This window comes from Leuresthes tenuis, unplaced genomic scaffold (assembly GCF_036924035.1).
Source record: "Leuresthes tenuis unplaced genomic scaffold, fLeuTen1.0.hap1 SCAF_158, whole genome shotgun sequence".
Lineage (NCBI taxonomy): Eukaryota > Metazoa > Chordata > Actinopteri > Atheriniformes > Atherinopsidae > Leuresthes > Leuresthes tenuis.
This window is the reverse complement of record NW_027325512.1, coordinates 6923-79011: the sequence shown is the minus strand read 5'-3', so window position 1 is coordinate 79011 and position 72089 is coordinate 6923. Positions and strand designations below refer to the sequence as shown.

The 72089-nt window shown below is 42.1% G+C and overlaps 4 non-coding genes and 5 pseudogenes across 4 annotated transcripts; 5 read left to right on the top strand and 4 right to left on the bottom strand.

The window, feature by feature from the left end:
• The first annotated feature begins 346 nt into the window (after nucleotides 1-346).
• LOC140287620 (U2 spliceosomal RNA) lies at nucleotides 347-523 on the top strand (annotated as a pseudogene).
• Nucleotides 524-7519: 6996 nt separating this feature from the next.
• LOC140287619 (U2 spliceosomal RNA) lies at nucleotides 7520-7696 on the bottom strand (annotated as a pseudogene).
• A 4985-nt stretch (nucleotides 7697-12681) lies between these two features.
• LOC140287626 (U2 spliceosomal RNA) lies at nucleotides 12682-12872 on the top strand. Its single transcript, XR_011911760.1, has one exon. It is a non-coding gene; the product is annotated as a U2 spliceosomal RNA (small nuclear RNA).
• An 11662-nt stretch (nucleotides 12873-24534) lies between these two features.
• LOC140287625 (U2 spliceosomal RNA) lies at nucleotides 24535-24725 on the bottom strand. Its single transcript, XR_011911759.1, has one exon. It is a non-coding gene; the product is annotated as a U2 spliceosomal RNA (small nuclear RNA).
• A 4985-nt stretch (nucleotides 24726-29710) lies between these two features.
• LOC140287618 (U2 spliceosomal RNA) lies at nucleotides 29711-29887 on the top strand (annotated as a pseudogene).
• A 12883-nt stretch (nucleotides 29888-42770) lies between these two features.
• Nucleotides 42771-42961, bottom strand: LOC140287624 (U2 spliceosomal RNA). The gene has a single exon (XR_011911758.1). It is a non-coding gene; the product is annotated as a U2 spliceosomal RNA (small nuclear RNA).
• A 4960-nt stretch (nucleotides 42962-47921) lies between these two features.
• LOC140287623 (U2 spliceosomal RNA) lies at nucleotides 47922-48098 on the top strand (annotated as a pseudogene).
• A 10770-nt stretch (nucleotides 48099-58868) lies between these two features.
• On the bottom strand, nucleotides 58869-59059 carry LOC140287617 (U2 spliceosomal RNA). Its single transcript, XR_011911757.1, has one exon. It is a non-coding gene; the product is annotated as a U2 spliceosomal RNA (small nuclear RNA).
• Nucleotides 59060-63984: 4925 nt separating this feature from the next.
• LOC140287621 (U2 spliceosomal RNA) lies at nucleotides 63985-64161 on the top strand (annotated as a pseudogene).
• The last annotated feature ends 7928 nt before the right edge of the window (nucleotides 64162-72089 follow it).

Here is a 72089-nt window from a genome sequence, read left to right as displayed (position 1 = left end):
CCTCAACGATTACAACGTCTCTGGGAACTGTGACAACAACAAGGTTTAAACCATTTTGATATATATTGTAACCTATTGGCTAAGGAATAGTGCTGAAAATGAGGTAAATCTAATCCACCACTGTCCTTGGTCTTCTGTAGGGTTTTTAAACTAATACGTGGTGGTTTGTTTTTCCACAGAAATTTGGAGATGCATGAATCTAGTGACTTAAACCAAGTAGCAGATAGTTTTATGGGGATCATTGAGAACAAATAGTTAACTTTTGGTAGTATCATCATTTTAATGGTTGTAACTCTCCCCATAAGTGATATAGGTAAGGACTTCCAACGAGAGAGATCGTCCTCTACTCTCTTTACTAATTGCACATAATCCATCTGTACTTATCAGTTTAATATGTGATATGTCTATGCAAGGACTACATATTAAATGGATTTTTATCAATAGGAGTTGAAAAAGGAGCTTGCTCCGTTCACTCCAAGCATCGACCCGGTACTGCAGTGCCGCTGGGAACGGTGCGCTCTCCTCTGCTCTTGTGAAAAAGCTAACAGCGGTGCAGGATGGAAGTTTCTTTTAGTCTGCTGAGAAAAGAGAGTGAATGCGAAGTAGACTTTAACACGGCTCTGGGAGCGAGCCGAGTGCGGGCTAACCAGGAGAAATGCTTGAAAGAAACGCGACACCGAATGAGCGGTCAGAACAAAGCCTCAATACGGTGTTCCTGTGGTGTTTTTATAAAATGCGGTGAAAATAAAGGTGTGAATGCCCCATAGAAAACTAAAAGGTGGAGCGGAAGTGTTCGGCTGCAAGAAGGTGTGAATGTCCGACTATATTTGGTGAAAAGCAGGTGAAGCAAGGTCTGAATGCCCAACCTTACATCATCAAAAGCGAGATCAGAGGTTTTTGGCTGCAAGAAGGCCATAGTTTGCCAAAAGCGGGTAAGGTGCGAATGACCGACTAAATATCAACAAAAGTGGGGGCGGAGGTCTTCGGATGCAAGTGGGTGTGAATATCCCACCATACAAGTATGGTGGAGAGGAAGCTGTGAATGGCCGACCATAGTTTGCAAAAAGCGGGTGAGAAAAGGTGCGAATGTCCAACCATACATGATCGAAACAGGGTGTTTGGCTGCGACAAGGTGTGAATGTCCACCCATAATTAATGAAAAGCGGGCAACAAGTAGGTTCGAATGCCATACCATACATCATCAAAAGCAGGAGTGGATGTGTTCGGCTACAAGAAGGTTTGAATGTCCGAGCATAGTTTGTAAAAAGCGGGTAAGAAAAGGTTCGAATGCCCGAACATACACCATCAAAAGAGGGAGCGGAGGTGTTCCGCTGTAAGACGGTGTGAATGTCCGACCATAGTTGGTAAAAAGTGGGTATGAAAAGGTGCGAATGCCCAAATTCGGCTGCAAAAAACTGTGTTCGGCTGCAAAAAGGTGTGAATGTTCGACTAAAGTTTGTAAAAAGCGGGTAAGACAAGGTGCGAATGCCTGACAATGTATGATCAAAAGCGGGAGCGGAGGTGTTCAGCTGCAAGAAGGTCTAAATGTCCATAATTAATTGCTAGAAAACATGAAAGAAAATTTTCGAAAATCAATCCGCACATGATCATAAGTGGGAGAGGAGGTGTTCAGCTGCAAGAAGGTGTGAATATCCTACCATAATTGCTGAAAAATGTGTTAGAAACGGTAAGAATCCCGGACCATACCTCATCAAAAGCTAGAGAGGTGGTGTTCGGCTACAAGTAGGTGTGAATGTCTGACTAAAGTTCAAATATATTAACAAAAGCGGGAGGAGAGGTCTTTGGATGAGTGGTTGAGAATTTCCAACCATAATCTATAAAATGCGGTGAAAAAAAAGGTGTGATAGAAACCTAAAAGGTGGAGCGGAAGTGTTCAGCTGCAAGAAGGTGTGAATGTCCATCTATAGTTGGTGAAAAGCAGGAAAAGCAAGGTCTGAATGCCCAATCTTACATCATCAAAAGCGAGATCAGAGGTGTTTGGCGGCAAGAAATCGGGTAAGGTGTGAATGACCGACTAAATATCAACAAAAGTGGGGGCGGAGATCTTCGGATGCAAGTGGGTGTGAATATCCCACCATACAAGTATGGTGGAGAGGAAGCTGTGAATGGCCGACCATAGTTTGCAAAAAGCGGGTGAGAAAAGGTGCGAATGTCCAACCATACATGATCAAAAGAGGGAGCGGAGGTGTTTGGCTGTGACAAGGTGTGAATGTCCACCCATAATTAATGAAAAGCGGGCAACAAGTAGGTTCGAATGCCCAACCATACATCAACAAAAGCAGGAGTGGATGTGTTTGGCTACAAGAAGGTTTGAATGTCCGAGCATAGTTTGTAAAAAGCGGGTAAGAAAAGGTGCGAATGCCCGAACATACACCATCAAAAGAGGGAGCGGAGGTGTTACACTTGAAAGACGGTGTGAATGTCCGACCATAGTTGGTAAAAAGTGGGTAAGAAAAAGTTCGAATGCCCGAATATATACCATCAAAAGCGGAAGCGGAGGTGTTCGGCTGCAAGAAGGTGTGAAAGTCCGACCATGGTTTGTAAAAAGCGGGTAAGAAAAGGTGCGAATGCCCGACAATGTATGATCAAAAGAGGGAACGGAGGTTTTCGGCTGCAAGAAGGTCTAAATGTCCAACCATAATTTGTAAAAACCGGGGAAGAAAAGGCTCGGAAGCCCGACTATACACCATCAAAAGCGGGAACGGAGGTTTTCGGCTACAAGAAGGTTTGAATGTACGACCATAGTTTGTAAAAAGCGGGTAAGAAAAGGTGCGAATGCCCGAACATACACCATCAAAAGAGGGAGCGGAGGTGTTACACTTGAAAGACGGTGTGAATGTCCGACCATAGTTGGTAAAAAGTGGGTAAGAAAAGGTTCGAATGCCCGAATATATACCATCAAAAGCGGAAGCGGAGGTGTTCGGCTGCAAGAAGGTGTGAACGTCCGACCAAAGTTTGTAAAAAGCAGTTAAGAAAAGGTTCGAATATCCAACCAAACATAATCAAAAGTGGGAGCAGAGCTGTTCGACTGCAAGTAGGTGTGAATATCCACCCATAATTCCTGAAAAATGGGTAAGAAAAGGTGCGAATGCCCAACCATACATCATCAAAAGAAGAAGTGGATGTGTTCTGCTACAAGAAGGTTTGAATGTCCAACCATAGTTTGTAAAAAGCGGGTAAGAAAAAGTTCGAATGCCCGAACATACACCATCAAAAGAGGGAGCGGAGGTGTTCCGCTGTAAGATGCTGCGAATGTCCGACCATAGTTGGTAAAAAGCGGGTAAGAAAAGGTTAAAAAACCGGACTGTACACAATCAATAGCGGGAGCGGAGTTGTTCGGCTACAAGAAGGTGTGAAAGTCCGACCATGGTTTGTAAAAAGCGGGTAAGACAAGGTGCGAATGCCCGACAATGTATGATCAAAAGAGGGAGCGGAGTTGTTCGGCTGCAAGGTCTGAATTTCCAACCATAATTTGTAAACACCGTTGAAGAAAAGGCTCGAAAGCCCGACTATACACCATCAAAAGCGGGAGCGGAGGTGTTCAGCTGCAAGAAGGTCTGAATGTCCACCAATAATTACTGAAAAATGGGTAAGAAAAGGTGTGAATGCCCAACTATACATCATCACAAGCAGAAGTGGATGTGTTCGGCCACAAGAAGGTTTAAATGTCCGACCATAGTTTGTAAAAGGCGGGTAAGAAAAGGTTCGAATGCCCGAACATACACAATCAAAAGAGGGAGCGGAGGTGTTTCACTGCAAGAAGGTGTGAATGTCCGAGCATAGTTTGTAAAAAGTGGGTAAGAAAAGGTTCGAATGCCAGAACATACACCATCAAAAGAGGGAGCGGAGGTGTTCCGCTGTAAGAAGGTGTGAATGTCCGACCATAGTTGGTAAAAAGCGGGTAAGAAAAGGCTAAAATACCCAACTCTACACAATCAATAGCGGGAGCGGAGTTGTTCGGCTAAAAGAAGGTATGAAAGTCCGACCATGGTTTGTAAAAAGCGGGTAAGAAAAGGTTCGAATGCCAAAATATACACCATCAAAAGCGGAAGCCGAGGTGTTCGGCTGCAAGTAGGTGTGAATGTCAGATCATAATTTGTAAAAAGCTGATGAGAAAGGTGTGAATGACCGACAATAATTGATGAAAAATGTGTTAGAAAAGGTAAGAATGCCGGACCATTCATCATCAAAAGCCGGAGAAGAGGTGTTCGGCTGCAAGAAGCTGTGAATGTCCAGCCATAATAACTCAAAAACGGGTAAGAAAAGGTAGTATTGCCAGACCATAAATGATCAAAACAGGGAGCGGAGGTGTTCCGCTGTAAGAAGGTGTGAATGTCCCACCATAATTGGTAAAAAGCGGGTAAGAAAAGGTTAAAATACCCGACTGTACACAATCAATAGCGGGAGCGGAGTTGTTTGGCTACTAAAAGGTGTGAAAGTCCGACCATGGTTTGTAAAAAGCGGGTAAGAAAATGTGCGAATGCCCGACAATGTATGATCAAAAGAGGGAACGGAGGTTTTCGGCTGCAAGAAGGTCTGAATGTCCATCAATAATTGCTAGAAAACATGAAAAAAAATGTTCGAATATCCAACCGCACATTCGCACCTTGTCTTACCCGCTTTTTACAAACCATGGTCGGACTTTCACACCTTCTTGTAGCCGAACAACTCCGCTCCCGCTATTGATTGTGTACAGTCCGGTTTTTTAACCTTTTCTTACCCGCTTTTTACCAACTATGGTCGGACATTCGCAGCATCTTACAGCGGAACACCTCCGCTCCCTCTTTTGATGGTGTATGTTCGGGCATTCGAACTTTTTCTTACCCGCTTTTTACAAACTATGGTTGGACATTCAAACCTTCTTGTAGCAGAACACATCCACTTCTTCTTTTGATGATGTATGGTTGGGCATTCGCACCTTTTCTTACCCATTTTTCAGGAATTATGGGTGGATATTCACACCTACTTGCAGTCGAACAGCTCTGCTCCCACTTTTGATTATGTTTGGTTGGATATTCGAACCTTTTCTTAACTGCTTTTTACAAACTTTGGTCGGACGTTCACACCTTCTTGCAGCCGAACACCTCCGCTTCCGCTTTTGATGGTATATATTCGGGCATTCGAACCTTTTCTTACCCACTTTTTACCAACTATGGTCGGACATTCACACCGTCTTTCAAGTGTAACACCTCCGCTCCCTCTTTTGATGGTGTATGTTCGGGCATTCGCACCTTTTCTTACCCGCTTTTTACAAACTATGGTCGTACATTCAAACCTTCTTGTAGCCGAAAACCTCCGTTCCCGCTTTTGATGGTGTATAGTCGGGCTTCCGAGCCTTTTCTTCCCCGGTTTTTACAAATTATGGTTGGACATTTAGACCTTCTTGCAGCCGAAAACCTCCGTTCCCTCTTTTGATCATACATTGTCGGGCATTCGCACCTTTTCTTACCCGCTTTTTACAAACCATGGTCGGACTTTCACACCTTCTTGCAGCCGAACACCTCCGCTTCCGCTTTTGATGGTATATATTCGGGCATTCGAACTTTTTCTTACCCACTTTTTACCAACTATGGTCGGACATTCACACCGTCTTTCAAGTGTAACACCTCCGCTCCCTCTTTTGATGGTGTATGTTCGGGCATTCGCACCTTTTCTTACCCGCTTTTTACAAACTATGCTCGGACATTCAAACCTTCTTGTAGCCAAACACATCCACTCCTGCTTTTGTTGATGTATGGTTGGGCATTCGAACCTACTTGTTGCCCGCTTTTCATTAATTATGGGTGGACATTCACACCTTGTCACAGCCAAACACCTCCGCTCCCTCTTTTGATCATGTATGGTTGGACATTCGCACCTTTTCTCACCCGCTTTTTGCAAACTATGGTCGGCCATTCACAGCTTCCTCTCCACCATACTTGTATGGTGGGATATTCACACCCACTTGCATCCGAAGATCTCCGCCCCCACTTTTGTTGATATTTAGTCGGTCATTCACACCTTACCCGATTTCTTGCCGCCAAACACCTCTGATCTCGCTTTTGATGATGTAAGATTGGGCATTCAGACCTTGCTTTTCCTGCTTTTCACCAACTATAGATGGACATTCACACCTTCTTGCAGCTGAACACTTCCGCTCCACCTTTTAGGTTTCTATCACACCTTTTTTTTCACCGCATTTTATAGATTATGGTTGGAAATTCTCAACCACTCATCCAAAGACCTCTCCTCCCGCTTTTGTTAATATATTTGAACTTTAGTCAGACATTCACACCTACTTGTAGCCGAACACCACCTCTCTAGCTTTTGATGAGGTATGGTCCGGGATTCTTACCGTTTCTAACACATTTTTCAGCAATTATGGTAGGATATTCACACCTTCTTGCAGCTGAACACCTCCTCTCCCACTTATGATCATGTGCGGATTGATTTTCGAAAATTTTCTTTCATGTTTTCTAGCAATTAATTATGGACATTTAGACCTTCTTGCAGCTGAACACCTCCGCTCCCGCTTTTGATCATACATTGTCAGGCATTCGCACCTTGTCTTACCCGCTTTTTACAAACTTTAGTCGAACATTCACACCTTTTTGCAGCCGAACACAGTTTTTTGCAGCCGAATTTGGGCATTCGCACCTTTTCATACCCACTTTTTACCAACTATGGTCGGACATTCACACCGTCTTACAGCGGAACACCTCCGCTCCCTCTTTTGATGGTGTATGTTCGGGCATTCGAACCTTTTCTTACCCGCTTTTTACAAACTATGCTCGGACATTCAAACCTTCTTGTAGCCGAACACATCCACTCCTGCTTTTGATGATGTATGGTATGGCATTCGAACCTACTTGTTGCCCGCTTTTCATTAATTATGGGTGGACATTCACACCTTGTCGCAGCCAAACACCCTGTTTCGATCATGTATGGTTGGACATTCGCACCTTTTCTCACCCGCTTTTTGCAAACTATGGTCGGCCATTCACAGCTTCCTCTCCACCATACTTGTATGGTGGGATATTCACACCCACTTGCATCCGAAGACCTCCGCCCCCACTTTTGTTGATATTTAGTCGGTCATTCGCACCTTACCCGCTTTTGGCAAACTATGGCCTTCTTGCAGCCAAAAACCTCTGATCTCGCTTTTGATGATGTAAGGTTGGGCATTCAGACCTTGCTTCACCTGCTTTTCACCAAATATAGTCGGACATTCACACCTTCTTGCAGCCGAACACTTCCGCTCCACCTTTTAGTTTTCTATGGGGCATTCACACCTTTATTTTCACCGCATTTTATAAAAACACCACAGGAACACCGTATTGAGGCTTTGTTCTGACCGCTCATTCGGTGTCGCGTTTCTTTCAAGCATTTCTCCTGGTTAGCCCGCACTCGGCTCGCTCCCAGAGCCGTGTTAAAGTCTACTTCGCATTCACTCTCTTTTCTCAGCAGACTAAAAGAAACTTCCATCCTGCACCGCTGTTAGCTTTTTCACAAGAGCAGAGGAGAGCGCACCGTTCCCAGCGGCACTGCAGTACCGGGTCGATGCTTGGAGTGAACGGAGCAAGCTCCTTTTTCAACTCCTATTGATAAAAATCCATTTAATATGTAGTCCTTGCATAGACATATCACATATTAAACTGATAAGTACAGATGGATTATGTGCAATTAGTAAAGAGAGTAGAGGACGATCTCTCTCGTTGGAAGTCCTTACCTATATCACTTATGGGGAGAGTTACAACCATTAAAATGATGATACTACCAAAAGTTAACTATTTGTTCTCAATGATCCCCATAAAACTATCTGCTACTTGGTTTAAGTCACTAGATTCATGCATCTCCAAATTTCTGTGGAAAAACAAACCACCACGTATTAGTTTAAAAACCCTACAGAAGACCAAGGACAGTGGTGGATTAGATTTACCTCATTTTCAGCACTATTCCTTAGCCAATAGGTTACAATATATATCAAAATGGTTTAAACCTTGTTGTTGTCACAGTTCCCAGAGACGTTGTAATCGTTGAGGATTCTATATTCACCCCCTCATTAGAGGCACGTGTTGCAGATTGATGACACTGAATCTTCTTCTCTGTTCATTGCTGGCATCATTCCCAGCATCGTAAGTGTTCGTGGCATTGTTAGCCTCTTCTTCTGGATCTTGATATCGAGCATCCTTTTGTATTTCTGGTTTGTAAGTCCTCTCTCTTCGTTCACCGGAGTCTTCGTCTCTTTGTCCTTGAGTTTGGTGATTTTTTCTTCTTTTGATGCCTTGACACAGTGTGACAGGTGATACCACATGGGAGATCCTTTAACTTGGACTGCTGTCCCTGTGCTGCGAAATGGCTGTGCTGCTCAAATGGTCTCTCCTTCATCATATACACAGTTATTTATACATCACCTTCCACCATGAAGCGTTGTCCCTTTTTGTTTCTCTCTTTGTTCTTAAAATGCTGTTATAAATGTCTAAACCAATCCATTAAACTAGATCATTTTGGCAGTAAAGCGATCTACAATGTGCTTGGTCGCAAAGCTGCTCATCTGTGGTAAACAGCTCTCCAGAAAGGCATTCTTCAATTGATTTCACTCATTTTATGTAATAATTTTGTGATTTCCTACAAAACTACACTTCTTCTCCCATCTGTCTGAGTATTTAATATTGTCTGGGTCCCGTTAAAACATGTATTTTTCCCATCTAATTCCTTGTTTGCTTTAAAACAAGTATTCCCCATTTTCTATCCCTTCAGTAGCCAACCAGTTTGTATGGAGTACAGTGGAGCAACTTGACTGATCAGTAAAACACTGCTTTTGTTGTCACCGCAAGGCTTCCCCCGTCGGTTGTTTCACTGAGACACTACTGAGTAACTACAACTCAACACAGTTTATACACATAACATTCATATACATACTAACAAACAAACAAACAATAATTTATCGCAATTTTCTCATCTCTGTTTGAACGTACACCCAGGTAAATATTCCTGTAGTCTTCTCATACCGACTATGGACCCATTCATTGTTTAACTTCACTGTTTTGCAAATCCTAATTGGATATTACACATTGACATTGAACTTTACTGGATAAGCAGGTCTTCATTGCATTCAGCAGCCTATATGTGAGCATTTATGTGTAAGCTGTTCTTCTTTGCATTTATCAGCAGCAAGCAATTCTTCACTGCACATGCATATGTAAATAGTAAAACAATTCCAATGTGTTAGCGAAACCTTCTATATCACAGTGGTTTCTAAGGTCTATTTTAAGTTCTTTGCCATCAGTGAGATGACATTGTTTACAAAGTGTGTCAAATTATCACTGAAGATCTTTTCAGGAATTTCAAATCTAGAAATGAGTTATTTTACGCGTGATTTTGCTACTGAGAGTGCATCTGCTTGTGCACATGGAAATATTTCAGACCATTTGGTAAAAACCTCTGTTGTCACTGAGCAGAATCGTTTCCCTTAACATTAATTTAGTTCAATGAAATCTACAAAATAATGAAATAATGAAATCCAAACAAATATGTTGAAAAAGATACACTGGCTTAGGGAATTATCTTCGTTTTGGTCTTAGATTGCCCTGTGGAATGTATTTTGCACATATTTGACCTGCTAGACAAAACTTTATTCATTTATTTATTCTAAAAAAATGTTTTTAATAATTAGTAAAACCATATGCTGTAAAAACCTGGTTCATTATTGCTTCCATCCCTCCTGTTGAGACATGACATGGTCCGTGGCTCAATACTGCAGCATATTTAAACAAATTCTTTGGCAGTATGGTTTTCCTTCCGGTCATTCATACGAGTCTATTGTAGATGGCAATTGAATAACATCTAATAATGCTAAAATATTTGTAGTTTATACATTTAGCTGTGGATGTCAACATACCTGTTTTTCCAATGCTGTGTTAACACATGTACAGTTGAGAAGGCATACTGACTGTCAGTGTAAACGTTAACAACCTTTTTGTTATTTAATTTACAAGCTTCAGTTAAAGCTACCAATTCGACTGCTTGAACAGAGTAATTTTTTGGTAGTGGTTGTTTTAAGAAAACTTCAGTTTCTGTTACTACTGCAAATCCTGTAGCATTTGTGCCATCAGGGTTTTTTTCCTTGATCTGTTGAATAAATATAGTTATTTCTGCATTTTCATAATGTATATCAGTTAAGTCTGGCCTGGGTAAAACACTGATGGTTATTTCTGACATGCAATCATGAGGCTTTCCATCTGTGGGGTAGGTAGCAGTGTGGATGGATTAAGTGTAGCACATCTCTCGACAACAAGGTGTGGCTGTGAAAGAAGAACTGTTATGTAGGAGAGATGTCTGGTAAAGATATTTTGTTAAGTAACCATATCACAGCCACTGCATGAGGTACCTTAAGTGTTAATGGGTGAAATAACACCATTATTGTTGATGCCTGCACTGCCAATGGCTTCTGGCCATTGATTCAAAAGTACGATCTCGTCCCTTTTTCCCCTTTCAGTGGACACTGGCCCCTAATTACCGCAATTCAGCAGGGGGTCTTTCATTAGGAGTACTGGACTCCCCCGTGCACGGTTTCAGCTCCGACCCTGGACAGCGGAAAAAACGTTGAGATCTGGTTTGAGGACCCAATTGTTGAGAAAAGTCTCTCAATGAGACTCAGAGTTGCTGGAGTCAGTTAATGCAAAGGTTTAATCTTGCAGCAAGTTCAAGAATGTGTGTGTGTATGGGTGTATGTGTGCGAACGTGTGTGAGTTTGTGTGTGTGAGAGTTTAAAGAACCTGTAATCCACAGGCAGGCCTTAACTAGTATGGCACGGGTCCAGCCTGTCTCATCTTTTTTGGAAGGTCCAGCGCTCGGCCGTAACCCTTCTGTCTGTTTGGACTCTCACATACATTCGGTTAATCATAGAAAAACGAGAACAAAACTTTTTAGCCCCTTAAATTCATAAAACAGACATGGTGCAGTTATTTCCATTCTAGAAAATAAGAGTAATCACCACCATTCCTATAAATTCTGGATATTCTAACAATCTGAATCTTTTTTAAATGTTCGATGAAGCCCTTTGCTGTTCTGTTTAGAGACTCAGCTGATCATAAACCAAGTTTTGCTCTTGAACCAAGCTTCTAAACTCTTCACCTTTTTCATTTCTCAGTTAGTATTCACTTTAAAACTGATTAAAAGAAAAATTAAATGAATGCCTATCAACAAATGTGGGATCTAAACTCTAGTGCTTCCTCTAAAATAATTTCCTTTCTCAATTCAGAAATGTGTGTGTGTAAGTCACAACACCCGTGACACCAAAACGGCTTTCTTTTCTCTCTTTTCTCTACACTCTGCACTGTGAGCACACACACCAAATCAGAAAGGCTTTTTTCTCTCTTTTCTACATTATGGACTGTGGGGACACAAAACCGCTCTCTCTTTTTTTTTTTTTGATTGTGTGCCAGGGCGTTGTCTCACGTATTAGATTATGCTTAAGATACGAATGAGTTTATCAGTCACATCAGAATCCATACATACTGATCCTCCCGTAATAAAATGGTCGGATCTTATCAAACACACTTTGTTTCTTGTGACAAGTCAGCGAAACAGCGTATACACGTCAAGACACTGAATCAAGTTTGCCACAAGAACTCATAAGTTTGGCAGTATTGCTCTGCCGTCAGCAATCATACACCCATTTTATTTTCATGAGACATGTGCAGGCACCTGTTCATCTACTGTTCTATCACTATGAATTAGTTTATCTATTATCAATAAGGATACTTCTACAACTACTATCAAAGTATGTCCGGACTTCTTATGTTGTCAGTTGCTATATATGAATAAGTGGGTTGCTACTGAAAAGCATTAAGCATGTCACACAGCCCAAACATATAACATTTCAGGACACACCACACAGTTAACAACCACAGTGAAGCGTGTCAAAGCCCAAACATGTAACATTCAACAGGACACTTACACAACACATTCAAATCAAACAGTCAGACAACATACAAGAACCTATACCCCAGCCGGCATTGCTCCCTGCCTATTTTCCTACAACTCACTATGTGTGCGCACACCTTTATTCACAAACTCTTCAACTTATACTCTTTTACCGAAGCTGCTACAGCTCGATTGGCCAAATACCCTTAGATCCTATTTCGGTGAATTTGACATCTGCCTTGCATGTAACAGATTAGCGGTTTAGCAGTTTTAATTTAGTTTGAGTGAAGGAATTCATTTTATAGCAAAATCCGAAATTGTGAAGAACTCATGGAAGTAAGCTTATTCTCGGATTCCTGAATCTTTAGATTTGCTCTTTCTTTTACTGCAAAGTACAACGTTGAGCAGCACTAATGAGTTGTTTCTATTTTTGGCAGGCTTTACCTTTGCGGATGAAGCCCTTTCTGTCTGTGCAAAAGAAATCTTGTTACTGTGCAGAGTGACTTCTCTGAGTAGAGTCGCCTTACTTGTTGCGACTGTGCCAATGTTCGAAGCTGGAGTGCAAAGTTGTTGCTTAAATGGTGCTCGCTGGAGCGTGCGGTAGTGTAAAGTTATACCATTTAAAAGGGCTGAAGAGTGCTCAGTGCAGCGGGTGGGCCGAGGTGCAAAGTGACACTATGGCCATAAAAAGAACACCGCTACAAGTGCGCATTGTGCCAGGAAGGGCCCTCGGACGTGAACCAGTGGACAGTTATCGCTTCTCGGCCTTTTGGCTAAGATCAAGTGTAGTATCTGTTCTTATCAGTTTAATGTCTGATGTGTCCTCTATGCGAGGACTACATATTAAATGGATTTGTATCAATAGGAGTTGAAAAAGGAGCTTGCTCCGTTCACTCCAAGCATCGACCCGGTACTGTAGTGCCCCTGGGAACGGTGCGCTCTCCTCTGCTCTTGTGAAAAAGCAAACAGCGGTGCAGGATGGAGGTTTCAGGGAGCCCAAGATGAAACTTTCTTTTAGTCTGCTGAGAAAAGAGAGTGAATGCGAAGTAGACTTTAACACGGCTCTGGGAGCGAGCCGAGTGCGGGCTAACCAGGAGAATTGCTTGAAAGAAACGCGACACCGAATGAGCGGTCAGAACAAAGCCTCAATACGGTGTTCCTGTGGTGTTTTTATAAAATGCGGTGAAAAAAAAGGTGTGAATGCCCCATAGAAAACTAAAAGGTGGAGCGGAAGTGTTCGGCTGCAAGAAGGTGTGAATGTCCGACTATATTTGGTGAAAAGCAGGTGAAGCAAGGTCTGAATGCCCAACCTTACATCATCAAAAGCGAGATCAGAGGTTTTTGGCTGCAAGAAGGCCATAGTTTGCCAAAAGTGGGTAAGGTGCGAATGACCGACTAAATATCAACAAAAGTGGGGGCGGAGGTCTTCGGATGCAAGTGGGTGTGAATATCCCACCATAGAAGTATGGTGGAGAGGAAGCTGTGAATGGCCGACCATAGTTTGCAAAAAGCGGGTGAGAAAAGGTGCGAATGTCCAACCATACATGATCAAAACAGGGAGCGGAGGTGTTTGGCTGCAAGGTCTGAATTTCCAACCATAATTTGTAAACACCGTTGAAGAAAAGCCTCGAAAGCCCGACTATACACCATCAAAAGCGGGAGCAGAGGTGTTCAGCTGCAAGAAGGTCTGAATGTCCACCAATAATTACTGAAAAATGGGTAAGAAGAGGTGTGAATGCCCAACTATACATCATCAAAAGCAGAAGTGGATGTGTTCGGCCACAAGAAGGTTTGAATGTCCGACCATAGTTTGTAAAAGGCGGGTAAGAAAAGGTTTGAATGCCCGAACATACACAATCAAAAGAGGGAGCGGAGGTGTTTCGCTGCAAGAAGGTGTGAATGTCCGAGCATAGTTTGTAAAAAGCGGGTAAGAAAAGGTTCGAATGCCCGAACATACACCATCAAAAGAGGGAGCGGAGGTGTTCCGCTGTAAGAAGGTGTGAATGTCCAACCATAGTTGGTAAAAAGCGGGTAAGAAAAGGTTAAAATACCCGACTCTACACAATCAATAGCGGGAGCGGAGTTGTTCGGCTAAAAGAAGGTGTGAAAGTCCGACCATGGTTTGTAAAAAGCGGGTAAGAAAAGGTTCGAATGCAAAAATATACACCATCAAAAGCGGAAGCCGAGGTGTTCGGCTGCAAGTAGGTCTGAATGTCCACCCATAATTAATGAAAAGCGGGCAACAAGTAGGTTCGAATGCCCAACCATACATCAACAAAAGCAGGAGTGGATGTGTTTGGCTACAAGAAGGTTTGAATGTCCGAGCATAGTTTGTAAAAAGCGGGTAAGAAAAGGTGCGAATGCCCGACAATGTATGATCAAAAGAGGGAGTGGAGGTTTTCGGCTACAAGAAGGTTTGAATGTCCAACCATAGTTTGTAAAAAGCGGGTAAGAAAAGGTGCGAATGCCCGAAAATACACCATCAAAAGAGGGAGCGGAGGTGTTCCGCTGTAAGATGGTGCGAATGTCCGACCATAGTTGGTAAAAAGCGGGTAAGAAAAGGTTCGAATGCCCGAATATATACCATCATAAGCGGAAGCGGAGGTGTTCGGCTGCAAGAAGGTGTGAACGTCCGACCAAAGTTTGTAAAAAGCAGTTAAGAAAAGGTTCGAAAATCCAACCAAACATAATCAAAAGTGGGAGCAGAGCTGTTCGACTGCAAGTAGGTGTGAATTTCCACCCATAATTCCTGAAAAATGGGTAAGAAAAGGTGCGAATGCCCAACCATACATCATCAAAAGAAGAAGTGGATGTGTTCTGCTACAAGAAGGTTTGAATGTCCGACAATAGCTTGTAAAAAGTGGGTAAGAAAAAGTTCGAATGCTCGAACATACACCATCAAAATTGGGAGCGGAGGTGTTCCGCTGTAAGACGGTGTGAATGTCCGAACATAATTGGTAAAAAGCGGGTAAGAAAAGGTTAGAATACCCGACTGTACACAATCTATAGCGGGAGCGGAGTTGTTCGGCTACAAGAAGGTGTGAAAGTCCGACCATGGTTTGTAAAACGCGGGTAAGACAAGGTGCGAATGCCCGACAATGTATGATCAAAAGAGGGAGCGGAGGTGTTTGGCTGCAAGGTCTGAATTTCCAACCATAATTTGTAAACACCGTTGAAGAAAAGCCTCGAAAGCCCGACTATACACCATCAAAAGCGGGAGCAGAGGTGTTCAGCTGCAAGAAGGTCTGAATGTCCACCAATAATTACTGAGAAATGGGTAAGAGAAGGTGTGAATGCCCAACTATACATCATCACAAGCAGAGGTGGATGTGTTCGGCCACAAGAAGGTTTGAATGTCCGACCATAGTTTGTAAAAGGCGGGTAAGAAAAGGTTTGAATGCCCGAACATACACAATCAAAAGAGGGAGCGGAGGTGTTTCGCTGCAAGAAGGTGTGAATGTCCGAGCATAGTTTGTAAAAAGTGGGTAAGAAAAGGTTCGAATGCCAGAACATACACCATCAAAAGAGGGAGCGGAGGGTTTCCGCTGTAAGAAGGTGTGAATGTCCGACCATAGTTGGTAAAAAGCGGGTAAGAAAAGGTTAAAATACCCGACTCTACACAATCAATAGCGGGAGCGGAGTTGTTCGGCTAAAAGAAGGTGTGAAAGTCCGACCATGGTTTGTAAAAAGCGGGTAAGAAAAGGTTCGAATGCAAAAATACACACCATCAAAAGCGGAAGCCGAGGTGTTCGGCTGCAAGAAGGTATGAATGTCCACCCATAAATAATGAAAAGCGGGCAACAAGTAGGTTCGAATGCCCAACCATACATCAACAAAAGCAGGAGTGGATGTGTTTGGCTACAAGAAGGTTTGAATGTCCGAGCATAGTTTGTAAAAAGCGGGTAAGAAAAGGTGCGAATGCCCGACAATGTATGATCAAAAGAGGGAGTGGAGGTTTTCGGCTACAAGAAGGTTTGAATGTCCAACCATAGTTTGTAAAAAGCGGGTAAGAAAAGGTGCGAATGCCCGAAAATACACCATCAAAAGAGGGAGCGGAGGTGTTCCGCTGTAAGATGGTGCGAATGTCCGACCATAGTTGGTAAAAAGCGGGTAAGAAAAGGTTCGAATGCCCGAATATATACCATCAAAAGCAGAAACGGAGGTGTTCGGCTGCAAGAAGGTGTGAACGTCCGACCAAAGTTTGTAAAAAGCAGTTAAGAAAAGGTTCGAATATCCAACCAAACATAATCAAAAGTGGGAGCAGAGCTGTTCGACTGCAAGTAGGTGTGAATGTCCACCCATAATTCCTGAAAAATGGGTAAGAAAAGGTGCGAATGCCCAACCATACATCATCAAAAGAAGAAGTGGATGTGTTCTGCTACAAGAAGGTTTGAATGTCCGACCATAGTTTGTAAAAAGTGGGTAAGAAAAAGTTTGAATGCCCGAACATACACCATCAAAAGAGGGAGCGGAGGTGTTCCGCTGTAAGACGGTGTGAAAGTCCGACCATAATTGGTAAAAAGCGGGTAAGAAAAGGTTAAAATACCCGACTGTACACAATCAATAGCGGGAGCGGAGTTGTTCGGCTACAAGAAGGTGTGAAAGTCCGACCATGGTTTGTAAAACGCGGGTAAGACAAGGTGCGAATGCCCGACAATGTATAATCAAAAGAGGGAGCGGAGGTGTTCGGCTGCAAGGTCTGAATTTCCAACCAATAATTACTGAAAAATGGGTAAGAAAAGGTGTGAATGCCCAACTATACATCATAAAAAGCAGAAGTGGATGTGTTCGGCCACAAGAAGGTTTGAATGTCCGACCATAGTTTGTAAAAAGCGGGTAAGAAAAGGTTCGAATGCCCGAACATACACAATCAAAAGAGGGAGCGGAGGGGTTTCGCTGCAAGAAGGTGTGAATGTCCGAGCATAGTTTGTAAAAAGTGGGTAAGAAAAGGTTCGAATGCCAAAATATACACCATCAAAAACGGAAGCCGAGGTGTTCGGCTGCAAGTAGGTGTGAATGTCAGATCATAATTTGCAAAAAAGTGATGAGAAAGGTGTGAATGACCGACAATAATTACTGTAAAATGTGTTAGAAAAGGTAAGAATGCCGGACTATTCATCATCAAAAGCAGAGAAGAGGTGTTCGGATGCAAGAAGCTGTGAATGTCCAGCCATAATTACTCAAAAACGGTTAAGAAAAGGTAGTATTGCCAGACCATAAATGATCAAAACAGGGAGCGGAGGTGTTCCGCTGTAAGAAGGTGTGAATGTCCAACCATAATTGGTAAAAAGCGGGTAAGAAAAGGTTAAAATACCCGACTGTACACAATCAATAGTGGGAGCGGAGTTGTTTGGCTACTAAAAGGTGTGAAAGTCCGACCATACATCCTCAAAAGCAGAACTGGATGTGTTCGGCTACAAGAAGGTTTGAATGTCCGACCATAGTTTGTAAAAAGCGGGTAAGAAAAGGTTCGAATGCCCGAACATACACCATCAAAAGAGGGAGCGGAGGTGTTCCGCCATAAGAAGGTGTGAATATCCGACCGTAGTTGCTAAAAAGTGGGTAAGAAAAGGTTAAAATACCCGACTGTACACAATCAATAGCGGGAGCGAATGTGTTCGGCTACAAGAAGGTGTGAAAGTCCGACCATGTTTTGTAAATAGCGGGTAAGAAAAGGTGCGAATGCCCGACAATGTATGATCAAAAGAGGGAGCGGAGGTTTTCGGCTAAAAGAAGGTCTGAATGTCCAACCATAATTTGTAAAAACCGGGGAAGAAAAGGCTCGAAAGCCCGACTATACACCATCAAAAGCGGGAGCAGAGGGGTTCAGCTGCAAGAAGGTCTGAATGTCCATCAATAATTGCTAGAAAACATGAAAGAAAATTTTCGAATATCAAACCGCACATGATCATAAGTGGGAGCGGAGGTGTTTAGCTGCAAGAAGGTGTGAATGTCCACCCATAATTCCTCAAAAATGGGTAAAAAAAAAGGTGTGAATGCCCAACCATACATCATCAAAAGCAGGACTGGATGTGTTCGGCTACAAGGTTTGAATGTCCGAGCATAGTTTGTTAAAAGCGGGTAAGAAAAGGTTCGAATGCCCGAACATACACCATCAAAAGAGGGAGCGGAGGTGTTCCGCCATAAGAAGGTGTGAATGTCCGACCGTAGTTGGTAAAAAGCGGGTAAGAAAAGGTTAAAATGGCCGTCTGTACACAATCAATAGCGGGAAGGGATGTGTTCGGCTACAAGAAGGTGTGAAAGTCCGACCATGTTTTGTAAAAAGCGGTTAAGAAAAGGTGTGAATGCCCGACAATGTATGATCAAAAGAGGGAGCGGAGGTTTTCGGCTGCAAGAAGGTCTGAATGTCCAACCATAATTTGTAAAAACCGGGGAAGAAAAGGCTCGGAAGCCCGACTATACACCGTCAAAAGCGGGAGCAGAGGTGTTCAGCTGCAAGAAGGTCTCAATGTCCATCAATAATTGCTAAAAAACATGAAAGAAAATTTTCGAATATCAAACCGCACATGATCATATGCGGGAGAGGAGGTGTTCAGCTGCAAGAAGGTGTGAATGTCCACCCATATCTCCTGAAAAATGGGTAAAAAAAGGTGCGAATGCCCAACCATACATCATCATACATCATTTAGTCGGTCATTCACACCTTACCCGTTTTCTTGCCGCCAAACACCTCCGCTCCCTCTTTTGATGGTGTATGTTCGGGCATTCGAACTTTTTCTTACCCGCTTTTTACAAACTATGGTCGGACATTCAAACCTTCTTGTAGCAGAACACATCCACTTCTTCTTTTGATGATGTATGGTTGGGCATTCGCACCTTTTCTTACCCATTTTTCAGGAATTATGGGTGGATATTCACACCTACTTGCAGTCGAACAGCTCTGCTCCCACTTTTGATTATGTTTGGTTGGATATTCGAACCTTTTCTTAACTGCTTTTTACAAACTTTGGTCGGACGTTCACACCTTCTTGCAGCCGAACACCTCCGCTTCCGCTTTTGATGGTATATATTCGGGCATTCGAACCTTTTCTTACCCACTTTTTACCAACTATGGTCGGACATTCACACCGTCTTTCAAGTGTAACACTTCCGCTCCCTCTTTTGATGGTGTATGTTCGGGCATTCGCACCTTTTCTTACCCGCTTTTTACAAACTATGGTCGTACATTCAAACCTTGTAGCCGAAAACCTCCGCTCCCTCTTTTGATCATACATTGTCGGGCATTCACACCTTTTCTTAACCGCTTTTTACAAAACATGGTCGGACTTTCACACCTTCTTGTAGCCGAACACATCCCTTCCCGCTATTGATTGTGTACAGACGGCCATTTTAACCTTTTCTTACCCGCTTTTTACCAACTACGGTCGGACATTCACACCTTCTTATGGCGGAACACCTCCGCTCCCTCTTTTGATGGTGTATGTTCGGGCATTCGAACCTTTTCTTACCCGCTTTTAACAAACTATGCTCGGACATTCAAACCTTGTAGCCGAACACATCCAGTCCTGCTTTTGATGATGTATGGTTGGGCATTCACACCTTTTTTTTTACCCATTTTTGAGGAATTATGGGTGGACATTCACACCTTCTTGCAGCTAAACACCTCCGCTCCCACTTATGATCATGTGCGGTTTGATATTCGAAAATTTTCTTTCATGTTTTCTAGCAATTATTGATGGACATTCAGACCTTCTTGCAGCTGAACCCCTCTGCTCCCGCTTTTGATGGTGTATAGTCGGGCTTTCGAGCCTTTTCTTCCCCGGTTTTTACAAATTATGGTTGGACATTCAGACCTTCTTTTAGCCGAAAACCTCCGCTCCCTCTTTTGATCATACATTGTCGGGCATTCGCACCTTTTCTTACCCGCTATTTACAAAACATGGTCGGACTTTCACACCTTCTTGTAGCCGAACACATTCGCTCCCGCTATTGATTGTGTACAGTCGGGTATTTTAACCTTTTCTTACCCACTTTTTAGCAACTACGGTCGGATATTCACACCTTCTTATGGCGGAACACCTCCGCTCCCTCTTTTGATGGTGTATGTTCGGGCATTCGAACCTTTTCTTACCCGCTTTTTACAAACTATGGTCGGACATTCAAACCTTCTTGTAGCCGAACACATCCAGTTCTGCTTTTGAGGATGTATGGTCGGACTTTCACACCTTTTAGTAGCCAAACAACTCCGCTCCCACTATTGATTGTGTACAGTCGGGTATTTTAACCTTTTCTTACCCGCTTTTTACCAATTATGGTTGGACATTCACACCTTCTTACAGCGGAACACCTCCGCTCCCTGTTTTGATCATTTATGGTCTGGCAATACTACCTTTTCTTAACCGTTTTTGAGTAATTATGGCTGGACATTCACAGCTTCTTGCATCCGAACACCTCTTCTCTGCTTTTGATGATGAATAGTCCGGCATTCTTACCTTTTCTAACACATTTTACAGTAATTATTGTCGGTCATTCACACCTTTCTCATCACTTTTTTGCAAATTATGATCTGACATTCACACCTACTTGCAGCCGAACACCTCGGCTTCCGTTTTTGATGGTGTATATTTTGGCATTCGAACCTTTTCTTACCCACTTTTTACAAACTATGCTCGGACATTCACACCTTCTTGCAGCGAAACCCCTCCGCTCCCTCTTTTGATTGTGTATGTTCGGGCATTCGAACCTTTTCTTACCCGCTTTTTACAAACTATGGTCGGACATTCAAACCTTCTTGTGGCCGAACACATCCACTTCTGCTTTTTATGATGTATAGTTGGGCATTCACACCTTTTCTTACCCATTTTTCAGTAATTATTGGTTGGAAATTCAGACCTTGCAGCCGAACACCTCCGCTCCCTCTTTTGATTATACATTGTCGGGCATTCGCACCTTGTCTTACCCGCGTTTTACAAACCATGGTCGGACTTTCACACCTTCTTGTAGCCGAACAACTCCGCTCCCGCTATTGATTGTGTACAGTCGGGTATTTTAACCTTTTCTTACCCGCTTTTTACCAATTATGGTCGGACTTTCACACCGTCTTACAGCGGAACACCTCCGCTCCCTCTTTTGATGGTGTATGTTCGGGCATTCAAACTTTTTCTTACCCACTTTTTACAAACTATGGTCGGACATTCAAACCTTCTTGTAGCAGAACACATCCACTTCTTCTTTTGATGATGTATGGTTGGGCATTCGCACCTTTTCTTACCCATTTTTCAGGAATTATGGGTGGACATTCACACCTACTTGCAGTCGAACAGCTCTGCTCCCACTTTTGATTATGTTTGGTTGGATATTCGAACCTTTTCTTAACTGCTTTTTACAAACTTTGGTCGGACGTTCACACCTTCTTGCAGCCGAACACCTCCGTTTCTGCTTTTGATGGTATATATTCGGGCATTCGAACCTTTTCTTACCCGCTTTTTACCAACTATGGTCGGACATTCGCACCATCTTACAGCGGAACACCTCCGCTCCCTCTTTTGATGGTGTATTTTCGGGCATTCGCACCTTTTCTTACCCGCTTTTTACAAACTATGGTTGGACATTCAAACCTTCTTGTAGCCGAAAACCTCCACTCCCTCTTTTGATCATACATTGTCGGGCATTCGCACCTTTTCTTACCCGCTTTTTACAAACTATGCTCGGACATTCAAACCTTCTTGTAGCCAAACACATCCACTCCTGCTTTTGTTGATGTATGGTTGGGCATTCGAACCTACTTGTTGCCCGCTTTTCATTAATTATGGGTGGACATTCATACCTTCTTGCAGCCGAACACCTCGGCTTCCGCTTTTGATGGTGTGTATTTTTGCATTCGAACCTTTTCTTACCCGCTTTTTACAAACCATGGTCGGACTTTCACACCTTCTTTTAGCCGAACAACTCCGCTCCCGCTATTGATTGTGTAGAGTCGGGTATTTTAACCTTTTCTTACCCGCTTTTTACCAACTATGGTCGGACATTCACACCTTCTTACAGCGGAAACCCTCCGCTCCCTCTTTTGATGGTGTATGTTCTGGCATTCGAACCTTTTCTTACCCACTTTTTACAAACTATGCTCGGACATTCACACCTTCTTGCAGCGAAACACCTCCGCTCCCTCTTTTGATTGTGTATGTTCGGGCATTCAAACCTTTTCTTACCCGCCTTTTACAAACTATGGTCGGACATTCAAACCTTCTTGTGGCCGAACACATCCACCTCTGCTTGTGATGATGTATAGTTGGGCATTCACACCTTTTCTTACCCATTTCTCAGTAATTATTGGTGGACATTCAGACCTTCTTGCAGCTGAACACCTCTGCTCCCGCTTTTGATGGTGTATAGTCGGGCTTTCGAGGCTTTTCTTCAACGGTGTTTACAAATTATGGTTGGAAATTCAGACCTTGCAGCCAAACACCTCCGCTCCCTCTTTTGATCATACATTGTCGGGCATTCGCACCTTGTCTTACCCGCGTTTTACAAACCATGGTCGGACTTTCACACCTTCTTGTAGCCGAACAACTCCGCTCCCGCTATAGATTGTGTACAGTCGGGTATTCTAACCTTTTCTTACCCGCTTTTTACCAATTATGTTCGGACATTCACACCGTCTTACAGCGGAACACCTCCGCTCCCAATTTTGATGGTGTATGTTCGAGCATTCGAACTTTTTCTTACCCACTTTTTACAAGCTATTGTCGGACATTCAAACCTTCTTGTAGCAGAACACATCCACTTCTTCTTTTGATGATGTATGGTTGGGCATTCGCACCTTTTCTTACCCATTTTTCAGGAATTATGGGTGGAAATTCACACCTACTTGCAGTCGAACAGCTCTGCTCCCACTTTTGATTATGTTTGGTTGGATTTTCGAACCTTTTCTTAACTGCTTTTTACAAACTTTGGTCGGACGTTCACACCTTCTTGCAGCCGAACACCTCCGCTTCCGCTTATGATGGTATATATTCGGGCATTCGAACCTTTTCTTACCCGCTTTTTACCAACTATGGTCGGACATTCGCACCATCTTACAGCGGAACACCTCCGCTCCCTCTTTTGATGGTGTATTTTCGGGCATTCGCACCTTTTCTTACCCGCTTTTTACAAACTATGGTTGGACATTCAAACCTTCTTGTAGCCGAAAACCTCCACTCCCTCTTTTGATCATACATTGTCGGGCATTCGCACCTTTTCTTACCCGCTTTTTACAAACTATGCTCGGACATTCAAACCTTCTTGTAGCCAAACACATCCACTCCTGCTTTTGTTGATGTATGGTTGGGCATTCGAACCTACTTGTTGCCCGCTTTTCATTAATTATGGGTGGACATTCAGACCTACTTGCAGCCGAACACCTCGGCTTCCGCTTTTGATGGTGTATATTTTTGCATTCGAACCTTTTCTTACCCGCTTTTTACAAACCATGGTCGGACTTTCACACCTTCTTTTAGCCGAACAACTCCGCTCCCGCTATTGATTGTGTAGAGTCGGGTATTTTAACCTTTTCTTACCCGCTTTTTACCAACTATGGTTGGACATTCACACCTTCTTACAGCGGAACACCTCCGCTCCCTCTTTTGATGGTGTATGTTCGGGCATTCGAACCTTTTCTTACCCGCTTTTTACAAACTATGCTCGGACATTCACACCTTCTTGCAGCGAAACACCTCCGCTCCCTCTTTTGATTGTGTATGTTCGGGCATTCAAACCTTTTCTTACCCGCCTTTTACAAACTATGGTCGGACATTCAAACCTTCTTGTGGCCGAACACATCCACTTCTGCTTTTGATGATGTATAGTTGGGCATTCACACCTCTTCTTACCCATTTTTCAGTAATTATTGGTGGACATTCAGACCTTCTTGCAGCTGAACACCTCTGCTCCCGCTTTTGATGGTGTATAGTCGGGCTTTCGAGGCTTTTCTTCAACGGTGTTTACAAATTATGGTTGGAAATTCAGACCTTGCAGCCAAACACCTCCGCTCCCTGTTTTGATCATGTATGGTTGGACATTCGCACCTTTTCTCACCCGCTTTTTGCAAACTATGGTCGGCCATTCACAGCTTCCTCTCCACCATACTTCTATGGTGGGATATTCACACCCACTTGCATCCGAAGACCTCCGCCCCCACTTTTGTTGATATTTAGTCGGTCATTCGCACCTTACCCACTTTTGGCAAACTATGGCCTTCTTGCAGCCAAAAACCTCTGATCTCGCTTTTGATGATGTAAGGTTGGGCATTCAGACCTTGCTTCACCTGCTTTTCACCAAATATAGTCGGACATTCACACCTTCTTGCAGCCGAACACTTCCGCTCCACCTTTTAGTTTTCTATGGGGCATTCACACCTTTTTTTTCACCGCATTTTATAAAAACACCACAGGAACACCGTATTGAGGCTTTGTTCTGACCGCTCATTCGGTGTCGCGTTTCTTTCAAGCAATTCTCCTGGTTAGCCCGCACTCGGCTCGCTCCCAGAGCCGTGTTAAAGTCTACTTCGCATTCACTCTCTTTTCTCAGCAGACTAAAAGAAAGTTTCATCTTGGGCTCCCTGAAACCTCCATCCTGCACCGCTGTTTGCTTTTTCACAAGAGCAGAGGAGAGCGCACCGTTCCCAGGGGCACTACAGTACCGGGTCGATGCTTGGAGTGAACGGAGCAAGCTCCTTTTTCAACTCCTATTGATACAAATCCATTTAATATGTAGTCCTCGCATAGAGGACACATCAGACATTAAACTGATAAGAACAGATACTACACTTGATCTTAGCCAAAAGGCCGAGAAGCGATAACTGTCCACTGGTTCACGTCCGAGGGCCCTTCCTGGCACAATGCGCACTTGTAGCGGTGTTCTTTTTATGGCCATAGTGTCACTTTGCACCTCGGCCCACCCGCTGCACTGAGCACTCTTCAGCCCTTTTAAATGGTATAACTTTACACTACCGCACGCTCCAGCGAGCACCATTTAAGCAACAACTTTGCACTCCAGCTTCGAACATTGGCACAGTCGCAACAAGTAAGGCGACTCTACTCAGAGAAGTCACTCTGCACAGTAACAAGATTTCTTTTGCACAGACAGAAAGGGCTTCATCCGCAAAGGTAAAGCCTGCCAAAAATAGAAACAACTCATTAGTGCTGCTCAACGTTGTACTTTGCAGTAAAAGAAAGAGCAAATCTAAAGATTCAGGAATCCGAGAATAAGCTTACTTCCATGAGTTCTTCACGATTTCGGATTTTGCTATAAAATGAATTCCTTCACTCAAACTAAATTAAAACTGCTAAACCGCTAATCTGTTACATGCAAGGCAGATGTCAAATTCACCGAAATAGGATCTAAGGGTATTTGGCCAATCGAGCTGTAGCAGCTTCGGTAAAAGAGTATAAGTTGAAGAGTTTGTGAATAAAGGTGTGCGCACACATAGTGAGTTGTAGGAAAATAGGCAGGGAGCAATGCCGGCTGGGGTATAGGTTCTTGTATGTTGTCTGACTGTTTGATTTGAATGTGTTGTGTAAGTGTCCTGTTGAATGTTACATGTTTGGGCTTTGACACGCTTCACTGTGGTTGTTAACTGTGTGGTGTGTCCTGAAATGTTATATGTTTGGGCTGTGTGACATGCTTAATGCTTTTCAGTAGCAACCCACTTATTCATATATAGCAACTGACAACATAAGAAGTCCGGACATACTTTGATAGTAGTTGTAGAAGTATCCTTATTGATAATAGATAAACTAATTCATAGTGATAGAACAGTAGATGAACAGGTGCCTGCACATGTCTCATGAAAATAAAATGGGTGTATGATTGCTGACGGCAGAGCAATACTGCCAAACTTATGAGTTCTTGTGGCAAACTTGATTCAGTGTCTTGACGTGTATACGCTGTTTCGCTGACTTGTCACAAGAAACAAAGTGTGTTTGATAAGATCCGACCATTTTATTACGGGAGGATCAGTATGTATGGATTCTGATGTGACTGATAAACTCATTCGTATCTTAAGCATAATCTAATACGTGAGACAACGCCCTGGCACACAATCAAAAAAAAAAAAAGAGAGAGCGGTTTTGTGTCCCCACAGTCCATAATGTAGAAAAGAGAGAAAAAAGCCTTTCTGATTTGGTGTGTGTGCTCACAGTGCAGAGTGTAGAGAAAAGAGAGAAAAGAAAGCCGTTTTGGTGTCACGGGTGTTGTGACTTACACACACACATTTCTGAATTGAGAAAGGAAATTATTTTAGAGGAAGCACTAGAGTTTAGATCCCACATTTGTTGATAGGCATTCATTTAATTTTTCTTTTAATCAGTTTTAAAGTGAATACTAACTGAGAAATGAAAAAGGTGAAGAGTTTAGAAGCTTGGTTCAAGAGCAAAACTTGGTTTATGATCAGCTGAGTCTCTAAACAGAACAGCAAAGGGCTTCATCGAACATTTAAAAAAGATTCAGATTGTTAGAATATCCAGAATTTATAGGAATGGTGGTGATTACTCTTATTTTCTAGAATGGAAATAACTGCACCATGTCTGTTTTATGAATTTAAGGGGCTAAAAAGTTTTGTTCTCGTTTTTCTATGATTAACCGAATGTATGTGAGAGTCCAAACAGACAGAAGGGTTACGGCCGAGCGCTGGACCTTCCAAAAAAGATGAGACAGGCTGGACCCGTGCCATACTAGTTAAGGCCTGCCTGTGGATTACAGGTTCTTTAAACTCTCACACACACAAACTCACACACGTTCGCACACATACACCCATACACACACACATTCTTGAACTTGCTGCAAGATTAAACCTTTGCATTAACTGACTCCAGCAACTCTGAGTCTCATTGAGAGACTTTTCTCAACAATTGGGTCCTCAAACCAGATCTCAACGTTTTTTCCGCTGTCCAGGGTCGGAGCTGAAACCGTGCACGGGGGAGTCCAGTACTCCTAATGAAAGACCCCCTGCTGAATTGCGGTAATTAGGGGCCAGTGTCCACTGAAAGGGGAAAAAGGGACGAGATCGTACTTTTGAATCAATGGCCAGAAGCCATTGGCAGTGCAGGCATCAACAATAATGGTGTTATTTCACCCATTAACACTTAAGGTACCTCATGCAGTGGCTGTGATATGGTTACTTAACAAAATATCTTTACCAGACATCTCTCCTACATAACAGTTCTTCTTTCACAGCCACACCTTGTTGTCGAGAGATGTGCTACACTTAATCCATCCACACTGCTACCTACCCCACAGATGGAAAGCCTCATGATTGCATGTCAGAAATAACCATCAGTGTTTTACCCAGGCCAGACTTAACTGATATACATTATGAAAATGCAGAAATAACTATATTTATTCAACAGATCAAGGAAAAAAACCCTGATGGCACAAATGCTACAGGATTTGCAGTAGTAACAGAAACTGAAGTTTTCTTAAAACAACCACTACCAAAAAATTACTCTGTTCAAGCAGTCGAATTGGTAGCTTTAACTGAAGCTTGTAAATTAAATAACAAAAAGGTTGTTAACGTTTACACTGACAGTCAGTATGCCTTCTCAACTGTACATGTGTTAACACAGCATTGGAAAAACAGGTATGTTGACATCCACAGCTAAATGTATAAACTACAAATATTTTAGCATTATTAGATGTTATTCAATTGCCATCTACAATAGACTCGTATGAATGACCGGAAGGAAAACCATACTGCCAAAGAATTTGTTTAAATATGCTGCAGTATTGAGCCACGGACCATGTCATGTCTCAACAGGAGGGATGGAAGCAATAATGAACCAGGTTTTTACAGCATATGGTTTTACTAATTATTAAAAACATTTTTTTAGAATAAATAAATGAATAAAGTTTTGTCTAGCAGGTCAAATATGTGCAAAATACATTCCACAGGGCAATCTAAGACCAAAACGAAGATAATTCCCTAAGCCAGTGTATCTTTTTCAACATATTTGTTTGGATTTCATTATTTCATTATTTTGTAGATTTCATTGAACTAAATTAATGTTAAGGGAAACGATTCTGCTCAGTGACAACAGAGGTTTTTACCAAATGGTCTGAAATATTTCCATGTGCACAAGCAGATGCACTCTCAGTAGCAAAATCACGCGTAAAATAACTCATTTCTAGATTTGAAATTCCTGAAAAGATCTTCAGTGATAATTTGACACACTTTGTAAACAATGTCATCTCACTGATGGCAAAGAACTTAAAATAGACCTTAGAAACCACTGTGATATAGAAGGTTTCGCTAACACATTGGAATTGTTTTACTATTTACATATGCATGTGCAGTGAAGAATTGCTTGCTGCTGATAAATGCAAAGAAGAACAGCTTACACATAAATGCTCACATATAGGCTGCTGAATGCAATGAAGACCTGCTTATCCAGTAAAGTTCAATGTCAATGTGTAATATCCAATTAGGATTTGCAAAACAGTGAAGTTAAACAATGAATGGGTCCATAGTCGGTATGAGAAGACTACAGGAATATTTACCTGGGTGTACGTTCAAACAGAGATGAGAAAATTGCGATAAATTATTGTTTGTTTGTTTGTTAGTATGTATATGAATGTTATGTGTATAAACTGTGTTGAGTTGTAGTTACTCAGTAGTGTCTCAGTGAAACAACCGACGGGGGAAGCCTTGCGGTGACAACAAAAGCAGTGTTTTACTGATCAGTCAAGTTGCTCCACTGTACTCCATACAAACTGGTTGGCTACTGAAGGGATAGAAAATGGGGAATACTTGTTTTAAAGCAAACAAGGAATTAGATGGGAAAAATACATGTTTTAACGGGACCCAGACAATATTAAATACTCAGACAGATGGGAGAAGAAGTGTAGTTTTGTAGGAAATCACAAAATTATTACATAAAATGAGTGAAATCAATTGAAGAATGCCTTTCTGGAGAGCTGTTTACCACAGATGAGCAGCTTTGCGACCAAGCACATTGTAGATCGCTTTACTGCCAAAATGATCTAGTTTAATGGATTGGTTTAGACATTTATAACAGCATTTTAAGAACAAAGAGAGAAACAAAAAGGGACAACGCTTCATGGTGGAAGGTGATGTATAAATAACTGTGTATATGATGAAGGAGAGACCATTTGAGCAGCACAGCCATTTCGCAGCACAGGGACAGCAGTCCAAGTTAAAGGATCTCCCATGTGGTATCACCTGTCACACTGTGTCAAGGCATCAAAAGAAGAAAAAATCACCAAACTCAAGGACAAAGAGACGAAGACTCCGGTGAACGAAGAGAGAGGACTTACAAACCAGAAATACAAAAGGATGCTCGATATCAAGATCCAGAAGAAGAGGCTAACAATGCCACGAACACTTACGATGCTGGGAATGATGCCAGCAATGAACAGAGAAGAAGATTCAGTGTCATCAATCTGCAACACGTGCCTCTAATGAGGGGGTGAATATAGAATCCTCAACGATTACAACGTCTCTGGGAACTGTGACAACAACAAGGTTTAAACCATTTTGATATATATTGTAACCTATTGGCTAAGGAATAGTGCTGAAAATGAGGTAAATCTAATCCACCACTGTCCTTGGTCTTCTGTAGGGTTTTTAAACTAATACGTGGTGGTTTGTTTTTCCACAGAAATTTGGAGATGCATGAATCTAGTGACTTAAACCAAGTAGCAGATAGTTTTATGGGGATCATTGAGAACAAATAGTTAACTTTTGGTAGTATCATCATTTTAATGGTTGTAACTCTCCCCATAAGTGATATAGGTAAGGACTTCCAACGAGAGAGATCGTCCTCTACTCTCTTTACTAATTGCACATAATCCATCTGTACTTATCAGTTTAATATGTGATATGTCTATGCAAGGACTACATATTAAATGGATTTTTATCAATAGGAGTTGAAAAAGGAGCTTGCTCCGTTCACTCCAAGCATCGACCCGGTACTGCAGTGCCGCTGGGAACGGTGCGCTCTCCTCTGCTCTTGTGAAAAAGCTAACAGCGGTGCAGGATGGAAGTTTCTTTTAGTCTGCTGAGAAAAGAGAGTGAATGCGAAGTAGACTTTAACACGGCTCTGGGAGCGAGCCGAGTGCGGGCTAACCAGGAGAAATGCTTGAAAGAAACGCGACACCGAATGAGCGGTCAGAACAAAGCCTCAATACGGTGTTCCTGTGGTGTTTTTATAAAATGCGGTGAAAATAAAGGTGTGAATGCCCCATAGAAAACTAAAAGGTGGAGCGGAAGTGTTCGGCTGCAAGAAGGTGTGAATGTCCGACTATATTTGGTGAAAAGCAGGTGAAGCAAGGTCTGAATGCCCAACCTTACATCATCAAAAGCGAGATCAGAGGTTTTTGGCTGCAAGAAGGCCATAGTTTGCCAAAAGCGGGTAAGGTGCGAATGACCGACTAAATATCAACAAAAGTGGGGGCGGAGGTCTTCGGATGCAAGTGGGTGTGAATATCCCACCATACAAGTATGGTGGAGAGGAAGCTGTGAATGGCCGACCATAGTTTGCAAAAAGCGGGTGAGAAAAGGTGCGAATGTCCAACCATACATGATCGAAACAGGGTGTTTGGCTGCGACAAGGTGTGAATGTCCACCCATAATTAATGAAAAGCGGGCAACAAGTAGGTTCGAATGCCATACCATACATCATCAAAAGCAGGAGTGGATGTGTTCGGCTACAAGAAGGTTTGAATGTCCGAGCATAGTTTGTAAAAAGCGGGTAAGAAAAGGTTCGAATGCCCGAACATACACCATCAAAAGAGGGAGCGGAGGTGTTCCGCTGTAAGACGGTGTGAATGTCCGACCATAGTTGGTAAAAAGTGGGTATGAAAAGGTGCGAATGCCCAAATTCGGCTGCAAAAAACTGTGTTCGGCTGCAAAAAGGTGTGAATGTTCGACTAAAGTTTGTAAAAAGCGGGTAAGACAAGGTGCGAATGCCTGACAATGTATGATCAAAAGCGGGAGCGGAGGTGTTCAGCTGCAAGAAGGTCTAAATGTCCATAATTAATTGCTAGAAAACATGAAAGAAAATTTTCGAAAATCAATCCGCACATGATCATAAGTGGGAGAGGAGGTGTTCAGCTGCAAGAAGGTGTGAATATCCTACCATAATTGCTGAAAAATGTGTTAGAAACGGTAAGAATCCCGGACCATACCTCATCAAAAGCTAGAGAGGTGGTGTTCGGCTACAAGTAGGTGTGAATGTCTGACTAAAGTTCAAATATATTAACAAAAGCGGGAGGAGAGGTCTTTGGATGAGTGGTTGAGAATTTCCAACCATAATCTATAAAATGCGGTGAAAAAAAAGGTGTGATAGAAACCTAAAAGGTGGAGCGGAAGTGTTCGGCTGCAAGAAGGTGTGAATCTCCATCTATAGTTGGTGAAAAGCAGGAAAAGCAAGGTCTGAATGCCCAATCTTACATCATCAAAAGCGAGATCAGAGGTGTTTGGCGGCAAGAAATCGGGTAAGGTGTGAATGACCGACTAAATATCAACAAAAGTGGGGGCGGAGATCTTCGGATGCAAGTGGGTGTGAATATCCCACCATACAAGTATGGTGGAGAGGAAGCTGTGAATGGCCGACCATAGTTTGCAAAAAGCGGGTGAGAAAAGGTGCGAATGTCCAACCATACATGATCAAAAGAGGGAGCGGAGGTGTTTGGCTGTGACAAGGTGTGAATGTCCACCCATAATTAATGAAAAGCGGGCAACAAGTAGGTTCGAATGCCCAACCATACATCAACAAAAGCAGGAGTGGATGTGTTTGGCTACAAGAAGGTTTGAATGTCCGAGCATAGTTTGTAAAAAGCGGGTAAGAAAAGGTGCGAATGCCCGAACATACACCATCAAAAGAGGGAGCGGAGGTGTTACACTTGAAAGACGGTGTGAATGTCCGACCATAGTTGGTAAAAAGTGGGTAAGAAAAAGTTCGAATGCCCGAATATATACCATCAAAAGCGGAAGCGGAGGTGTTCGGCTGCAAGAAGGTGTGAAAGTCCGACCATGGTTTGTAAAAAGCGGGTAAGAAAAGGTGCGAATGCCCGACAATGTATGATCAAAAGAGGGAACGGAGGTTTTCGGCTGCAAGAAGGTCTAAATGTCCAACCATAATTTGTAAAAACCGGGGAAGAAAAGGCTCGGAAGCCCGACTATACACCATCAAAAGCGGGAACGGAGGTTTTCGGCTACAAGAAGGTTTGAATGTACGACCATAGTTTGTAAAAAGCGGGTAAGAAAAGGTGCGAATGCCCGAACATACACCATCAAAAGAGGGAGCGGAGGTGTTACACTTGAAAGACGGTGTGAATGTCCGACCATAGTTGGTAAAAAGTGGGTAAGAAAAGGTTCGAATGCCCGAATATATACCATCAAAAGCGGAAGCGGAGGTGTTCGGCTGCAAGAAGGTGTGAACGTCCGACCAAAGTTTGTAAAAAGCAGTTAAGAAAAGGTTCGAATATCCAACCAAACATAATCAAAAGTGGGAGCAGAGCTGTTCGACTGCAAGTAGGTGTGAATATCCACCCATAATTCCTGAAAAATGGGTAAGAAAAGGTGCGAATGCCCAACCATACATCATCAAAAGAAGAAGTGGATGTGTTCTGCTACAAGAAGGTTTGAATGTCCAACCATAGTTTGTAAAAAGCGGGTAAGAAAAAGTTCGAATGCCCGAACATACACCATCAAAAGAGGGAGCGGAGGTGTTCCGCTGTAAGATGCTGCGAATGTCCGACCATAGTTGGTAAAAAGCGGGTAAGAAAAGGTTAAAAAACCGGACTGTACACAATCAATAGCGGGAGCGGAGTTGTTCGGCTACAAGAAGGTGTGAAAGTCCGACCATGGTTTGTAAAAAGCGGGTAAGACAAGGTGCGAATGCCCGACAATGTATGATCAAAAGAGGGAGCGGAGTTGTTCGGCTGCAAGGTCTGAATTTCCAACCATAATTTGTAAACACCGTTGAAGAAAAGGCTCGAAAGCCCGACTATACACCATCAAAAGCGGGAGCGGAGGTGTTCAGCTGCAAGAAGGTCTGAATGTCCACCAATAATTACTGAAAAATGGGTAAGAAAAGGTGTGAATGCCCAACTATACATCATCACAAGCAGAAGTGGATGTGTTCGGCCACAAGAAGGTTTAAATGTCCGACCATAGTTTGTAAAAGGCGGGTAAGAAAAGGTTCGAATGCCCGAACATACACAATCAAAAGAGGGAGCGGAGGTGTTTCACTGCAAGAAGGTGTGAATGTCCGAGCATAGTTTGTAAAAAGTGGGTAAGAAAAGGTTCGAATGCCAGAACATACACCATCAAAAGAGGGAGCGGAGGTGTTCCGCTGTAAGAAGGTGTGAATGTCCGACCATAGTTGGTAAAAAGCGGGTAAGAAAAGGCTAAAATACCCAACTCTACACAATCAATAGCGGGAGCGGAGTTGTTCGGCTAAAAGAAGGTATGAAAGTCCGACCATGGTTTGTAAAAAGCGGGTAAGAAAAGGTTCGAATGCCAAAATATACACCATCAAAAGCGGAAGCCGAGGTGTTCGGCTGCAAGTAGGTGTGAATGTCAGATCATAATTTGTAAAAAGCTGATGAGAAAGGTGTGAATGACCGACAATAATTGATGAAAAATGTGTTAGAAAAGGTAAGAATGCCGGACCATTCATCATCAAAAGCCGGAGAAGAGGTGTTCGGCTGCAAGAAGCTGTGAATGTCCAGCCATAATAACTCAAAAACGGGTAAGAAAAGGTAGTATTGCCAGACCATAAATGATCAAAACAGGGAGCGGAGGTGTTCCGCTGTAAGAAGGTGTGAATGTCCCACCATAATTGGTAAAAAGCGGGTAAGAAAAGGTTAAAATACCCGACTGTACACAATCAATAGCGGGAGCGGAGTTGTTTGGCTACTAAAAGGTGTGAAAGTCCGACCATGGTTTGTAAAAAGCGGGTAAGAAAATGTGCGAATGCCCGACAATGTATGATCAAAAGAGGGAACGGAGGTTTTCGGCTGCAAGAAGGTCTGAATGTCCATCAATAATTGCTAGAAAACATGAAAAAAAATGTTCGAATATCCAACCGCACATGATCATAAGTGGGAGAGGAGGTGTTCAGCTGCAAGAAGGTGTGAATGTCCACCCATAATTCCTCAAAAATGGGTAAAAAAAAAAAGGTGCGAATGCCCAACCATACATCATCAAAAGCAGGATTGGATGTGTTCGGCTACAAGAAGGTTTGAATGTCCGAGCATAGTTTGTAAAAAGCGGGTAAGAAAAGGTTCGAATGCCCGAACCTACACCATCAAAAGAGGGAGCGGAGGTGTTCCGCCATAAGAAAGTGTGAATGTCCGACCGTAGTTGGTAAAAAGCGGGTAAGAAAAGGTTAAAATACCCGACTGTACACAATCAATAGCGGGAAGGGATGTGTTCGGCTACAAGAAAGTGTGAAAGTCCAACCATGTTTTGTAAAAAGTGGTTAAGAAAAGGTGCGAATGCCCGACAATGTATGATCAAAAGAGGGAGCGGAGGTTTTCGGCTGCAAGAAGGTCTGAATGTCCAACCATAATTTGTAAAAACCGGGGAAGAAAAGGCTCGAAAGCCCAACTATACACCATCAAAAGCGGGAGCAGAGGTGTTCAGCTGCAAGAAGGTCTCAATGTCCATCAATAATTGCTAGAAAACATGAAAGAAAATTTTTCGAATATCAAACCGCACATGATCATATGCGGGAGAGGAGGTGTTCAGCTGTAAGATGGTGTGAATGTCCACCCATAATTCCTGAAAAATGGGTAAAAAAAGGTGCGAATGCCCAACCATACAACATCAAAAGCAGGTGTGAATGTCATCATAATTTGCAAAAACCTGATGAGAAATGGTGAGAATGCCCGACTATACACCATCAAATGCGGGAGCGGAGGTGTTCGGCTGTGAGTAGGTGTGAATGTCCGACCATACTTGCTGAAAAATATGACAAAGCAGTTTTCACTTGGTTTGAGTGAAGGAATTCATTTTATATCAAAATCCGAAATTGTGTAGAACTCGTGGAAATAAGTTTATTCTCGGATTCCTAAAGGTTTAGTGTTGTTCTTTGGTATACTGCAAAGTAATACTTTCTATTTTGTTGAAACCCAGTCAGACATGGATAAATATGAAGGACAAAGCAGTTTTAACTTGGTTTGAGTGAAGGAATTCATTTTAAATCAAAATCCGAAATTGTGTAGAACTGGTGATAAGAAGCTTATTCTCGGATTCCTAAAGGTTTAGTGTTGTTCGTTGGTATACTGTAAAGTAATACTTTCTTTTTTGTTGAAACCTATTCAGACACGGATAAATATTAAGGACAAAGCAGTTTTAACTTGGTTTGAGTGAAGGAATTCATTTTATATCAAAATCCGAAATTGTGTAGAACTGGCGATAAGAAGCTTATTCTCGGATTCCTAAAGGTTTAGTGTTGTTCTTTGGTATACTGCAAAGTAATACTTTCTTTTTTGTTGAAACCTATTCAGACATGGATAAATATTAAGGACAAAGCAGTTTTAACTTGGTTTGAGTGAAGGAATTCATTTTATATCAAAATCCGAAATTGTGTAGAACTGGTGATAAGAAGCTTATTCTCGGATTCCTAAAGGTTTAGTGTTGTTCTTTGGTATACTGCAAATTAATACTTTCTTTTTTGTTTAAACCTATTCAGACATGGATAAATATGAAGGACAAAGCAGTTTTAACTTGGTTTGAGTGAAGGAATTCATTTTATATCAAAATCCGAAATTGTGTAGAACTGGTGATAAGAAGCTTATTCTCGGATTCCTGAAAAGGTTTAGAGTTGTTCTTTCCTATCCTGCAAAGTACAACGTTCTTTTTTGTTTAAAGCTATTATGACATGGATAAATATGAAGGACAAAGCAGTTTTAACTTAATCGGTTTCAACAAAATAGAAAGTATTACTTTGCAGTATACTAAAGAACAACACTAAACCTTTAGGAATCCGAGAATAAACTTATTTCCACGAGTTCTACACAATTTCGGATTTTGATATAAAATGAATTCCTTCACTCAAACCAAGTTAAAACTGCTTTGTCCTTGATATTTATCCATGTCTGAATCGGTTTCAACAAAATAAAAAGTATTACTTTGCAGTATACCAAAGAAGAACACTAAACCTTTAGGAATCCGAGAATAAACTTATTTCCACGAGTTCTACACAATTTCGGATTTTGATATAAAATGAAATCCTTCACTCAAACCAAGTGAAAATTGCTTTGTCATATTTTTCAGCAAGTATGGTCGGACATTCACACCTACTCACAGCCGAACACCTCCGCTCCCGCATTTGATGGTGTATAGTCGGGCATTCTCACCATTTCTCATCAGGTTTTTGCAAATTATGATCTGACATTCACACCTGCTTTTGATGATGTATGGTTGGGCATTCGCACCTTTTTTTTTTACCCATTTTTGAGGAATTATGGGTGGACATTCACACCTTCTTGCAGCTAAACACCTCCGCTCCCACTTATGATCATGTGCGGTTTGATATTCTAAAATTTTCTTTCATGTTTTCTAGCAATTATTGATGGACATTCAGACCTTCTTGCAGCTGAACCCCTCTGCTCCCGCTTTTGATGGTGTATAGTCGGGCTTTCAAGCCTTTTCTTCCCCGGTTTTTACAAATTATGGTTGGACATTCAGACCTTCTTTTAGCCGAAAACCTCCGCTCCCTCTTTTGATCATACATTGTCGGGCATTCGCACCTTTTCTTACCCGCTTTTTACAAAACATGGTCGGACTTTCACACCTTCTTGTAGCCGAACACATTCGCTCCCGCTATTGATTGTGTGCAGTCGGGTATTTTAACCTTTTCTTACCAACTTTTTACCAACTACGGTCGGACATTCAAACCTTCTTATGGCGGAACACCTCCACTCCCTCTTTTGATGGTGTATGTTTGGGCATTCGAACCTTTTCTTACCCGCTTTTTACAAACTATGGTCGGACATTCAAACCTTCTTGTAGCCGAACACATCCAGTTCTGCTTTTGAGGATGTATGGTCGGACTTTCACACCTTTTAGTAGCCAAACAACTCCGCTCCCGCTATTGATTGTGTACAGTCGGGTATTTTAACCTTTTCTTACCCGCTTTTTACCAATTATGGTCGGACATTCACACCTTCTTACAGCGGAACACCTCCGCTCCCTGTTTTGATCATTTATGGTCTGGCAATACTACCTTTTCTTACCCGTTTTTGAGTAATTATGGTTGGACATTCACAGCTTCTTGCATCCGAACACCTCTTCTCTGCTTTTGATGATGAATAGTCCGGCATTCTTACCTTTTCTAACACATTTTTCAGTAATTATTGTCGGTCATTCACACCTTTCTCATCAGCTTTTTGCAAATTATGATCTGACATTCACACCTACTTGCAGCCGAACACCTCGGCTTCCGTTTTTGATGGTGTATATTTTGGCATTCGAACCTTTTCTTACCCACTTTTTACAAACTATGCTCGGATATTCACACCTTCTTGCAGCGAAACCCCTCCGCTCCCTCTTTTGATTGTGTATGTTCGGGCATTCAAACCTTTTCTTACCCGCTTTTTACAAATTATGGTTGGACATTCAGACCTTCTTTTAGCCGAAAACCTCCGCTCCCTCTTTTGATCATACATTGTCGGGCATTTGCACCTTTTCTTACCCGCTTTTTACAAAACATGGTCGGACTTTCACACCTTCTTGTAGCCGAACACATTCGCTCCCGCTATTGATTGTGTGCAGTCGGGTATTTTAACCTTTTCTTACCAACTTTTTACCAACTACGGTCGGACATTCAAACCTTCTTATGGCGGAACACCTCCACTCCCTCTTTTGATGGTGTATGTTTGGGCATTCGAACCTTTTCTTACCCGCTTTTTACAAACTATGGTCGGACATTCAAACCTTCTTGTAGCCGAACACATCCAGTTCTGCTTTTGAGGATGTATGGTCGGACTTTCACACCTTTTAGTAGCCAAACAACTCCGCTCCCGCTATTGATTGTGTACAGTCGGGTATTTTAACCTTTTCTTACCCGCTTTTTACCAATTATGGTCGGACATTCACACCTTCTTACAGCGGAACACCTCCGCTCCCTGTTTTGATCATTTATGGTCTGGCAATACTACCTTTTCTTACCCGTTTTTGAGTAATTATGGTTGGACATTCACAGCTTCTTGCATCCGAACACCTCTTCTCTGCTTTTGATGATGAATAGTCCGGCATTCTTACCTTTTCTAACACATTTTTCAGTAATTATTGTCGGTCATTCACACCTTTCTCATCAGCTTTTTGCAAATTATGATCTGACATTCACACCTACTTGCAGCCGAACACCTCGGCTTCCGTTTTTGATGGTGTATATTTTGGCATTCGAACCTTTTCTTACCCACTTTTTACAAACTATGCTCGGACATTCACACCTTCTTGCAGCGAAACCCCTCCGCTCCCTCTTTTGATTGTGTATGTTCGGGCATTCAAACCTTTTCTTACCCGCTTTTTACAAACTATGGTCGGACATTCAATCCTTCTTGTGGCCGAACACATCCACTTCTGCTTTTTATGATGTATAGTTGGGCATTCACACCTTTTATTACCCATTTTTCAGTAATTATTGGTTGGAAATTCAGACCTTGCAGCCGAACACCTCCGCTCCCTCTTTTGATCATACATTGTCGGGCATTCGCACCTTGTCTTACCCGCGTTTTACAAACCATGGTCGGACTTTCACACCTTCTTGTAGCCGAACAACTCCGCTCCCGCTATTGATTGTGTAGAGTCGGGTATTTTAACCTTTTCTTACCCGCTTTTTACCAATTATGGTCGGACTTTCACACCGTCTTACAGCGGAACACCTCCGCTCCCTCTTTTGATGGTGTATGTTCGGGCATTCAAACTTTTTCTTACCCACTTTTTACAAACTATGGTCGGACCTTCAAACCTTCTTGTAGCAGAACACATCCACTTCTTCTTTTGATGATGTATGGTTGGGCATTCGCACCTTTTCTTACCCATTTTTCAGGAATTATGGGTGGACATTCACACCTACTTGCAGTCGAACAGCTCTGCTCCCACTTTTGATTATGTTTGGTTGGATATTCGAACCTTTTCTTAACTGCTTTTTACAAACTTTGGTCGGACGTTCACACCTTCTTGCAGCCGAACACCTCCGTTTCCGCTTTTGATGGTATATATTCGGGCATTCGAACCTTTTCTTACCCGCTTTTTACCAACTATGGTCGGACATTCACACCTTCTTACAGCGGAAAACCTCCGCTCCCTCTTTTGATGGTGTATGTTCTGGCATTCGAACCTTTTCTTACCCACTTTTTACAAACTATGCTCGGACATTCACACCTTCTTGCAGCGAAACACTTCCGCTCCCTCTTTTGATTGTGTATGTTCGGGCATTTAAACCTTTTCTTACCCGCCTTTTACAAACTATGGTCGGACATTCAAACCTTCTTGTGGCCGCACACATCCACTTCTGCTTGTGATGATGTATAATTGGGCATTCACACCTTTTCTTACCCATTTCTCAGTAATTATTGGTGGACATTCAGACCTTCTTGCAGCTGAACACCTCTGCTCCCGCTTTTGATGGTGTATAGTCGGGCTTTCGAGGCTTTTCTTCAACGGTGTTTACAAATTATGGTTGGAAATTCAGACCTTGCAGCCGAACACCTCCGTTCCCTCTTTTGATCATACATTGTCGGGCATTCGCACCTTGTCTTACCCGCGTTTTACAAACCATGGTCGGACTTTCACACCTTCTTGTAGCCGAACAACTCCGCTCCCGCTATTGATTGTGTAGAGTCGGGTATTTTAACCTTTTCTTACCCGCTTTTTACCAATTATGGTCGGACATTCACACCGTCTTACAGCGGAACACCTCCGCTCCCAATTTTGATGGTGTATGTTCGAGCATTCGAACTTTTTCTTACCCACTTTTTACAAGCTATGGTTGGACATTCAAACCTTCTTGTAGCAGAACACATCCACTTCTTCTTTTGATGATGTATGGTTGGGCATTCGCACCTTTTCTTACCCATTTTTCAGGAATTATGGGTGGAAATTCACACCTACTTGCAGTCGAACAGCTCTGCTCCCACTTTTGATTATGTTTGGTTGGATATTCGAACCTTTTCTTAACTGCTTTTTACAAACTTTGGTCGGACGTTCACACCTTCTTGCAGCCGAACACCTCCGCTTCCGCTTATGATGGTATATATTTGGGCATTCGAACCTTTTCTTACCCGCTTTTTACCAACTATGGTCGGACATTCGCACCATCTTACAGCGGAACACCTCCGCTCCCTCTTTTGATGGTGTATTTTCGGGCATTCGCACCTTTTCTTACCCGCTTTTTACAAACTATGGTTGGACATTCAAACCTTCTTGTAGCCGAAAACCTCCACTCCCTCTTTTGTTCATACATTGTCGGGCATTCGCACCTTTTCTTACCCGCTTTTTACAAACTATGCTCGGACATTCAAACCTTCTTGTAGCCAAACACATCCACTCCTGCTTTTGTTGATGTATGGTTGGGCATTCGAACCTACTTGTTGCCCGCTTTTCATTAATTATGGGTGGACATTCAGACCTACTTGCAGCCGAACACCTCGGCTTCCGCTTTTGATGGTGTATATTTTTGCATTCGAACCTTTTCTTACCCGCTTTTTACAAACCATGGTCGGACTTTCACACCTTCTTTTAGCCGAACAACTCCGCTCCCGCTATTGATTGTGTAGAGTCGGGTATTTTAACCTTTTCTTACCCGCTTTTTACCAACTATGGTTGGACATTCACACCTTCTTACAGCGGAACACCTCCGCTCCCTCTTTTGATGGTGTATGTTCGGGCATTCGAACCTTTTCTTACCCGCTTTTTACAAACTATGCTCGGACATTCACACCTTCTTGCAGCGAAACACCTCCGCTCCCTCTTTTGATTGTGTATGTTCGGGCATTCAAACCTTTTCTTACCCGCCTTTTACAAACTATGGTCGGACATTCAAACCTTCTTGTGGCCGAACACATCCACTTCTGCTTTTGATGGTGTATAGTCGGGCTTTCGAGGCTTTTCTTCAACGGTGTTTACAAATTATGGTTGGAAATTCAGACCTTGCAGCCGAACACCTCCGCTCCCTCTTTTGATCATACATTGTCGGACATTCGCACCTTGTCTTACCCGCGTTTTACAAACCATGGTCGGACATTCACAGCTTCCTCTCCACCATACTTGTATGGTGGGATATTCACACCCACTTGCATCCGAAGACCTCCGCCCCCACTTTTGTTGATATTTAGTCGGTCGTTCACACCTTACCCGTTTTCTTGCCGCCAAACACCTCTGATCTCGCTTTTGATGATGTAAGATTGGGCATTCAGACCTTGCTTTTGCTGCTTTTCACCAACTATAGACGGACATTCACACCTTCTTGCAGCCGAACACTTCCGCTCCACCTTTTAGGTTTCTATCACACCTTTTTTTTCACCGCATTTTATAGATTATGGTTGGAAATTCTCAACCACTCATCCGAAGACCTCTCCTCCCGCTTTTGTTAATATATTTGAACTTTAGTCAGACATTCACACCTACTTGCAGCCGAACACCACCTCTCTAGCTTTTGATGATGTATGGTCCGGCATTCTTACCGTTTCTAACACATTTTTCAGCAATTATGGTAGGACATTCACACCTTCTTGCAGCTGAACACCTCCTCTCCCACTTATGATCATGTGCAGATTGATTTTCGAAAATTTTCTTTCATGTTTTCTAGCAATTAATGATGGACATTTAGACCTTCTTGCAGCTGAACACCTCCGCTCCCGCTTTTGATCATACATTGTCAGGCATTCGAACCTTGTCTTACAAACTTTAGTCAAACATTCACACCTTTTTGCAGCCGAACACAGTTTTTTTCAGCCGAACTTGGGCATTCGAACCTTTTCATACCCACTTTTTACCAACTATGGTCGGACAATCAAACCTTCTTGTAGCCGAACACATCCAGTCCTGCTTTTGATGATGTATGTTCAGGCATTCGAACCTTTTCTTACCAGCTTTTTACAAACTATGCTCGGACATTCAAACCTTCTTGTAGCCGAACACATCCACTCCTGCTTTTGATGATGTATGGTTGGGCATTCGAACCTACTTGTTGCCCGCTTTTCATTAATTATGGGTGGACATTCACACCTTGTCGCAGCCAAACACCTCCGCTCCCTGTTTTGATCATGTATGGTTGGACATTCGCACCTTTTCTCACCCGCTTTTTGCAAACTATGGTCGGCCATTCACAGCTTCCTCTCCACCATACTTCTATGGTGGGATATTCACACCCACTTGCATCCGAAGACCTCCGCCCCCACTTTTGTTGATATTTAGTCGGTCATTCGCACCTTACCCACTTTTGGCAAACTATGGCCTTCTTGCAGCCAAAAACCTCTGATCTCGCTTTTGATGATGTAAGGTTGGGCATTCAGACCTTGCTTCACCTGCTTTTCACCAAATATAGTCGGACATTCACACCTTCTTGCAGCCGAACACTTCCGCTCCACCTTTTAGTTTTCTATGGGGCATTCACACCTTTTTTTTCACCGCATTTTATAAAAACACCACAGGAACACCGTATTGAGGCTTTGTTCTGACCGCTCATTCGGTGTCGCGTTTCTTTCAAGCAATTCTCCTGGTTAGCCCGCACTCGGCTCGCTCCCAGAGCCGTGTTAAAGTCTACTTCGCATTCACTCTCTTTTCTCAGCAGACTAAAAGAAAGTTTCATCTTGGGCTCCCTGAAACTTCCATCCTGCACCGCTGTTTGCTTTTTCACAAGAGCAGAGGAGAGCGCACCGTTCCCAGGGGCACTACAGTACCGGGTCGATGCTTGGAGTGAACGGAGCAAGCTCCTTTTTCAACTCCTATTGATACAAATCCATTTAATATGTAGTCCTCGCATAGAGGACACATCAGACATTAAACTGATAAGAACAGATACTACACTTGATCTTAGCCAAAAGGCCGAGAAGCGATAACTGTCCACTGGTTCACGTCCGAGGGCCCTTCCTGGCACAATGCGCACTTGTAGCGGTGTTCTTTTTATGGCCATATTGTCACTTTGCACCTCGGCCCACCCGCTGCACTGAGCACTCTTCAGCCCTTTTAAATGGTATAACTTTACACTACCGCACGCTCCAGCGAGCACCATTCAAGCAACAACTTTGCACTCCAGCTTCGAACATTGGCACAGTCGCAACAAGTAAGGCGACTCTACTCAGAGAAGTCACTCTGCACAGTAACAAGATTTCTTTTGCACAGACAGAAAGGGCTTCATCCGCAAAGGTAAAGCCTGCCAAAAATAGAAACAACTCATTAGTGCTGCTCAACGTTGTACTTTGCAGTAAAAGAAAGAGCAAATCTAAAGATTCAGGAATCCGAGAATAAGCTTACTTCCATGAGTTCTTCACGATTTCGGATTTTTCTATAAAATGAATTCCTTCACTCAAACTAAATTAAAACTGCTAAACCGCTAATCTGTTACATGCAAGGCAGATGTCAAATTCACCGAAATAGGATCTAAGGGTATTTGGCCAATCGAGCTGTAGCAGCTTCGGTAAAAGAGTATAAGTTGAAGAGTTTGTGAATAAAGGTGTGCGCACACATAGTGAGTTGTAGGAAAATAGGCAGGGAGCAATGCCGGCTGGGGTATAGGTTCTTGTATGTTGTCTGACTGTTTGATTTGAATGTGTTGTGTAAGTGTCCTGTTGAATGTTACATGTTTGGGCTTTGACACGCTTCACTGTGGTTGTTAACTGTGTGGTGTGTCCTGAAATGTTATATGTTTGGGCTGTGTGACATGCTTAATGCTTTTCAGTAGCAACCCACTTATTCATATATAGCAACTGACAACATAAGAAGTCCGGACATACTTTGATAGTAGTTGTAGAAGTATCCTTATTGATAATAGATAAACTAATTCATAGTGATAGAACAGTAGATGAACAGGTGCCTGCACATGTCTCATGAAAATAAAATGGGTGTATGATTGCTGACGGCAGAGCAATACTGCCAAACTTATGAGTTCTTGTGGCAAACTTGATTCAGTGTCTTGACGTGTATACGCTGTTTCGCTGACTTGTCACAAGAAACAAAGTGTGTTTGATAAGATCCGACCATTTTATTACGGGAGGATCAGTATGTATGGATTCTGATGTGACTGATAAACTCATTCGTATCTTAAGCATAATCTAATAGGTGAGACAACGCCCTGGCACACAATCAAAAAAAAAAAAGAGAGAGCGGTTTTGTGTCCCCACAGTCCATAATGTAGAAAAGAGAGAAAAAAGCCTTTCTGATTTGTTGTGTGTGCTCACAGTGCAGAGTGTAGAGAAAAGAGAGAAAAGAAAGCCGTTTTGGTGTCACGGGTGTTGTGACTTACACACACACATTTCTGAATTGAGAAAGGAAATTATTTTAGAGGAAGCACTAGAGTTTAGATCCCACATTTGTTGATAGGCATTCATTTAATTTTTCTTTTAATCAGTTTTAAAGTGAATACTAACTGAGAAATGAAAAAGGTGAAGAGTTTAGAAGCTTGGTTCAAGAGCAAAACTTGGTTTATGATCAGCTGAGTCTCTAAACAGAACAGCAAATGGCTTCATCGAACATTTAAAAAAGATTCAGATTGTTAGAATATCCAGAATTTATAGGAATGGTGGTGATTACTCTTATTTTCTAGAATGGAAATAACTGCACCATGTCTGTTTTATGAATTTAAGGGGCTAAAAAGTTTTGTTCTCGTTTTTCTATGATTAACCGAATGTATGTGAGAGTCCAAACAGACAGAAGGGTTACGGCCGAGCGCTGGACCTTCCAAAAAAGATGAGACAGGCTGGACCCGTGCCATACTAGTTAAGGCCTGCCTGTGGATAACAGGTTCTTTAAACTCTCACACACACAAACTCACACACGTTCGCACACATACACCCATACACACACACATTCTTGAACTTGCTGCAAGATTAAACCTTTGCATTAACTGACTCCAGCAACTCTGAGTCTCATTGAGAGACTTTTCTCAACAATTGGGTCCTCAAACCAGATCTCAACGTTTTTTCCGCTGTCCAGGGTCGGAGCTGAAACCGTGCACAGTACTCCTAATGAAAGACCCCCTGCTGAATTGCGGTAATTAGGGGCCAGTGTCCACTGAAAGGGGGAAAAAGGGACGAGATCGTACTTTTGAATCAATGGCCAGAAGCCATTGGCAGTGCAGGCATCAACAATAATGGTGTTATTTCACCCATTAACACTTAAGGTACCTCATGCAGTGGCTGTGATATGGTTACTTAACAAAATATCTTTACCAGACATCTCTCCTACATAACAGTTCTTCTTTCACAGCCACACCTTGTTGTCGAGAGATGTGCTACACTTAATCCATCCACACTGCTACCTACCCCACAGATGGAAAGCCAGAAATAACCATCAGTGTTTTACCCAGGCCAGACTTAACTGATATACGTTATGAAAATGCAGAAATAACTATATTTATTCAACAGATCAAGGAAAAAAACCCTGATGGCACAAATGCTACAGGATTTGCAGTAGTAACAGAAACTGAAGTTTTCTTAAAACAACCACTACCAAAAAATTACTCTGTTCAAGCAGTCGAATTGGTAGCTTTAACTGAAGCTTGTAAATTAAATAACAAAAAGGTTGTTAACGTTTACACTGACAGTCAGTATGCCTTCTCAACTGTACATGTGTTAACACAGCATTGGAAAAACAGGTATGTTGACATCCACAGCTAAATGTATAAACTACAAATATTTTAGCATTATTAGATGTTATTCAATTGCCATCTACAATAGACTCGTATGAATGACCGGAAGGAAAACCATACTGCCAAAGAATTTGTTTAAATATGCTGCAGTATTGAGCCACGGACCATGTCATGTCTCAACGGGAGGGATGGAAGCAATAATGAACCAGGTTTTTACAGCATATGGTTTTACTAATTATTAAAAACATTTTTTTAGAATAAATAAATGAATAAAGTTTTGTCTAGCAGGTCAAATATGTGCAAAATACATTCCACAGGGCAATCTAAGACCAAAACGAAGATAATTCCCTAAGCCAGTGTATCTTTTTCAACATATTTGTTTGGATTTCATTATTTCATTATTTTGTAGATTTCATTGAACTAAATTAATGTTAAGGGAAAAGATTCTGCTCAGTGACAACAGAGGTTTTTACCAAATGGTCTGAAATATTTCCATGTGCACAAGCAGATGCACTCTCAGTAGCAAAATCACACGTAAAATAACTCATTTCTAGATTTGAAATTCCTGAAAAGATCTTCAGTGATAATTTGACACACTTTGTAAACAATGTCATCTCACTGATGGCAAAGAACTTAAAATAGACCTTAGAAACCACTGTGATATAGAAGGTTTCGCTAACACATTGGAATTGTTTTACTATTTACATATGCATGTGCAGTGAAGAATTGCTTGCTGCTGATAAATGCAAAGAAGAACAGCTTACACATAAATGCTCACATATAGGCTGCTGAATGCAATGAAGACCTGCTTATCCAGTAAAGTTCAATGTCAATGTGTAATATTCAATTAGGATTTGCAAAACAGTGAAGTTAAACAATGAATGGGTCCATAGTCGGTATGAGAAGACTACAGGAATATTTACCTGGGTGTACGTTCAAACAGAGATGAGAAAATTGCGATAAATTATTGTTTGTTTGTTTGTTAGTATGTATATGAATGTTATGTGTATAAACTGTGTTGAGTTGTAGTTACTCAGTAGTGTCTCAGTGAAACAACCGACGGGGGAAGCCTTGCGGTGACAACAAAAGCAGTGTTTTACTGATCAGTCAAGTTGCTCCAGTGTACTCCATACAAACTGGTTGGCTACTGAAGGGATAGAAAATGGGGAATACTTGTTTTAAAGCAAACAAGGAATTAGATGGGAAAAATACATGTTTTAACGGGACCCAGACAATATTAAATACTCAGACAGATGGGAGAAGAAGTGTAGTTTTGTAGGAAATCACAAAATTATTACATAAAATGAGTGAAATCAATTGAAGAATGCCTTTCTGAAGAGCTGTTTACCACAGATGAGCAGCTTTGCGACCAAGCACATTGTAGATCGCTTTACTGCCAAAATGATCTAGTTTAATGGATTGGTTTAGACATGCATAACAGCATTTTAAGAACAAAGAGAGAAACAAAAAGGGACAACGCTTCATGGTGGAAGGTGATGTATAAATAACTGTGTATATGATGAAGGAGAGACCATTTGAGCAGCACAGCCATTTCGCAGCACAGGGACAGCAGTCCAAGTTAAAGGATCTCCCATGTGGTATCACCTGTCACACTGTGTCAAGGCATCAAAAGAAGAAAAAATCACCAAACTCAAGGACAAAGAGACGAAGACTCCGGTGAACGAAGAGAGAGGACTTACAAACCAGAAATACAAAAGGATGCTCGATATCAAGATCCAGAAGAAGAGGCTAACAATGCCACGAACACTTACGATGCTGGGAATGATGCCAGCAATGAACAGAGAAGAAGATTCAGTGTCATCAATCTGCAACACGTGCCTCTAATGAGGGGGTGAATATAGAATCCTCAACGATTACAACGTCTCTGGGAACTGTGACAACAACAAGGTTTAAACCATTTTGATATATATTGTAACCTATTGGCTAAGGAATAGTGCTGAAAATGAGGTAAATCTAATCCACCACTGTCCTTGGTCTTCTGTAGGGTTTTTAAACTAATACGTGGTGGTTTGTTTTTCCACAGAAATTTGGAGATGCATGAATCTAGTGACTTAAACCAAGTAGCAGATGGTTTTATGGGGATCATTGAGAACAAATAGTTAACTTTTGGTAGTATCATCATTTTAATGGTTGTAACTCTCCCCATAAGTGATATAGGTAAGGACTTCCAACGAGAGAGATCGTCCTCTACTCTCTTTACTAATTGCACATAATCCATCTGTACTTATCAGTTTAATATGTGATATGTCTATGCAAGGACTACATATTAAATGGATTTTTATCAATAGGAGTTGAAAAAGGAGCTTGCTCCGTTCACTCCAAGCATCGACCCGGTGCTGCAGTGCCGCTGGGAACGGTGCGCTCTCCTCTGCTCTTGTGAAAAAGCTAACAGCGGTGCAGGATGGAACTTTCTTTTAGTCTGCTGAGAAAAGAGAGTGAATGCGAAGTAGACTTTAACACGGCTCTGGGAGCGAGCCGAGTGCGGGCTAACCAGGAGAAATGCTTGAAAGAAACGCGACACCGAATGAGCGGTCAGAACAAAGCCTCAATACGGTGTTCCTGTGGTGTTTTTATAAAATGCGGTGAAAATAAAGGTGTGAATGCCCCATAGAAAACTAAAAGGTGGAGCGGAAGTGTTCGGCTGCAAGAAGGTGTGAATGTCCGACTATATTTGGTGAAAAGCAGGTGAAGCAAGGTCTGAATGCCCAACCTTACATCATCAAAAGCGAGATCAGAGGTTTTTGGCTGCAAGAAGGCCATAGTTTGCCAAAAGCGGGTAAGGTGCGAATGACCGACTAAATATCAACAAAAGTGGGGGCGGAGGTCTTCGGATGCAAGTGGGTGTGAATATCCCACCATACAAGTATGGTGGAGAGGAAGCTGTGAATGGCCGACCATAGTTTGCAAAAAGCGGGTGAGAAAAGGTGCGAATGTCCAACCATACATGATCGAAACAGGGTGTTTGGCTGCGACAAGGTGTGAATGTCCACCCATAATTAATGAAAAGCGGGCAACAAGTAGGTTCGAATGCCATACCATACATCATCAAAAGCAGGAGTGGATGTGTTCGGCTACAAGAAGGTTTGAATGTCCGAGCATAGTTTGTAAAAAGCGGGTAAGAAAAGGTTCGAATGCCCGAACATACACCATCAAAAGAGGGAGCGGAGGTGTTCCGCTGTAAGACGGTGTGAATGTCCGACCATAGTTGGTAAAAAGTGGGTATGAAAAGGTGCGAATGCCCAAATTCGGCTGCAAAAAACTGTGTTCGGCTGCAAAAAGGTGTGAATGTTCGACTAAAGTTTGTAAAAAGCGGGTAAGACAAGTGGCGAATGCCTGACAATGTATGATCAAAAGCGGGAGCGGAGGTGTTCAGCTGCAAGAAGGTCTAAATGTCCATAATTAATTGCTAGAAAACATGAAAGAAAATTTTCGAAAATCAATCCGCACATGATCATAAGTGGGAGAGGAGGTGTTCAGCTGCAAGAAGGTGTGAATATCCTACCATAATTGCTGAAAAATGTGTTAGAAACGGTAAGAATCCCGGACCATACCTCATCAAAAGCTAGAGAGGTGGTGTTCGGCTACAAGTAGGTGTGAATGTCTGACTAAAGTTCAAATATATTAACAAAAGCGGGAGGAGAGGTCTTCGGATGAGTGGTTGAGAATTTCCAACCATAATCTATAAAATGCGGTGAAAAAAAAGGTGTGATAGAAACCTAAAAGGTGGAGCGGAAGTGTTCGGCTGCAAGAAGGTGTGAATGTCCATCTATAGTTGGTGAAAAGCAGGAAAAGCAAGGTCTGAATGCCCAATCTTACATCATCAAAAGCGAGATCAGAGGTGTTTGGCGGCAAGAAAACGGGTAAGGTGTGAATGACCGACTAAATATCAACAAAAGTGGGGGCGGAGATCTTCGGATGCAAGTGGGTGTGAATATCCCACCATACAAGTATGGTGGAGAGGAAGCTGTGAATGGCCGACGATAGTTTGCAAAAAGCGGGTGAGAAAAGGTGCGAATGTCCAACCATACATGATCAAAACAGGGAGCGGAGGTGTTTGGCTGTGACAAGGTGTGAATGTCCACCCATAATTAATGAAAAGCGGGCAACAAGTAGGTTCGAATGCCCAACCATACATCAACAAAAGCAGGAGTGGATGTGTTTGGCTACAAGAAGGTTTGAATGTCCGAGCATAGTTTGTAAAAAGCGGGTAAGAAAAGGTGCGAATTTCCGACAAAGTATGATCAAAAGAGGGAGTGGAGGTTTTCGGCTACAAGGTTTGAATGTACGACCATAGTTTGTAAAAAGCGGGTAAGAAAAGGTGCGAATGCCCGAACATACACCATCAAAAGAGGGAGCGGAGGTGTTACACTGCAAGACGGTGTGAATGTCCGACCATAGTTGGTAAAAAGTGGGTAAGAAAAGGTTCGAATGCCCGAATATATACCATCAAAAGCGGAAGCGGAGGTGTTCGGCTGCAAGAAGGTGTGAACGTCCGACCAAAGTTTGTAAAAAGCAGTTAAGAAAAGGTTCGAATATCCAACCAAACATAATCAAAAGTGGGTACAGAGCTGTTCGACTGCAAGTAGGTGTGAATATCCACCCATAATTCCTGAAAAATGGGTAAGAAAAGGTGCGAATGCCCAACCATACATCATCAAAAAAAGAAGTGGATGTGTTCTGCTACAAGAAGGTTTGAATGTCCGACCATAGTTTGTAAAAAGTGGGTAAGAAAAAGTTCGAATGCCCGAACATACACCATCAAAAGAGGGAGCGGAGGTGTTTCGCTGTAAGATGCTGCGAATGTCCGACCATAGTTGGTAAAAAGCGGGTAAGAAAAGGTTAAAAAACCGGACTGTACACAATCAATAGCGGGAGCGGAGTTGTTCGGCTACTAAAAGGTGTGAAAGTCCGACCATGGTTTGTAAAAAGCGGGTAAGACAAGGTGCGAATGCCCGACAATGTATGATCAAAAGAGGGAGCGGAGTGTTTCGGCTGCAAGGTCTGAATTTCCAACCATAATTTGTAAACACCGTTGAAGAAAAGGCTCGAAAGCCCGACTATACACCATCAAAAGCGGGAGCGGAGGTGTTCAGCTGCAAGAAGGTCTGAATGTCCACCAATAATTACTGAAAAATGGGTAAGAAAAGGTGTGAATGCCCAACTATACATCATCACAAGCAGAAGTGGATGTGTTCGGCCACAAGAAGGTTTGAATGTCCGACCATAGTTTGTAAAAGGCGGGTAAGAAAAGGTTCGAATGCCCGAACATACACAATCAAAAGAGGGAGCGGAGGTGTTTCACTGCAAGAAGGTGTGAATGTCCGAGCATAGTTTGTAAAAAGTGGGTAAGAAAAGGTTCGAATGCCAGAACATACACCATCAAAAGAGGGAGCGGAGGTGTTCCGCTGTAAGAAGGTGTGAATGTCCGACCATAGTTGGTAAAAAGCGGGTAAGAAAAGGCTAAAATACCCAACTCTACACAATCAATAGCGGGAGCGGAGTTGTTCGGCTAAAAGAAGGTATGAAAGTCCGACCATGGTTTGTAAAAAGCGGGTAAGAAAAGGTTCGAATGCCAAAATATACACCATCAAAAGCGGAAGCCGAGGTGTTCGGCTGCAAGTAGGTGTGAATGTCAGATCATAATTTGTAAAAAGCTGATGAGAAAGGTGTGAATGACCAACAATAATTGCTGAAAAATGTGTTAGAAAAGGTAAGAATGCCGGACCATTCATCATCAAAAGCGGGAGAAGAGGTGTTCGGCTGCAAGAAGCTGTGAATGTCCAGCCATAATAACTCAAAAACGGGTAAGAAAAGGTAGTATTACCAGACCATAAATGATCAAAACAGGGAGCGGAGGTGTTCCGCTGTAAGAAGGTGTGAATGTCCCACCATAATTGGTAAAAAGCGGGTAAGAAAAGGTTAAAATACCCGACTGTACACAATCAATAGCGGGAGCGGAGTTGTTTGGCTACTAAAAGGTGTGAAAGTCCGACCATGGTTTGTAAAAAGCGGGTAAGAAAAGTTGCGAATGCCGGACAATGTATGATCAAAAGAGGGAACGGAGGTTTTCGGCTGCAAGAAGGTCTAAATGTCCAACCATAATTTGTAAAAACCGGGGAAGAAAAGGCTCGGAAGCCCGACTATACACCATCAAAAGCGGGAGCGGAGGTGTTCAGCTGCAAGAAGGTCTGAATGTCCATCAATAATTGCTAGAAAACATGAAAAAAAATGTTCGAATATCCAACCGCACATGATCATAAGTGGGAGAGGAGGTGTTCAGCTGCAAGAAGGTGTGAATGTCCACCCATAATTCCTCAAAAATGGGTAAAAAAAAAAGGTGCGAATGCCCAACCATACATCATCAAAAGCAGGACTGGATGTGTTCGGCTACAAGAAGGTTTGAATGTCCGAGCATAGTTTGTAAAAAGCGGGTAAGAAAAGGTTCGAATGCCCGAACCTACACCATCAAAAGAGGGAGCGGAGGTGTTCCGCCATAAGAAGGTGTGAATGTCCGACCGTAGTTGGTAAAAAGCGGGTAAGAAAAGGTTAAAATACCCGACTGTACACAATCAATAGCGGGAAGGGATGTGTTCGGCTACAAGAAAGTGTGAAAGTCCGACCATGTTTTGTAAAAAGTGGTTAAGAAAAGGTGCGAATGCCCGACAATGTATGATCAAAAGAGGGAGCGGAGGTTTTCGGCTGCAAGAAGGTCTGAATGTCCAACCATAATTTGTAAAAACCGGGGAAGAAAAGGCTCGAAAGCCCGACTATACACCATCAAAAGCGGGAGCAGAGGTGTTCAGCTGCAAGAAGGTCTCAATGTCCATCAATAATTGCTAGAAAACATGAAAGAAAATTTTCGAATATCAAACCGCACATGATCATATGCGGGAGAGGAGGTGTTCAGCTGCAAGATGGTGTGAATGTCCACCCATAATTCCTGAAAAATGGGTAAAAAAAGGTGCGAATGCCCAACCATACAACATCAAAAGCATGTGTGAATGTCAGATCATAATTTGCAAAAACCTGATGAGAAATGGTGAGAATGCCCGACTATACACCATCAAATGCGGGAGCGGAGGTGTTCGGCTGTGAGTAGGTGTGAATGTCCGACCATACTTGCTGAAAAATACGACAAAGCAGTTTTCACTTGGTTTGAGTGAAGGAATTCATTTTATATCAAAATCCGAATTTGTGTAGAACTCGTGGAAATAAGTTTATTCTCGGATTCCTAAAGGTTTAGTGTTGTTCTTTGGTATACTGCAAAGTAATACTTTCTATTTTGTTGAAACCGATTCAGACATGGATAAATATGAAGGACAAAGCAGTTTTAACTTGGTTTGAGTGAAGGAATTCATTTTATATCAAAATCCAAAATTGTGTAGAACTGGTGAAAAGAAGCTTATTCTCGGATTCCTAAAGGTTTAGTGTTGTTCTTTGGTATACTGCAAAGTAATACTTTCTATTTTGTTGAAACCCATTCAGACATGGATAAATATGAAGGACAAAGCAGTTTTAACTTGGTTTGAGTGAAGGAATTCATTTTATATCAAAATCCAAAATTGTGTAGAACTGGTGAAAAGAAGCTTATTCTCGGATTCCTAAAGGTTTAGTGTTGTTCTTTGGTATACTGCAAAGTAATACTTTCTTTTTTGTTGAAACCTATTCAGACATGGATAAATATTAAGGACAAAGCAGTTTTAACTTGGTTTGAGTGAAGGAATTCATTTTATATCAAAATCCGAAATTGTGTAGAACTGGTGATAAGAAGCTTATTTTCGGATTCCTAAAGGTTTAGTGTTGTTCTTTGGTATACTGCAAAGTAATACTTTCTTTTTTGTTGAAACCTATTCAGACATGGATAAATATGAAGGACAAAAGCAGTTTTAACTTGGTTTGAGTGAACGAATTCATTTTATATCAAAATCCGAAATTGTGTAGAACTCGTCAATCGACGCTTATTCTCGGATTCCTGAAAAGGTTTAGAGTTGTTCTTTCCTATCCTGCAAAGTACAACGTTCTTTTTTGTTTAAAGCTATTATGACATGGATAAATATGAAGGACAAAGCAGTTTTAACTTAATCGGTTTCAACAAAATAGAAAGTATTACTTTGCAGTATACCAAAGAACAACACTAAACCTTTAGGAATCCGAGAATAAACTTATTTCCACGAGTTCTACACAATTTCGGATTTTGATATAAAATGAATTCCTTCACTCAAACCAAGTTAAAACTGCTTTTTCCTTGATATTTATCCATGTCTGAATCGGTTTCAACAAAATAAAAAGTATTACTTTGCAGTATACCAAAGAACAACACTAAACCTTTAGGAATCCGAGAATAAACTTATTTCCACGAGTTCTACACAATTTCGGATTTCTATATAAAATGAAATCCTTCACTCAAACCAAGTGAAAACTGCTTTGTCATATTTTTCAGCAAGTATGGTCGGACATTCACACCTACTCACAGCCGAACACCTCCGCTCCCGCATTTGATGGTGTATAGTCGGGCATTCTCACCATTTCTCATCAGGTTTTTGCAAATTATGATCTGACATTCACACCTGCTTTTGATGATGTATGGTCAGGAATTATGGGTGGACATTCACACCTTCTTGCAGCTAAACACCTCCGCTCCCACTTATGATCATGTGCGGTTTGATATTCGAAAATTTTCTTTCATGTTTTCTAGCAATTATTGATGGACATTCAGACCTTCTTGCAGCTGAACCCCTCTGCTCCCGCTTTTGATGGTGTATAGTCGGGCTTTCGAACCTTTTCTTACCCGGTTTTTACAAATTATGGTTGGACATTCAGACCTTCTTTTAGCCGAAAACCTCCGCTCCCTCATTTGATCATACATTGTCGGGCATTCGCACCTTTTCTTACCCGCTATTTACAAAACATGGTCGGACTTTCACACCTTCTTGTAGCCGAACACATTCGCTCCCGCTATTGATTGTGTACAGTCGGGTATTTTAACCTTTTCTTACCCGCTTTTTACAAACTATGGTCGGACATTCAAACCTTCTTGTAGCCGAACACATCCAGTTCTGCTTTTGAGGATGTATGGTCGGACTTTCACACCTTTTAGTAGCCAAACAACTCCGCTCCCGCTATTGATTGTGTACTTTCGGGTATTTTAACCTTTTCTTTCCCGCTTTTTACCAATTATGTTCGGACATTCACACCTTCTTACAGCGGAACACCTCCGCTCCCTGTTTTGATCATTTATGGTCTGGCAATACTACCTTTTCTTAACCGTTTTTGAGTAATTATGGCTGGACATTCACAGCTTCTTGCATCCGAACACCTCTTCTCTGCTTTTGATGATGAATAGTCCGGCATTCTTACCTTTTCTAACACTTTTTTCAGTAATTATTGTCGGTCATTCACACCTTTCTCATCAGCTTTTTGCAAATTATGATCTGACATTCACACCTACTTGCAGCAAAACACCTCGGCTTCCGTTTTTGATGGTGTATATTTTGGCATTCGAACCTTTTCTTACCCACTTTTTACAAACTATGCTCGGACATTCACACCTTCTTGCAGCGAAACCCCTCCGCTCCCTCTTTTGATTGTGTATGTTCGGGCATTCAAACCTTTTCTTACCCGCTTTTTACAAACTATGGTCGGACATTCAAACCTTCTTGTGGCCGAACAAATCCACTTCTGCTTTTTATGATGTATAGTTGGGCATTCACACCTTTTCTTACCCATTTTTCAGTAATTATTGGTTGGAAATTCAGACCTTGCAGCCGAACACCTCCGCTCCCTCTTTTGATCATACATTGTCGGGCATTCGCACCTTGTCTTACCCGCGTTTTACAAACCATGGTCGGACTTTCACACCTTCTTGTAGCCGAACAACTCCGCTCCCGCTATTGATTGTGTACAGTCGGGTATTTTAACCTTTTCTTACCCGCTTTTTACCAATTATGGTCGGACATTCACACCGTCTTACAGCGGAACACCTCCGCTTCCAATTTTGATGGTGTATGTTCGAGCATTCGAACTTTTTCTTACCCACTTTTTACAAGCTATGGTCGGACATTCAAACCTTCTTGTAGCAGAACACATCCACTTCTTCTTTTGATGATGTATGGTTGGGCATTCGCACCTTTTCTTACCCATTTTTCAGGAATTATGGGTGGAAATTCACACCTACTTGCAGTCGAACAGCTCTGCTCCCACTTTTGATTATGTTTGGTTGGATATTCGAACCTTTTCTTAACTGCTTTTTACAAACTTTGGTCGGACGTTCACACCTTCTTGCAGCCGAACACCTCCGCTTCCGCTTATGATGGTATATATTCGGGCATTCGAACCTTTTCTTACCCGCTTTTTACCAACTATGGTCGGACATTCGCACCATCTTACAGCGGAACACCTCCGCTCCCTCTTTTGATGGTGTATGTTCGGGCATTCGCACCTTTTCTTACCCGCTTTTTACAAACTATGGTTGGACATTCAAACCTTCTTGTAGCCGAAAACCTCCACTCCCTCTTTTGATCATACATTGTCGGGCATTCGCACCTTTTCTTACCCGCTTTTTGCAAACTTCGCTCGGACATTCAAACCTTCTTGTAGCCAAACACATCCACTCCTGCTTTTGTTGATGTATGGTTGGGCATTCGAACCTACTTGTTGCCCGCTTTTCATTAATTATGGGTGCACATTCAGACCTACTTGCAGCCGAACACCTCGGCTTCCGCTTTTGATGGTGTATATTTTTGCATTCGAACCTTTTCTTACCCGCTTTTTACAAACCATGGTCGGACTTTCACACCTTCTTTTAGCCGAACAACTCCGCTCCCGCTATTGATTGTGTAGAGTCGGTTATTTTAACCTTTTCTTACCCGCTTTTTACCAACTATGGTTGGACATTCACACCTTCTTACAGCGGAACACCTCCGCTCCCTCTTTTGATGGTGTATGTTCGGGCATTCGAACCTTTTCTTACCCGCTTTTTACAAACTGTGCTCGGACATTCACACCTTCTTGCAGCGGAACAACTCCGCTCCCTCTTTTGATGGTGTATGTTCGGGCATTCGAACCTTTTCTTACCCACTTTTTACAAACTATGCTCGGACATTCACACCTTCTTGCAGCGAAACACCTCCGCTCCCTCTTTTGATTGTGTATGTTCGGGCATTCAAACCTTTTCTTACCCGCCTTTTACAAACTATGGTCGGACATTCAAACCTTCTTGTGGCCGAACACATCCACTTCTGCTTTTGATGATGTATAGTTGGGCATTCACACCTTTTCTTACCCATTTTTCAGTAATTATTGGTGGACATTCAGACCTTCTTGCAGCTGAACACCTCTGCTCCCGCTTTTGATGGTGTATAGTCGGGCTTTCGAGGCTTTTCTTCAACGGTGTTTACAAATTCTGGTTGGAAATTCAGACCTTGCAGCCGAACACCTCCGCTCCCTCTTTTGATCATACATTGTCGGACATTCGCACCTTGTCTTACCCGCGTTTTACAAACCATGGTCGGACATTCACAGCTTCCTCTCCACCATACTTGTATGGTGGGATATTCACACCCACTTGCATCCGAAGACCTCCGCCCCCACTTTTGTTGATATTTAGTCGGTCATTCACACCTAACCCGTTTTCTTGCAGCCAAACACCTCTGATCTCGCTTTTGATGATGTAAGATTGGGCATTCAGACCTTGCTTTTCCTGCTTTTCACCAACTATAGACGGACATTCACACCTTCTTGCAGCCGAACACTTCCGCTCCACCTTTTAGGTTTCTATCACACCTTTTTTTTCACCGCATTTTATAGATTACGGTTGGAAATTCTCAACCACTCATCCGAAGAGCTCTCCTCCCGCTTTTGTTAATATATTTGAACTTTAGTCAGACATTCACACCTACTTGCAGCCGAACACCACCTCTCTAGCTTTTGATGATGTATGGTCCGGCATTCCTACCGTTTCTAACACATTTTTCAGCAATTATGGTAGGACATTCACACCTTCTTGCAGCTGAACACCTCCTCTCCCACTTATGATCATATGCAGATTGATTTTCGAAAATTTTCTTTCATGTTTTCTAGCAATTAATGATGGACATTTAGACCTTCTTGCAGCTGAATACCTCCGCTCCCGCTTTTGATCATACATTGTCAGGCATTCAAACCTTGTCTTACAAACTTTAGTCAAACATTCACACCTTTTTGCAGCCGAACACAGTTTTTTTCAGCCGATTTTGGGCATTCGAACCTTTTCATACCCACTTTTTACCAACTATGGTTGGACATTCAAACCTTCTTGTAGCCGAACACATCCAGTCCTGCTTTTGATGATGTATGTTCAGGCATTCGAACCTTTTCTTACCCGCTTTTTACAAACTATGCTCGGACATTCAAACCTTCTTGTAGCCGAACACATCCACTCCTGCTTTTGATGATGTATGGTTGGGCATTCGAACCTACTTGTTGCCCGCTTTTCATTAATTATGGGTGGACATTCACACCTTGTCGCAGCCAAACACCTCCGCTCCCTGTTTTGATCATGTATGGTTGGACATTCGCACCTTTTCTCACCCGCTTTTTGCAAACTATGGTCGGCCATTCACAGCTTCCTCTCCACCATACTTCTATGGTGGGATATTCACACCCACTTGCATCCGAAGACCTCCGCCCCCACTTTTGTTGATATTTAGTCGGTCATTCGCACCTTACCCACTTTTGGCAAACTATGGCCTTCTTGCAGCCAAAAACCTCTGATCTCGCTTTTGATGATGTAAGGTTGGGCATTCAGACCTTGCTTCACCTGCTTTTCACCAAATATAGTCGGACATTCACACCTTCTTGCAGCCGAACACTTCCGCTCCACCTTTTAGTTTTCTATGGGGCATTCACACCTTTTTTTTCACCGCATTTTATAAAAACACCACAGGAACACCGTATTGAGGCTTTGTTCTGACCGCTCATTCGGTGTCGCGTTTCTTTCAAGCAATTCTCCTGGTTAGCCCGCACTCGGCTCGCTCCCAGAACCGTGTTAAAGTCTACTTCGCATTCACTCTCTTTTCTCAGCAGACTAAAAGAAAGTTTCATCTTGGGCTCCCTGAAACTTCCATCCTGCACCGCTGTTTGCTTTTTCACAAGAGCAGAGGAGAGCGCACCGTTCCCAGGGGCACTACAGTACCGGGTCGATGCTTGGAGTGAACGGAGCAAGCTCCTTTTTCAACTCCTATTGATACAAATCCATTTAATATGTAGTCCTCGCATAGAGGACACATCAGACATTAAACTAATAAGAACAGATACTACACTTGATCTTAGCCAAAAGGCCGAGAAGCGATAACTGTCCACTGGTTCACGTCCGAGGGCCCTTCCTGGCACAATGCGCACTTGTAGCGGTGTTCTTTTTATGGCCATAGTGTCACTTTGCACCTCGGCCCACCCGCTGCACTGAGCACTCTTCAGCCCTTTTAAATGGTATAACTTTACACTACCGCACGCTCCAGCAAGCACCATTCAAGCAACAACTTTGCACTCCAGCTTCGAACATTGGCACAGTCGCAACAAGTAAGGCGACTCTACTCAGAGAAGTCACTCTGCACAGTAACAAGATTTCTTTTGCACAGACAGAAAGGGCTTCATCCGCAAAGGTAAAGCCTGCCAAAAATAGAAACAACTCATTAGTGCTGCTCAACGTTGTACTTTGCAGTAAAACAAAGAGCAAATCTAAAGATTCAGGAATCCCAGAAAATGATTACTTCCATGAGTTCTTCACGATTTCGGATTTTGCTATAAAATGAATTCCTTCACTCAAACTAAATTAAAACTGCTAAACCGCTAATCTGTTACATGCAAGGCAGATGTCAAATTCACCGAAATAGGATCTAAGGGTATTTGGCCAATCGAGCTGTAGCAGCTTCGGTAAAAGAGTATAAGTTGAAGAGTTTGTGAATAAAGGTGTGCGCACACATAGTGAGTTGTAGGAAAATAGGCAGGGAGCAATGCCGGCTGGGGTATAGGTTCTTGTATGTTGTCTGACTGTTTGATTTGAATGTGTTGTGTAAGTGTCCTGTTGAATGTTACATGTTTGGGCTTTGACACGCTTCACTGTGGTTGTTAACTGTGTGGTGTGTCCTGAAATGTTATATGTTTGGGCTGTGTGACATGCTTAATGCTTTTCAGTAGCAACCCACTTATTCATATATAGCAACTGACAACATAAGAAGTCCGGACATACTTTGATAGTAGTTGTAGAAGTATCCTTATTGATAATAGATAAACTAATTCATAGTGATAGAACAGTAGATGAACAGGTGCCTGCACATGTCTCATGAAAATAAAATGGGTGTATGATTGCTGACGGCAGAGCAATACTGCCAAACTTATGAGTTCTTGTGGCAAACTTGATTCAGTGTCTTGACGTGTATACGCTGTTTCGCTGACTTGTCACAAGAAACAAAGTGTGTTTGATAAGATCCGACCATTTTATTACGGGAGGATCAGTATGTATGGATTCTGATGTGACTGATAAACTCATTCGTATCTTAAGCATAATCTAATACGTGAGACAACGCCCTGGCACACAATCAAAAAAAAAAAAAAGAGAGAGCCTTTCTGATTTGTTGTGTGTGCTCACAGTGCAGAGTGTAGAGAAAAGAGAGAAAAGAAAGCCGTTTTGGTGTCACGGGTGTTGTGACTTACACACACACATTTCTGAATTGAGAAAGGAAATTATTTTAGAGGAAGCACTAGAGTTTAGATCCCACATTTGTTGATAGGCATTCATTTAATTTTTCTTTTAATCAGTTTTAAAGTGAATACTAACTGAGAAATGAAAAAGGTGAAGAGTTTAGAAGCTTGGTTCAAGAGCAAAACTTGGTTTATGATCAGCTGAGTCTCTAAACAGAACAGCAAAGGGCTTCATCGAACATTTAAAAAAGATTCAGATTGTTAGAATATCCAGAATTTATAGGAATGGTGGTGATTACTCTTATTTTCTAGAATGGAAATAACTGCACCATGTCTGTTTTATGAATTTAAGGGGCTAAAAAGTTTTGTTCTCGTTTTTCTATGATTAACCGAATGTATGTGAGAGTCCAAACAGACAGAAGGGTTACGGCCGAGCGCTGGACCTTCCAAAAAAGATGAGACAGGCTGGACCCGTGCCATACTAGTTAAGGCCTGCCTGTGGATAACAGGTTCTTTAAACTCTCACACACACAAACTCACACACGTTCGCACACATACACCCATACACACACACATTCTTGAACTTGCTGCAAGATTAAACCTTTGCATTAACTGACTCCAGCAACTCTGAGTCTCATTGAGAGACTTTTCTCAACAATTGGGTCCTCAAACCAGATCTCAACGTTTTTTCCGCTGTCCAGGGTCGGAGCTGAAACCGTGCACGGGGGAGTCCAGTACTCCTAATGAAAGACCCCCTGCTGAATTGCGGTAATTAGGGGCCAGTCTCCACTGAAAGGGGGAAAAAGGGACGAGATCGTACTTTTGAATCAATGGCCAGAAGCCATTGGCAGTGCAGGCATCAACAATAATGGTGTTATTTCACCCATTAACACTTAAGGTACCTCATGCAGTGGCTGTGATATGGTTACTTAACAAAATATCTTTACCAGACATCTCTCCTACATAACAGTTCTTCTTTCACAGCCACACCTTGTTGTCGAGAGATGTGCTACACTTAATCCATCCACACTGCTACCTACCCCACAGATGGAAAGCCAGAAATAACCATCAGTGTTTTACCCAGGCCAGACTTAACTGATATACGTTATGAAAATGCAGAAATAACTATATTTATTCAACAGATCAAGGAAAAAAACCCTGATGGCACAAATGCTACAGGATTTGCAGTAGTAACAGAAACTGAAGTTTTCTTAAAACAACCACTACCAAAAAATTACTCTGTTCAAGCAGTCGAATTGGTAGCTTTAACTGAAGCTTGTAAATTAAATAACAAAAAGGTTGTTAACGTTTACACTGACAGTCAGTATGCCTTCTCAACTGTACACGTGTTAACACAGCATTGGAAAAACAGGTATGTTGACATCCACAGCTAAATGTATAAACTACAAATATTTTAGCATTATTAGATGTTATTCAATTGCCATCTACAATAGACTCATATGAATGACCGGAAGGAAAACCATACTGCCAAAGAATTTGTTTAAATATGCTGCAGTATTGAGCCACGGACCATGTCATGTCTCAACAGGAGGGATGGAAGCAATAATGAACCAGGTTTTTACAGCATATGGTTTTACTAATTATTAAAAACATTTTTTTAGAATAAATAAATGAATAAAGTTTTGTCTAGCAGGTCAAATATGTGCAAAATACATTCCACAGGGCAATCTAAGACCAAAACGAAGATAATTCCCTAAGCCAGTGTATCTTTTTCAACATATTTGTTTGGATTTCATTATTTCATTATTTTGTAGATTTCATTGAACTAAATTAATGTTAAGGGAAACGATTCTGCTCAGTGACAACAGAGGTTTTTACCAAATGGTCTGAAATATTTCCATGTGCACAAGCAGATGCACTCTCAGTAGCAAAATCACGCGTAAAATAACTCATTTCTAGATTTGAAATTCCTGAAAAGATCTTCAGTGATAATTTGACACACTTTGTAAACAATGTCATCTCACTGATGGCAAAGAACTTAAAATAGACCTTAGAAACCACTGTGATATAGAAGGTTTCGCTAACACATTGGAATTGTTTTACTATTTACATATGCATGTGCAGTGAAGAATTGCTTGCTGCTGATAAATGCAAAGAAGAACAGCTTACACATAAATGCTCACATATAGGCTGCTGAATGCAATGAAGACCTGCTTATCCAGTAAAGTTCAATGTCAATGTGTAATATTCAATTAGGATTTGCAAAACAGTGAAGTTAAACAATGAATGGGTCCATAGTCGGTATGAGAAGACTACAGGAATATTTACCTGGGTGTACGTTCAAACAGAGATGAGAAAATTGCGATAAATTATTGTTTGTTTGTTTGTTAGTATGTATATGAATGTTATGTGTATAAACTGTGTTGAGTTGTAGTTACTCAGTAGTGTCTCAGTGAAACAACCGACGGGGGAAGCCTTGCGGTGACAACAAAAGCAGTGTTTTACTGATCAGTCAAGTTGCTCCAGTGTACTCCATACAAACTGGTTGGCTACTGAAGGGATAGAAAATGGGGAATACTTGTTTTAAAGCAAACAAGGAATTAGATGGGAAAAATACATGTTTTAACGGGACCCAGACAATATTAAATACTCAGACAGATGGGAGAAGAAGTGTAGTTTTGTAGGAAATCACAAAATTATTACATAAAATGAGTGAAATCAATTGAAGAATGCCTTTCTGAAGAGCTGTTTACCACAGATGAGCAGCTTTGCGACCAAGCACATTGTAGATCGCTTTACTGCCAAAATGATCTAGTTTAATGGATTGGTTTAGACATTTATAACAGCATTTTAAGAACAAAGAGAGAAACAAAAAGGGACAACGCTTCATGGTGGAAGGTGATGTATAAATAACTGTGTATATGATGAAGGAGAGACCATTTGAGCAGCACAGCCATTTCGCAGCACAGGGACAGCAGTTAAAGTTAAAGGATCTCCCATGTGGTATCACCTGTCACACTGTGTCAAGGCATCAAAAGAAGAAAAAACCACCAAACTCAAGGACAAAGAGACGAAGACTCCGGTGAACGAGGAGAGAGGACTTACAAACCAGAAATACAAAAGGATGCTCGATATCAAGATCCAGAAGAAGAGGCTAACAATGCCACGAACACTTACGATGCTGGGAATGATGCCAGCAATGAACAGAGAAGAAGATTCAGTGTCATCAATCTGCAACACGTGCCTCTAATGAGGGGGTGAATATAGAATCCTCAACGATTACAACGTCTCTGGGAACTGTGACAACAACAAGGTTTAAACCATTTTGATATATATTGTAACCTATTGGCTAAGGAATAGTGCTGAAAATGAGGTAAATCTAATCCACCACTGTCCTTGGTCTTCTGTAGGGTTTTTAAACTAATACGTGGTGGTTTGTTTTTCCAAAGAAATTTGGAGATGCATGAATCTAGTGACTTAAACCAAGTAGCAGATGGTTTTATGGGGATCATTGAGAACAAATAGTTAACTTTTGGTAGTATCATCATTTTAATGGTTGTAACTCTCCCCATAAGTGATATAGGTAAGGACTTCCAACGAGAGAGATCGTCCTCTACTCTCTTTACTAATTGCACATAATCCATCTGTACTTATCAGTTTAATATGTGATACGTCTATGCAAGGACTACATATTAAATGGATTTTTATCAATAGGAGTTGAAAAAGGAGCTTGCTCCGTTCACTCCAAGCATCGACCCGGTACTGCAGTGCCGCTGGGAACGGTGCGCTCTCCTCTGCTCTTGTGAAAAAGCTAACAGCGGTGCAGGATGGAAGTTTCTTTTAGTCTGCTGAGAAAAGAGAGTGAATGCGAAGTAGACTTTAACACGGCCCTGGGAGCGAGCCGAGTGCGGGCTAACCAGGAGAAATGCTTGAAAGAAACGCGACACCGAATGAGCGGTCAGAACAAAGCCTCAATACGGTGTTCCTGTGGTGTTTTTATAAAATGCGGTGAAAATAAAGGTGTGAATGCCCCATAGAAAACTAAAAGGTGGAGCGGAAGTGTTCGGCTGCAAGAAGGTGTGAATGTCCGACTATATTTGGTGAAAAGCAGGTGAAGCAAGGTCTGAATGCCCAACCTTACATCATCAAAAGCGAGATCAGAGGTTTTTGGCTGCAAGAAGGCCATAGTTTGCCAAAAGCGGGTAAGGTGCGAATGACCGACTAAATATCAACAAAAGTGGGGGCGGAGGTCTTCGGATGCAAGTGGGTGTGAATATCCCACCATACAAGTATGGTGGAGAGGAAGCTGTGAATGGCCGACCATAGTTTGCAAAAAGCGGGTGAGAAAAGGTGCGAATGTCCAACCATACATGATCGAAACAGGGTGTTTGGCTGCGACAAGGTGTGAATGTCCACCCATAATTAATGAAAAGCGGGCAACAAGTAGGTTCGAATGCCATACCATACATCATCAAAAGCAGGAGTGGATGTGTTCGGCTACAAGAAGGTTTGAATGTCCGAGCATAGTTTGTAAAAAGCGGGTAAGAAAAGGTTCGAATGCCCGAACATACACCATCAAAAGAGGGAGCGGAGGTGTTCCGCTGTAAGACGGTGTGAATGTCCGACCATAGTTGGTAAAAAGTGGGTATGAAAAGGTGCGAATGCCCAAATTCGGCTGCAAAAAACTGTGTTCGGCTGCAAAAAGGTGTGAATGTTCGACTAAAGTTTGTAAAAAGCGGGTAAGACAAGGTGCGAATGCCTGACAATGTATGATCAAAAGCGGGAGCGGAGGTGTTCAGCTGCAAGAAGGTCTAAATGTCCATAATTAATTGCTAGAAAACATGAAAGAAAATTTTCGAAAATCAATCCGCACATGATCATAAGTGGGAGAGGAGGTGTTCAGCTGCAAGAAGGTGTGAATATCCTACCATAATTGCTGAAAAATGTGTTAGAAACGGTAAGAATCCCGGACCATACATCATCAAAAGCTAGAGAGGTGGTGTTCGGCTACAAGTAGGTGTGAATGTCTGACTAAAGTTCAAATATATTAACAAAAGCGGGAGGAGAGGTCTTCGGATGAGTGGTTGAGAATTTCCAACCATAATCTATAAAATGCGGTGAAAAAAAAGGTGTGATAGAAACCTAAAAGGTGGAGCGGAAGTGTTCGGCTGCAAGAAGGTGTGAATGTCCATCTATAGTTGGTGAAAAGCAGGAAAAGCAAGGTCTGAATGCCCAATCTTACATCATCAAAAGCGAGATCAGAGGTGTTTGGCGGCAAGAAAACAGGTAAGGTGTGAATGACCGACTAAATATCAACAAAAGTGGGGGCGGAGATCTTCGGATGCAAGTGGGTGTGAATTTCCCACCATACAAGTATGGTGGAGAGGAAGCTGTGAATGGCCGACCATAGTTTGCAAAAAGCGGGTGAGAAAAGGTGCGAATGTCCAACCATACATGATCAAAAGAGGGAGCGGAGGTGTTTGGCTGTGACAAGGTGTGAATGTCCACCCATAATTAATGAAAAGCGGGCAACAAGTAGGTTCGAATGCCCAACCATACATCAACAAAAGCAGGAGTGGATGTGTTTGGATACAAGAAGGTTTGAATGTCCGAGCATAGTTTGTAAAAAGCGGGTAAGAAAAGGTGCGAATGCCCGACAAAGTATGATCAAAAGAGGGAGTGGAGGTTTTCGGCTACAAGGTTTGAATGTACGACCATAGTTTGTAAAAAGCGGGTAAGTAAAGGTGCGAATGCCCGAACATACACCATCAAAAGAGGGAGCGGAGGTGTTTCACTGCAAGAAGGTGTGAATGTCCGAGCATAGTTTGTAAAAAGTGGGTAAGAAAAGGTTCGAATGCCAGAACATACACCATCAAAAGAGGGAGCGGAGGTGTTCCGCTGTAAGAAGGTGTGAATGTCCGACCATAGTTGGTAAAAAGCGGGTAAGAAAAGGCTAAAATACCCAACTCTACACAATCAATAGCGGGAGCGGAGTTGTTCGGCTAAAAGAAGGTATGAAAGTCCGACCATGGTTTGTAAAAAGCGGGTAAGAAAAGGTTCGAATGCCAAAATATACACCATCAAAAGCGGAAGCCGAGGTGTTCGGCTGCAAGTAGGTGTGAATGTCAGATCATAATTTGTAAAAAGCTGATGAGAAAGGTGTGAATGACCAACAATAATTGCTGAAAAATGTGTTAGAAAAGGTAAGAATGCCGGACCATTCATCATCAAAAGCGGGAGAAGAGGTGTTCGGCTGCAAGAAGCTGTGAATGTCCAGCCATAATAACTCAAAAACGGGTAAGAAAAGGTAGTATTGCCAGACCATAAATGATCAAAACAGGGAGCGGAGGTGTTCCGCTGTAAGAAGGTGTGAATGTCCCACCATAATTGGTAAAAAGCGGGTAAGAAAAGGTTAAAATACCCGACTGTACACAATCAATAGCGGGAGCGGAGTTGTTTGGCTACTAAAAGGTGTGAAAGTCCGACCATGGTTTGTAAAAAGCGGGTAAGAAAAGTTGCGAATGCCGGACAATGTATGATCAAAAGAGGGAACGGAGGTTTTCGGCTGCAAGAAGGTCTAAATGTCCAACCATAATTTGTAAAAACCGGGGAAGAAAAGGCTCGGAAGCCCGACTATACACCATCAAAAGCGGGAGCGGAGGTGTTCAGCTGCAAGAAGGTCTGAATGTCCATCAATAATTGCTAGAAAACATGAAAAAAAATGTTCGAATATCCAACCGCACATGATCATAAGTGGGAGAGGAGGTGTTCAGCTGCAAGAAGGTGTGAATGTCCACCCATAATTCCTCAAAAATGGGTAAAAAAAAAAGGTGCGAATGCCCAACCATACATCATCAAAAGCAGGACTGGATGTGTTCGGCTACAAGAAGGTTTGAATGTCCGAGCATAGTTTGTAAAAAGCGGGTAAGAAAAGGTTCGAATGCCCGAACCTACACCATCAAAAGAGGGAGCGGAGGTGTTCCGCCATAAGAAGGTGTGAATGTCCGACCGTAGTTGGTAAAAAGCGGGTAAGAAAAGGTTAAAATACCCGACTGTACACAATCAATAGCGGGAAGGGATGTGTTCGGCTACAAGAAAGTGTGAAAGTCCAACCATGTTTTGTAAAAAGTGGTTAAGAAAAGGTGCGAATGCCCGACAATGTATGATCAAAAGAGGGAGCGGAGGTTTTCGGCTGCAAGAAGGTCTGAATGTCCAACCATAATTTGTAAAAACCGGGGAAGAAAAGGCTCGAAAGCCCGACTATACATCATCAAAAGCGGGAGCGGAGGTGTTCAGCTGCAAGAAGGTCTCAATGTCCATCAATAATTGCTAGAAAACATGAAAGAAAATTTTCGAATATCAAACCGCACATGATCATATGCGGGAGAGGAGGTGTTCAGCTGCAAGATGGTGTGAATGTCCACCCATAATTCCTGAAAAATGGGTAAAAAAAAGGTGCGAATGCCCAACCATACAACATCAAAAGCAGGTGTGAATGTCAGATCATAATTTGCAAAAACCTGATGAGAAATGGTGAGAATGCCCGACTATACACCATCAAATGCGGGAGCGGAGGTTTTCGGCTGTGAGTAGGTGTGAATGTCCGACCATACTTGCTGAAAAATATGACAAAGCAGTTTTCACTTGGTTTGAGTGAAGGAATTCATTTTCTATCAAAATCCGAAATTGTGTAGAACTCGTGGAAATAAGTTTATTCTCGGATTCCTAAAGGTTTAGTGTTGTTCTTTGGTATACTGCAAAGTAATACTTTCTATTTTGTTGAAACCCATTCAGACATGGATAAATATGAAGGACAAAGCAGTTTTAACTTGGTTTGAGTGAAGGAATTCATTTTATATCAAAATCCAAAATTGTGTAGAACTGGTGAAAAGAAGCTTATTCTCGGATTCCTAAAGGTTTAGTGTTGTTCGTTGGTATACTGCAAAGTAATACTTTCTTTTTTGTTGAAACCTATTCAGACATGGATAAATATTAAGGACAAAGCAGTTTTAACTTGGTTTGAGTGAAGGAATTAATTTTATATCAAAATCCGAAATTGTGTAGAACTGGTGATAAGAAGCTTATTTTCGGATTTCTAAAGGTTTAGTGTTGTTCTTTGGTATACTGCAAAGTAATACTTTCTTTTTTGTTGAAACCTATTCAGACATGGATAAATATGAAGGACAAAAGCAGTTTTAACTTGGTTTGAGTGAACGAATTCATTTTATATCAAAATCCGAAATTGTGTAGAACTCGTCAATCGACGCTTATTCTCGGATTCCTGAAAAGGTTTAGAGTTGTTCTTTCCTATCCTGCAAAGTACAACGTTCTTTTTTGTTTAAAGCTATTTAGACATGAATAAATATGAAGGACAAAGCAGTTTTAACTTGGTTTGAGTGAAGGCATTCATTTTATATCAAAATCCGAAATTGTGTAGAACTCGTGAAAAGAAGATTATTCTCGGATTCCTAAAGGTTTAGTGTTGTTCTTTCCTATCCTGCAAAGTACAACGTTCTTTTTTGTTTAAAGCTATTATGACATGGATAAATATGAAGGACAAAGCAGTTTTAACTTAATCGGTTTCAACAAAATAGAAAGTATTACTTTGCAGTATACCAAAGAACAACACTAAACCTTTAGGAATCCGAGAATAAACTTATTTCCACGAGTTCTACACAATTTCGGATTTTGATATAAAATGAATTCCTTCACTCAAACCAAGTTAAAACTGCTTTTTCCTTGATATTTATCCATGTCTGAATCGGTTTCAACAAAATAAAAAGTATTACTTTGCAGTATACCAAAGAACAACACTAAACCTTTAGGAATCCGAGAATAAACTTATTTCCACTAGTTCTACACAATTTCGGATTTCTATATAAAATGAAATCCTTCACTCAAACCAAGTGAAAACTGCTTTGTCATATTTTTCAGCAAGTATGGTCGGACATTCACACCTACTCACAGCCGAACACCTCCGCTCCCGCATTTGATGGTGTATAGTCGGGCATTCTCACCATTTCTCATCAGGTTTTTGCAAATTATGATCTGATATTCACACCTGCTTTTGATGATGTATGGTTGGGCATTCGCACCTTTTTTTACCCATTTTTCAGGAATTATGGGTGGACATTCACACCTTCTTGCAGCTGAACACCTCCTCTCCCGCATATGATCATGTGCGGTTTGATATTCGAAAATTTTCTTTCATGTTTTTTAGCAATTATTGATGGACATTGAGACCTTCTTGCAGCTGAACACCTCTGCTCCCGCTTTTGATGGTGTATAGTCGGGCTTCCGAGCCTTTTCTTCCCCGGTTTTTACAAATTATGGTTGGACATTCAGGCCTTCTTGCAGCCGAAAACCTCCGCTCCCTCTTTTGATCATACATTGTCGGGCATTCACACCTTTTCTTAACCGCTTTTTACAAAACATGGTCGGACTTTCACACCTTCTTGTAGCCGAACACATCCCTTCCCGCTATTGATTGTGTACAGACGGCCATTTTAACCTTTTCTTACCCGCTTTTTACCAACTACGGTCGGACATTCACACCTTCTTATGGCTGAACACCTCCGCTCCCTCTTTTGATGGTGTATATTCGGGCATTCGAACCTTTTCTTACCCGCTTTTAACAAACTATGCTCGGACATTCAAACCTTGTAGCCGAACACATCCAGTCCTGCTTTTGATGATGTATGGTTGGGCATTCGCACCTTTTTTTTTACCCATTTTTGAGGAATTATGGGTGGATATTCACACCTTCTTGCAGCTAAACACCTCCGCTCCCACTTATGATCATGTGCGGTTTGATATTCGAAAATTTTCTTTCATGTTTTCTAGCAATTATTGATGGACATTCAGACCTTCTTGCAGCTGAACCCCTCTGCCCCCGCTTTTGATGGTGTATAGTCGGGCTTTCGAGCCTTTTCTTCCCCGGTTTTTACAAATTATGGTTGGACATTCAGACCTTCTTTTAGCCGAAAACCTCCGCTCCCTCTTTTGATCATACATTGTGGGGCATTCGCACCTTTTCTTACCCGCTATTTACAAAACATGGTCGGACTTTCACACCTTCTTGTAGCCGAACACATTCGCTCCCGCTATTGATTGTGTACAGTCGGGTATTTTAACCTTTTCTTACCCACTTTTTAGCAACTACGGTCGGACATTCACACCTTCTTATGGCGGAACACCTCCGCTCCCTCTTTTGATTGTGTATGTTCGGGCATTCAAACCTTTTCTTACCCGCCTTTTACAAACTATGGTCGGACATTCAAACCTTCTTGTGGCCGAACACATCCACTTCTGCTTGTGATGATGTATAGTTGGGCATTCACACCTTTTCTTACCCATTTCTCAGTAATTATTGGTGGACATTCAGACCTTCTTGCAGCTGAACACCTCTGCTCCCGCTTTTGATGGTGTATAGTCGGGCTTTCGAGGCTTTTCTTCAACGGTGTTTACAAATTATGGTTGGAAATTCAGACCTTGCAGCCGAACACCTCCGCTCCCTCTTTTGATCATACATTGTCGGGCATTCGCACCTTGTCTTACCCGCGTTTTACAAACCATGGTCGGACTTTCACACCTTCTTGTAGCCGAACAACTCCGCTCCCGCTATTGATTGTGTACAGTCGGGTATTTTAACCTTTTCTTACCCGCTTTTTACCAATTATGGTCGGACATTCACACCGTCTTACAGCGGAACACCTCCGCTCCCAAATTTGTTGGTGTATGTTCGAGCATTCGAACTTTTTCTTACCCACTTTTTACAAGCTATGGTCGGACATTCAAACCTTCTTGTAGCAGAACACATCCACTTCTTCTTTTGATGATGTATGGTTGGGCATTCGCACCTTTTCTTACCCATTTTTCAGGAATTATGGGTGGAAATTCACACCTACTTGCAGTCGAACAGCTCTGCTCCCACTTTTGATTATGTTTGGTTGGATATTCGAACCTTTTCTTAACTGCTTTTTACAAACTTTGGTCGGACGTTCACACCTTCATTCAGCCGAACACCTCCGCTTCCGCTTATGATGGTATATATTCGGGCATTCGAACCTTTTCTTACCCGCTTTTTACCAACTATGGTCGGACATTCGCACCATCTTACAGCGGAACACCTCCGCTCCCTCTTTTGATGGTGTATTTTCGGGCATTCGCACCTTTTCTTACCCGCTTTTTACAAACTATGGTTGGACATTCAAACCTTCTTGTAGCCGAAAACCTCCACTCCCTCTTTTGATCATACATTGTCGGGCATTCGCACCTTTTCTTACCCGCTTTTTACAAACTATGCTCGGACATTCAAACCTTCTTGTAGCCAAACACATCCACTCCTGCTTTTGTTGATGTATGGTTGGGCATTCGAACCTACTTGTTGCCCGCTTTTCATTAATTATGGGTGGACATTCACACCTACTTGCAGCCGAACACCTCGGCTTCCGCTTTTGATGGTGTGTATTTTTGCATTCGAACCTTTTCTTACCCGCTTTTTACAAACCATGGTCGGACTTTCACACCTTCTTTTAGCCGAACAACTCCGCTCCCGCTATTGATTGTGTAGAGTCGAGTATTTTAACCTTTTCTTACCCGCTTTTTACCAACTATGGTCGGACATTCACACCTTCTTACAGCGGAAAACCTCCGCTCCCTCTTTTGATGGTGTATGTTCTGGCATTCGAACCTTTTCTTACCCACTTTTTACAAACTATG